This window comes from Pleurodeles waltl, unplaced genomic scaffold (genome assembly GCF_031143425.1).
Source record: "Pleurodeles waltl isolate 20211129_DDA unplaced genomic scaffold, aPleWal1.hap1.20221129 scaffold_37, whole genome shotgun sequence".
Classification (NCBI taxonomy): domain Eukaryota; kingdom Metazoa; phylum Chordata; class Amphibia; order Caudata; family Salamandridae; genus Pleurodeles; species Pleurodeles waltl.
In genome coordinates, this window is record NW_027150076.1 from 429,189 (window position 1) to 501,277 (window position 72,089).

At 47.3% G+C, this 72,089-nt stretch overlaps 1 protein-coding gene across 1 annotated transcript; it reads left to right on the plus strand.

Moving 5' to 3' along the window:
• The first annotated feature begins 12,722 nt into the window (after nt 1-12,722).
• LOC138276122 (uncharacterized) lies at nt 12,723-52,351 on the plus strand. The gene is made up of 3 exons (XM_069219168.1): nt 12,723-12,940; nt 31,741-32,288; nt 49,900-52,351. The coding sequence occupies exons 1-3, from the start codon at nt 12,723-12,725 to the stop codon at nt 50,169-50,171; spliced, it is 1,038 nt and encodes a 345-aa protein (XP_069075269.1). The 3' UTR covers nt 50,172-52,351.
• The last annotated feature ends 19,738 nt before the right edge of the window (nt 52,352-72,089 follow it).

Here is a 72,089-nt window from a genome sequence, read left to right on the forward strand (position 1 = left end):
CGCTGTGGAGAGTCGTGCAGAAGTGTTTTCCCGCCAAAGGAACGCCAACAAGCCTTGCTAGCTGCAAATCGTGCGGTTAGCGTTTTTGGACGCTGCTGAGGCCCAGGAGGGACCAGGAGGTCGCAAATTGGACCAGCAGAGAGAGGGGACGTCGAGCAAGACAAGGAGCCCTCTCTGAAGCAGGTAGCACCCGGAGAAGTGCCAGAAACAGGCACTACGAGGATGCGTGAAACGGTGCTCGCCGAAGTTGCACAAAGGAGTCCCACGTCGCCGGAGACCAACTTAGAAAGTCGTGCAATGCAGGTTAGAGTGCCGTGGACCCAGGCTTGGCTGTGCACAAAGGATTTCCGCCGGAAGTGCACAGGGGCCGGAGTAGCTGCAAAAGTCGCGGTTCCCAGCAATGCAGCCCAGCGAGGTGAGGCAAGGATTTACCTCCACCAAACTTGGACTGAAGAGTCACTGGACTGTGGGGGTCACTTGGACAGAGTCGCTGGATTCGAGGGACCTCGCTCGTCGTGCTGAGAGGAGACCCAAGGGACCGGTAATGCAGCTTTTTGGTGCCTGCGGTTGCAGGGGGAAGATTCCGTCGACCCACAGGAGATTTCTTCGGAGCTTCTGGTGCAGAGAGGAGGCAGACTACCCCCACAGCATGCACAAGCAGGAAAACAGTCGAGAAGGCGGCAGGATCAGCGTTACAGAGTTGCAGTAGTCGTCTTTGCTACTATGTTGCAGGTTTGCAGGCTTCCAGCGCGGTCAGCAGTCGATTCCTTATCAGAAGGTGAAGAGAGAGATGCAGAGGAACTCGGATGAGCTCTTGCATTTGTTATCTAAAGTTTCCCCAGAGACAGAGACCTTAAATAGCCAGAAAAGAGGGTTTGGCTACTTAGGAGAGAGGATAGGCTACTAACACCTGAAGGAGCCTATCAGAAGGAGTCTCTGACGTCACCTGGTGGCACTGGCCACTCAGAGCAGTCCAGTGTGCCAGCAGCACCTCTGTTTCCAAGATGGCAGAGGTCTGGAGCACACTGGAGGAGCTCTGGACACCTCCCAGGGGAGGTGCAGGTCAGGGGAGTGGTCATTCCCCTTTCCTTTGTCCAGTTTCGCGCCAGAGCAGGGGCTAAGGGGTCCCTGAACCGGTGTAGACTGGCTTATGCAGAATTGGGCACATCTGTGCCCAAGAAAGCATTTCCAGAGGCTGGGGGAGGCTACTCCTCCCCTGCCTTCACACCATTTTCCAAAGGGAGAGGGTGTCACACCCTCTCTCAGAGGAAGTTCTTTGTTCTGCCATCCTGGGCCAGGCCTGGCTGGACCCCAGGAGGGCAGATGCCTGTCTGAGGGGTTGGCAGCAGCAGCAGCTGCAGTGAAACCCCAGGAAGGGCAGTTTGGCAGTACCAGGGTCTGTGCTACAGACCACTGGGATCATGGGATTGTGCCAACTATGCGAGGATGGCATAGAGGGGGCAATTCCATGATCATAGACATGTTACATGGCCATATTCGGGGTTACCATTGTGAAGCTACATATAGGTAGTGACCTATATGTAGTGCACGCGTGTAATGGTGTCCCCGCACTCACAAAGTTCAGGGAATTGGCTCTGAACAATGTGGGGGCACCTTGGCTAGTGCCAGGGTGCCCTCACACTAAGTAACTTTGCACCTAACCTTTACCAGGTAAAGGTTAGACATATAGGTGACTTATAAGTTACTTAAGTGCAGTGTAAAATGGCTGTGAAATAACGTGGACGTTATTTCACTCAGGCTGCAGTGGCAGGCCTGTGTAAGAATTGTCAGAGCTCCCTATGGGTGGCAAAAGAAATGCTGCAGCCCATAGGGATCTCCTGGAACCCCAATACCCTGGGTACCTCAGTACCATATACTAGGGAATTATAAGGGTGTTCCAGTAAGCCAATGTAAATTGGTAAAAATGGTCACTAGCCTGTTAGTGACAATTTGGAAAGAAATGAGAGAGCATAACCACTGAGGTTCTGATTAGCAGAGCCTCAGTGAGACAGTTAGTCACTACACAGGTAACACATTCAGGCACACTTATGAGCACTGGGGTCCTGGGTTACCAGGGTCCCAGTGACACATACAACTAAAACAACATATATACAGTGAAAAATGGGGGTAACATGCCAGGCAAGATGGTACTTTCCTACAAGTACTGGCGATGCTAACACGAGAAGTAGGTGCAGTGCACCGGGACACAAGTACTGGTGATACATGACCCGCATGTGCAGTGCACCGAGACACAAGTACCGGTGATACTTACATGAGCAGCAGGCGCAGTGCTCCGGGACACAACTAATGGTGATACATGACCAGCATGTGCAGTGCACTGGGACACAAGTACTGGTGATACATGAGCAGCATGTGCAGTGCACCGGGACACAAGTACTGGTGCTACTTACATGAGCAGTAGGTGGAGTGCACCAGGGCACAAGTACTGGTGATATTTACATGAGCAGAAGGTGAGTGCACCGGGACACAAGTACTGGTGATACATGGGCAGCAGGTGCAGTGCACCGGGACACAAGTACTGCTGGTACTTACATGAGCAGCAGGTGCAGTGCACAGGGACACAAGTACTGGTGATGTTAACATGAGCAGCATGTGCAGTACACCGGGACACAAGTACTGGTGATACATGAGCAGCAGGTGCAGTGCACTAGGACACAACTACTGGCGATGCTAACGCTAGCAGTAGGTGCAGTGCACCAGGAGGCAAGTACTGGTGATACATGAGCAGCATGTGCAGTGCACCGAGACACAAGTACTGGTGATACCTACATGAGCAGCAGGTGCTGTGCACCGGGACACAAGTGCTGGTGATAATTACATGAGCAGCAGGTTCAGTGCACCGGGACACAAGTACTGGCGATGTTAACATGAGCAGCAGGTGCAGTGCACCAGAACCAAGTACTAATGATGCATGAGCGGCAGGTGCAGTGCACCAGGACACAAGTACTGGTGATACATGAGCAGCAGGTGCAGTGCACTGGGACACAAGTACTGGCGATGTTACCATGAGCAGCATGTGCAGTGCACCGGGACACAAGTACTGGTGCTACTTACATGAGCAGTATGTGCAGTGCACCAGGACACAAGTACTGGCGGTGTTAACATGAGCAGCATGTGCAGTGCACCGGGACACAAGTACTGGTGCTACTTATATGAGCAGCAGGTGCAGTGCACTGGAACCAAGTACTGATGATACATGAGCGCAAGATGCAGTGCACCGGGACACAAGTACTGTTGCTACTTACAGGAGCAGCAGGTGCAGTGCACAGGGACACAAGTACTGGCGATGCTAACACGAGAAGTAGTTGCAGTGCACCAGAACACAAGTACTGGTGATAAATGACCCGCATGTGCAGTGCACCAAGACACAAGTACCGGTGATACTTACATGAGTAGCAGGCGCAGTGCTCCGGGACACAACTACTGGTGATACATGAGCAGCATGTGCAGTGCACTGGGACACAAGTACTGGTGATACATGAGCAGCATGTGCAGTGCACCGGGACACAAGTACTGGTGCTACTTACATGAGCAGTAGGTGGAGTGCACCAGGGCACAAGTACTGGTGATATTTACATGAGCAGAAGGTGAGTGCACCGGGACACAAGTACTGGTGATACATGGGCAGCAGGTGCAGTGCACCGGGACACAAGTACTGGTGGTACTTACATGAGCAGCAGGTGCAGTGCACAGGGACACAAGTACTGGCGATGTTAACATGAGCAGCATGTGCAGTACACCGGGACACAAGTACTGGTGATACATGAGCAGCAGGTGCAGTGCACCAGGACACAGCTACTGGCGATGCTAACACTAGCAGTAGGTGCAGTGCACCAGGAGGCAAGTACTGGTGATACATGAGCAGCATGTGCAGTGCACAGAGACACAAGTACTGGTGATACCTACATGAGCAGCAGGTGCTGTGCACCGGGACACAAGTGCTGGTGATAATTACATGAGCAGCAGGTGCAGTGCACCGGGACACAAGTACTGGCGATGTTAACATGAGCAGCAGGTGCAGTGCACCAGAACCAAGTACTAATGATGCATGAGCGGCAGGTGCAGTGCACCAGGACACAAGTACTGGTGATACATGAGCAGCAGGTGCAGTGCACCGGGACACAAGTACTGGTGGTACTTACATGAGCAGCAGGTGCAGTGCACAGGGACACAAGTACTGGCGATGTTAACATGAGCAGCATGTGCAGTACACTGGGACACAAGTACTGGTGATACATGAGCAGCAGGTGCAGTGCACCAGGACACAACTACTGGCGATGCTAACACTAGCAGTAGGTGCAGTGCACCAGGAGGCAAATACTGGTGATACATGAGCAGCATGTGCAGTGCACAGAGACACAAGTACTGGTGATACCTACATGAGCAGCAGGTGCTGTGCACCGGGACACAAGTGCTGGTGATAATTACATGAGCAGCAGGTGCAGTGCACCGGGACACAAGTACTGGCGATGTTAACATGAGCAGCAGGTGCAGTGCACCAGAACCAAGTACTAATGAAGCATGAGCGGCAGGTGCAGTGCACCAGGACACAAGTACTGGTGATACATGAGCAGCAGGTGCAGTGCACTGGGACACAAGTACAGGTGATACATGAGCAGCAGGTGCAGTGCTCCGGGACACAAGTACTGGCGATACATGAGCAGCATGTGCAGTGCACCTGGACACAAGTACTGGTGATACTTACATGAGCAGCAGGCACAGTGCACCTGGACACAAGTACTGGTGATACTTACATGAGCAGCAGGCACAGTGCACCAGGACACAAGTACTGGTGATACATGAGCAGCAGGTGCAGTGCAGCGGGACACAAGTACTGGCAATACATGAGCAGCAGGTGCAGTGCACAGGGACACAAGTACTGGCGATGTTAACATGAGCAGCAGGTGCAGTGCACCGGGACACAAGTACTGGCGATACACGACCAGCAGGTGCAGTGCACCAGGACACAAGTACTAGCGATGTGAACATGAGCAGCATGTGCAGTGCACCAGGACACAAGTACTGGCGATGTTAACATGAGCAGCATGTGCAGTGCACCGGGACACAAGTACTGGTGATATATGAGCAGTATGTGCAGTGCACCAGGACACAAGTACTGGTGATACTTACATGAGCAGCAGGCACAGTGCACCGGGACACAAGTACTGGTGATACATGAGCAGCAGGTGCAGTTCAGCGGGACACAAGTACTGGCGATACATGAGCAGCAGGTGCAGTGCTCCGGGACACAACTACTGGTGATACTTACATGAGCAGCAGGTGCAGTGCACCAAGACACAAGTACTGGTGATACTTACCTGAGCAGCAGGTGCAGTGCACCAAGATACAAGTACTGGTGATACACGAGCAGCAGGTGCAGTGCACCGGGGCACAAGTACTGGTGATACTTACATGAGCAGCAGGTGAAGTGCACCAAGATAAAAGTACTGGTGATACACGAGCAGCAGGTGCAGTGCACCGGGGCACAAGTACTGGTGATCCTTACATGAGCAGCATGTGCAGTGCACCAAGATACAAGTACTGGTGATACACGAGCAGCAGGTGCAGTGCACCGGGGCACAAGTACTGGTGATACTTACATGAGAAGCATGTGCAGTGCACCGGGACACAAGTACTGGTGATGTTAACATGAGCAGCATGTGCAGTGCACCGGGACACAGGTACTGGTGCTACTTACATGAGCAGTAGGTGCAGTTCATAGGGACACAAGTACTGGCGATGTTAACATGAGCAACATGTGCAGTGCACCGGGACACAAGTACTGTTGCTACTTACATGAGCAGTAGGTGCAGTGCACTGGGACACAAGTACTGGCGATGTTAACATGAGCAGCATGTGCAGTGCACTGGGACACAAGTACTGGTGCTACTTACATGAGCCGCAGGTGCAGTGCACTGGAACCAAGTACTGATGATACGTGAGCGCAAGGTGCAGTGCACCTGGACACAAGTACTGGTGCTACTTACATGAGCAGCAGGCACAGTGCACCGGGACACAAGTACTGGTGATACATGAGCAGCAGGTGCAGTTCAGCGGGACACAGGTACTGGCGATACATGAGCAGCAGGTGCAGTGCTCCGGGACACAACTACTGGTGATACTTACATGAGCAGCATGTGCAGTGCACCGGGACACAAGTACTGGCGATGTTAACATGAGCAGCATGTGCAGTGCACCGTGACACAAGTACTGGTGATACTTACATAAGCAGCAGGTGCAGTGCACCAGGACACAACTACTGGCGATGCTAACACTAGCAGTAGGTGCAGTGCACCAGGACACAAGTACTGGTGATACATGAGCAGCATGTGCAGTGCACCGAGACACAAGTACTGGTGATACTTGAGCAGCAGGTGCTGTGCACCGGGACACAAGTGCTGGTGATAATAACATGAGAAGCCGGTGCAGTGCACCAGGACACAAGTACTGGCGATGTTAACATGAGCAGCATGTGCAGTGCACCGGGACACAAGTACTGGTGATATATGAGCAGTATGTGCAGTGCACCGGGACACAAGTACTGGTGATACTTACATGAGCAGCAGGCACAGTGCACCGGGACACAAGTACTGGTGATACATGAGCAGCAGGTGCAGTTCAGCGGGACACAAGTACTGGCGATACATGAGCAGCAGGTGCAGTGCTCCGGGACACAACTACTGGTGATACTTACATGAGCAGCAGGTGCAGTGCACCAAGACACAAGTACTGGTGATACTTACATGAGCAGCAGGTGCAGTGCACCAAGATACAAGTACTGGTGATACACGAGCAGCAGGTGCAGTGCACCGGGGCACAAGTACTGGTGATACTTACATGAGCAGCAGGTGAAGTGCACCAAGATAAAAGTACTGGTGATACACGAGCAGCAGGTGCAGTGCACCGGGGCACAAGTACTGGTGATACTTACATGAGCAGCATGTGCAGTGCACCGGGACACAAGTACTGGCGATGTTAACATGAGCAGCATGTGCAGTGCACCGTGACACAAGTACTGGTGATACTTACATAAGCAGCAGGTGCAGTGCACCAGGACACAACTACTGGCGATGCTAACACTAGCAGTAGGTGCAGTGCACCAGGACACAAGTACTGGTGATACATGAGCAGCATGTGCAGTGCACCAAGACACAAGTACTGGTGATACTTGAGCAGCAGGTGCTGTGCACCGGGACACAAGTGCTGGTGATAATAACATGAGCAGCCGGTGCAGTGCACCGGGACAGAAGTACTGGCGATGTTAACATGAGCAGCAGGTGCAGTGCACTGGGACACAAGTACTGGCGATGTTAACATGAGCAGCAGGTGCAGTGCACCAGAACCAAGTACTAATGATGCATGAGCGGCAGGTGCAATGCACCAGGACACAAGTACTGGTGATACATGAGCAGCAGGTGCTGTGCACTGGGACACAAGTATAGGTGATACATGAACAGCAGGTGCAGTGCTCCGGGACACAAGTACTGGTGATACATGAGCAGGAGGTGCAGTGCACCGGGACAGAAGTACTGGTGATACTTACATGAGCAGCAGATGCAGTGCACCGGGACAGAAGTACTGGTGATACACGAGCAGCAGGTGCAGTGCACCAGGACACAAGTACTGGTGAAACTTACACGAGCAGCAGGTGCAGTGGACCGGGACACTAGTACTGGTGATACTTACATGAGCAGCAGGTGCATTGCACAGGGAAACAAGTACTGGTGATAAATGAGCAGCATATGCAGTGCACCGGGACACAAGTACTGGAGATGTTAACATGAGCAGCATATGCAGTGCACCGGGACACAAGTACTGGAGATACACGACCAGCAGGTGCAGTGCACCAGGACACAAGTACTGGGGATGTTAACATGAGCAGCATGTGCAGTGCACCAGGACACAAGTACTGGCGATGTTAACATGAGCAGCATGTGCAGTGCACCGGGACACAAGTACTGGTGATATATGAGCAGTATGTGCAGTGCACCGGGACACAAGTACTGGTGATACTTACATGAGCAGCAGGCACAGTGCACCGGGACACAAGTACTGGTGATACATGAGCAGCAGGTGCAGTTCAGCGGGACACAAGTACTGGCGATACATGAGCAGCAGGTGCAGTGCTCCGGGACACAACTACTGGTGATACTTACATGAGCAGCAGGTGCAGTGCACCAAGACACAAGTACTGGTGATACTTACATGAGCAGCAGGTGCAGTGCACCAAGATACAAGTACTGGTGATACACGAGCAGCAGGTGCAGTGCACCGGGGCACAAGTACTGGTGATACTTACATGAGCAGCAGGTGAAGTGCACCAAGATAAAAGTACTGGTGATACACGAGCAGCAGGTGCAGTGCACCGGGGCACAAGTACTGGCGATACTTACATGAGCAGCATGTGCAGTGCACCGTGACACAAGTACTGGTGATACTTACATAAGCAGCAGGTGCAGTGCACCAGGACACAACTACTGGCGATGCTAACACTAGCAGTAGGTGCAGTGCACCAGGACACAAGTACTGGTGATACATGAGCAGCATGTGCAGTGCACCGAGACACAAGTACTGGTGATACTTGAGCAGCAGGTGCTGTGCACCGGGACACAAGTGCTGGTGATAATAACATGAGCAGCCGGTGCAGTGCACCGGGACAGAAGTACTGGCGATGTTAACATGAGCAGCAGGTGCAGTGCACTGGGACACAAGTACTGGCGATGTTAACATGAGCAGCAGGTGCAGTGCACCAGAACCAAGTACTAATGATGCATGAGCGGCAGGTGCAGTGCACCAGGACACAAGTACTGTTGATACATGAGCAGCAGGTGCAGTGCGCTGGGACACAAGTATAGGTGATACATGAACAGCAGGTGCAGTGCTCCGGGACACAAGTACTGGTGATACATGAGCAGGAGGTGCAGTGCACCGGGACAGAAGTACTGGTGATACTTACATGAGCAGCAGATGCAGTGCACCGGGACAGAAGTACTGGTGATACACGAGCAGCAGGTGCAGTGCACCAGGACACAAGTACTGGTGAAACTTACACGAGCAGCAGGTGCAGTGCACCGGGACACTAGTACTGGTGATACTTACATGAGCAGCAGGTGCATTGCACAGGGAAACAAGTACTGGTGATAAATGAGCAGCATATGCAGTGCACCGGGACACAAGTACTGGCGATGTTAACATGAGCAGCATATGCAGTGCACCGGGACACAAGTACTGGTGATACTTACTTGAGCAGCAGGTGCTGTGCACCGGGACACAAGTGCTGGTGATAATAACATGAGCAGCATGTGCAGTGCACCGGGACACAAGTACTGGCGATGTTAACATGAGCAGCAGATGCAGTGCGCCAGGACACAAGTACTGGTGGTACTTACATGAGCAGCAGGTGCAGTGCACTGGGACACAAGTACTGGTGATACTTACATAAGCAGCAGGTGCAGTGCACCAGGACACAACTACAGGCGATGCTAACATTAGCAGTAGGTGCAGTGCACCAGCACACAAGTACTGGTGATACATGAGCAGCATGTGCAGTGCTCCAGGACACAAGTACTGGTGATACATGAGCAGCATGTGCAGTGCACCGAGACACAAGTACTGATGATACTTACTTGAGCAGCAGGTGCAGTGCACCGGGACACAAGTGCTGGTGATAATAACATGAGTAGCAGGTGCAGTGCACCGGGACAGAAGTACTGGCGATGTTAACATGAGCAGCAGGTGCAGTGCACCAGAACCAAGTACTAATGATGCATGAGCGGCGGGTGCAGTGCACCAGAACCAAGTACTAATGATGCATGAGCGGAAGGTGCAGTGCACCAGGACACAAGTACTGGTGATACATGAGCAGCAAGTGCAGTGCACCAGGACACAAGTACAGGTGATACATGAGCGGCAGGTGCAGTGCACCGGGACACAAGTACTGGTGATACTTGAGCAGCAGGTGCAGTGCACCGGGACAGAAGTACTGGCGATGTTAACATGAGCAGCATGTGCAGTGCACCAGGACACAAGTACAGGTGATACATGAGCAGCAGGTGCAGTGCAGCGGGACAGAAGTACTGGTGATACACGAGCAGCAGGTGCAGTGCACCAGGACACAAGTACTGGTGAAACTTACACGAGCAGCAGGTGCAGTGCACCGGGACACTAGTACTGGTGATACTTACATGAGCAGCAGGTGCATTGCACAGGGAAACAAGTACTGGTGATAAATGAGCAGCATATGCAGTGCACCGGGACACAAGTACTGGCGATGTTAACATGAGCAGCATATGCAGTGCACCGGGACACAAGTACTGGTGATACTTACTTGAGCAGCAGGTGCTGTGCACCGGGACACAAGTGCTGGTGATAATAACATGAGCAGCATGTGCAGTGCACCGGGACACAAGTACTGGCGATGTTAACATGAGCAGCAGATGCAGTGCGCCAGGACACAAGTACTGGTGGTACTTACATGAGCAGCAGGTGCAGTGCACTGGGGCACAAGTACTGGTGATACTTACATAAGCAGCAGGTGCAGTGCACCAGGACACAACTACAGGCGATGCTAACATTAGCAGTAGGTGCAGTGCACCAGCACACAAGTACTGGTGATACATGAGCAGCATGTGCAGTGCTCCAGGACACAAGTACTGGTGATACATGAGCAGCATGTGCAGTGCACCGAGACACAAGTACTGATGATACTTACTTGAGCAGCAGGTGCAGTGCACCGGGACACAAGTGCTGGTGATAATAACATGAGTAGCAGGTGCAGTGCACCGGGACAGAAGTACTGGCGATGTTAACATGAGCAGCAGGTGCAGTGCACCAGAACCAAGTACTAATGATGCATGAGCGGCGGCTGCAGTGCACCAGAACCAAGTACTAATGATGCATGAGCGGAAGGTGCAGTGCACCAGGACACAAGTACTGGTGATACATGAGCAGCAAGTGCAGTGCACCAGGACACAAGTACAGGTGATACATGAGCGGCAGGTGCAGTGCACCGGGACACAAGTACTGGTGATACTTGAGCAGCAGGTGCAGTGCACCGGGACAGAAGTACTGGCGATGTTAACATGAGCAGCATGTGCAGTGCACCAGGACACAAGTACAGGTGATACATGAGCAGCAGGTGCAGTGCAGCGGGACAGAAGTACTGGTGATACACGAGCAGCAGGTGCAGTGCACCAGGACACAAGTACTGGTGAAACTTACACGAGCAGCAGGTGCAGTGCACCGGGACACTAGTACTGGTGATACTTACATGAGCAGCAGGTGCATTGCACAGGGAAACAAGTACTGGTGATAAATGAGCAGCATATGCAGTGCACCGGGACACAAGTACTGGCGATGTTAACATGAGCAGCATATGCAGTGCACCGGGACACAAGTACTGGTGATACTTACTTGAGCAGCAGGTGCTGTGCACCGGGACACAAGTGCTGGTGATAATAACATGAGCAGCATGTGCAGTGCACCGGGACACAAGTACTGGCGATGTTAACATGAGCAGCAGATGCAGTGCGCCAGGACACAAGTACTGGTGGTACTTACATGAGCAGCAGGTGCAGTGCACTGGGGCACAAGTACTGGTGATACTTACATAAGCAGCAGGTGCAGTGCACCAGGACACAACTACAGGCGATGCTAACATTAGCAGTAGGTGCAGTGCACCAGCACACAAGTACTGGTGATACATGAGCAGCATGTGCAGTGCTCCAGGACACAAGTACTGGTGATACATGAGCAGCATGTGCAGTGCACCGAGACACAAGTACTGATGATACTTACTTGAGCAGCAGGTGCAGTGCACCGGGACACAAGTGCTGGTGATAATAACATGAGTAGCAGGTGCAGTGCACCGGGACAGAAGTACTGGCGATGTTAACATGAGCAGCAGGTGCAGTGCACCAGAACCAAGTACTAATGATGCATGAGCGGCGGCTGCAGTGCACCAGAACCAAGTACTAATGATGCATGAGCGGAAGGTGCAGTGCACCAGGACACAAGTACTGGTGATACATGAGCAGCAAGTGCAGTGCACCAGGACACAAGTACAGGTGATACATGAGCGGCAGGTGCAGTGCACCGGGACACAAGTACTGGTGATACTTGAGCAGCAGGTGCAGTGCACCGGGACAGAAGTACTGGCGATGTTAACATGAGCAGCATGTGCAGTGCACCAGGACACAAGTACTGATGATACATGAGCGGCAGGTGCAGTGCACCGGGACACAAGTACAGGTGATACATGAGCGGCAGGTGCAGTGCACCGGGACACAACTACTGGGGATACCATGAAGAGACCTTGGCTGCGTGTCAGCTACTGCGCATGCGCGGGAGAGAAGTGTCGCGTGCTACTGCGCGAGCCGGGGATAGCTCCGTCGTGCTTTACTGCACGTGCCCGGGAGAAAGGTGTCCTGTCTTATGACGTATTTCAAAAAGTGTAGTGTCTTTACTGCGCATCCTGAAGAGCTAAGTGCCGTGTCTCTAGTACGCATGCCCATTAGATAAGTAAGGGGAGGTCTCTTAATTACGTAGGACCATGAGATAAGGGTCTTTGCAGCGCATGCCCGAGAGATAAGTGTTCCCGCTGCTAAGATCTTGTGTGCCAGGAGAACGCCGTGATCCGAAAGTTCTCCTAATAGACAAAATAAAAACCTCACCGGAAGTGGCTGGACACCACTGTTTGGCACATGCGCAGACTGCCCACAGGCACCAGACGTAAAAAGGAACTACTCTCGCACATGCGCAGACTGCCCCAGTTACCGAGAGGAGACACTACTCTCCCGCACATGCGCAGACTGCACCAGTTACCGAGTGTAGACACTACTCTCCCGCACATGCGCAGACTGCCCGAGTCGCCGGAGGACGAGAAGGAGCCTTTGTTTGGGCCTCGTCGGAAACTGAAAAGGTAACAAGGGGCCCGGAATTCTGTTATTTCACCTGCGTTTCATGTAGGAGACACAAACACCAGCCCCCAGCCCCTTACACAGCTCCAGGCCGAGACAGACAGGACTGAAGGGAGCTCTGGGGGTGATGCAGCCGGGGCCCCCCAAAAGAGGCAGAAACTCATTAAGCAAAACCCAACACAAAACAAACAATCTGCTCTGCTTCTCACTCACTCCCCTCCTGCACTGTCACTCACTCCCTACACTCCCTCTCACTCACTCCCGTCCTGCACTGTCACTCCCCTCCTGCACTCTCACTCACTGCACTGTCACTCACTCCCTCTCACTCACTATTTGCACTGCCTCTCACTCACTCCCTTCCTGTACTGTCAATCACTCCCTGCACTGCCTCTCACTCGCTCCCCTTCCATTCACTCTTTGCACTGCCTCTCACTCACTCCCCTCCTGCACTGCAACTCACTCCCTGCACTCTCTCTCACTCACTATTCCATTGCCTCTCCCTCACTCCCTGCACTGCCTCTCACTCACTGTTTGCACTGCCTCTCACTCACTGTTTGCACTGCTTCTCACTCACTCCCTTCCGGCACTGTCACTCACTCCCTGCACTGCCTCTCACTCACTGTTTGCACTGCCTCTCACTCACTCCCTTCCGGCACTGTCACTCACTCCCTGCACTGCCTCTCACTCATTGTTTGCACTGCCTCTCACTCACTCCCTGCACTGCCTCTCACTCATTGTTTGCACTGCCTCTCACTCACTCCCTTCCTGCACTGTCACTCACTCCCCACCTCTTAACCTTTTCCTGCAGTGCCACTGAAACCTCTTCCTTAGAGGAAGAACTCCTATTCTGTCCCCCATGATCTCCATGGATGCTTGTAGTGCTTTGTTTATCCCACTATGTTACTCATTTATGTACACAGTTTGATGTGCTCCCAAATTGATCTTCCTGTGTCGTTATCTTAGGTCTCCCTAGAGGCAACTTGCTGTTCTTGTGAACTTTAGGAATAAGGTAAAACAGACTGTTTTGATTAATATGTCTTCAGGAATCTGAATTCATCATAGCTAATGTGTCCTTGATCTCTTCATCCCACTAAATCATTAGTGAAATCTTGTTTTTCATTCAGATAATAAGCCTTCTCATCTTTTTTATAGCACTCAGTATTTGAAAGTTGACTATATGATTCCTGCATATTCAGCTCAATCGGCCATAGTACTGCATTGCTGCCTTTGTCATGCACCTATCACACAATCTTTGTTATCTCTCAATTTAGTGCTGGTCTGGTTATAATTATCCACAGCACTGTTGAGATGTAGCCAATCTCTTCCTGGTTGTTTTTATTTTCAAACTGCAAAGTTCTCTAATCACTTTTTTCTGAAAACACATCTATGCTATCGGGTGAAATAATGAGTACAAAGAGTGGTCCAGTGTTTTGCTTTTCACTAATGACCGAGCTCACAAAAAATCTCTGGAATGCACTTCTTAGTTCAAAGAATACATTTATTATTTCACCACAAGGTTCCTAAAAGGAGATTAGTATGTTAAAAGCACACGTTTAAAAATAGCCACAGCAATGAAAGGAAAATATACCAAAATGATTCTCCACTGCAATATGCATAGCAAATATATGTAATGCAAAGCAAATAATGAATTAAAAATGCATCACCGTAGGGCCTGTCAGGTCCTTCATTTTCTCATGACAGCAAGACAATGACCCGATTCGACTGCGAAAGAGATCTCTAACCTCACGGGAAAGATATCAGGCATCCGACATCTAGAATCCTGATTGAGGCCACTCACCCGCTCACTGTCGCAGTGGGTCTTTTTATATCTTAAAAAAAAACAAAAAGAGCTTTCTGGAAAAACCTTCTCGTTTTGTAATTCAAACATGCTGGCTAGTTTAGGTCAGGGTTGAAAGAAACAGGTTGGAACTGGCCAGTTTCCCAAGGTGTCTCTCCCAAGCCTAAGCCGTTCCCTGCTGTACAAAAAACATCAGTCTAATACATCCTTATCATGCTGACTAACACCTCCTTATTATTGTAGGAAAGTACCATCTTGCCTGGCATGTTACCCCCATATTTCACTGTATATATGTTGTTTTAGTCTATGTGTCACTGGGACCCTGCCAGGCAGGGCCCCAGTGCTCATAAGTATGTGCCCTGTATGTGTTCCCTGTGTGATGACTAACTGTTTCACTGAGGCTCTGCTAACCAGAACCTCAGTGGTTATGCTCTCTCTGCTTTCCAAATTTGTCACTAACAGGCTAGTGACTAAATTTACCAATTCACATTGGCATACTGGTACACCCATATAATTCCCTAGTATATGATACTGAGGTACCCAGGGTATTGGGGTTCCAGGAGATCCCTATGGGCTGCAACATTTCTTTTGCCACCCGTAGGGAGCTCTGACAATTCTTACACAGGTCTGCCACTGCAGCCTGCGTGAAATAACGTCCACTTTATTTCACAGCCATTTACCACTGCACTTAAGTAACTTATAAGTCACCTATATGTCTAACCTTCACCTGGTGAAGGTTGGGTGCAAAGTTACTTAGTGTGTGGGCACCCTGGCACTAACCAAGGTGCCCCCACATCGTTCAGGGCAAATTCCCCGGACTTTGTGAGTGCGGGGACAACATTACACACGTGCACTATACATCGGTCACTACCTATGTATAGCGTCACAATGGTAACTCCGAACATGGCCATGTACATGTCTAAGATGCCCCGGGTCTCTAGCACAGAACCCGGGTACTGCCAAACTGCCTTTCCGGGGTCTCCACTGCAGCTGTTGCCAACCCCTCAGACAGGTTTCTGCCCTCCTGGGGTACAGGCAGCCCTGGCCCAGGAAGGCAGAACAAAGGACTTCCTCTGAGAGAGGGTATAACACCCTCTTCCTTTGGAAATAGGTGTGAGGGCTGGGGAGGAGTAGCCTCCCCCAGCCTCTGAAACGCTTTGATGGGCACGGATGGTGCCAATCTCTGCATAAGCCAGTCTACACCGGTTCAGGGATCCCCCAGCCCTGCTCTGGCGCAAAACTGGACAAAGGAAAGGGGAGTGACCACTCCCCTGACCTGCACCTCTCAGGGGAGGTGCCCAGAGCTCCTCCAGTGTTTCCCAGACCTCTGCCATCTTGGAAACAGAGGTGTTGGGGGCACACTGGACTGCTCTGAGTGGCCAGTGCCAGCAGGTGACGTCAGAGGCTCCTTCTGATAGGCTTTTACCTCTCTTGGTAGCCAATCCTCCTTCCTAGGTAGCCAAACCTCCTTTTCTGGCTATTTAGGGTCTCTGCTTTGGGGATTTCACCAGATAACGAATGCAAGAGCTCATCAGAGTTCCTCTGCATCTCCATCTTCACATTCTGCCAAATGATCGACTGCTGACTGCTCAGGAAGCCTGCAAAACCGCATCAAAGTAGCAAGACGACTACTAGCAACCTTGTATCGCCTCATCCTGCCGGCTTTCTCGACTGTTTCCAGGTGGTGCATGCTCTGGGGGTAGCCTGCCTCCTCTCTGCACCAGGAGCTCTGAAGAAATCTCCTGTGGGTCGACGGAATCTTCCCCTTGCTAACGCAGGCATCAGAAGACTGCAACACTGCAGTGCACAACCTTCTGAGTTGTCCTCCGGCGTCGTGGGACTTTGCATGGACTCTGGTTCACTCTTCTTCCAAGTGCCTGTAAGGGTACTTTTGCGGGTGCTGCCTGCTTCTGTGAGGGCTCCCTGAGTTGCTGGGGGCCCCCTCTGTCTCCTCCTCCAAGTGGTGACATCCTGGTCCCTCCTGGGCCACAGCAGCACCCAAAAACCTCTACAGTGACCCTTACAGCTAGCAAGGCTTGTTTGCGGTCTTTCTGCATGGGAACACCTCTGCAAGCTTCATCGCGACGTGGGACATCCATCTTCCAAAGGAGAAGTCCCTAGCTCTCTTCTTTCTTGCAGAACTCCAAGCTTCTTCCATCCAGTGGCAGCTTCCTTGCATCCTCAGCTGGCATTTCCTGGGCTCCTGCCCACTCTCGACACTGTCGCGATTACTGGACTTGGTCCCTTTGTCTTACAGGTACTCAGGTCCGGAAATCCACTGTTGTTGCATTGCTGGTGTTTGTTCTTCCTGCAGAATCCCCCTATCACGACTTCTGTGCTCTCTGGTGGTAGTAGGTGCACTTGGCACTCACTTTTCAGGGTCTTGGGGTGGGCTATTTTTCTAACCCTCACTGTTTTCTTACAGTCCCAGCGACCCTCTACAAGCTCACATATGTTTGGGGTCCATTCGTGGTTTGCATTCCACTTTTGGAGTATATGGTTTGTGTTGCCCCTATACCTATGTGCTCCTATTGCAATCTACTGTAATTCTACACTGCTTGCATTACTTTTCTTGCTGTTACTTGCATAATTTTGGTTTGTGCACATATATCTTGTGTATATAACTTATCCTCATACCGAGGGTACTCACTGATATACTTTTGGCACATTGTCATAAAAATAAAGTACCTTTATTTTTAGTAATTCTGTGTATTGTGTTTTCTTATGATATTGTGCATATGACACCAGTGGTATAGTAGGAGCTTTACATGTCTCCTAGTTCAGCCTAAGCTGCTTTGCCATAGCTACCTTCTATCAGTCTAAGCTGATAGAAACACCTCTTCTACACTAATAAGGGATAACTGGACCTGGCACAAGGTGTAAGTATCTCTGGTACCCACTACAAGCCAGGCCAGCCTCCTACAATTATGTACTAGCTCTTCGGTGAGAAAGAGCTCGAAAACAAGAAAGAATGCACAGTTTACAATGTGGAAAATCACGGGCAGCTTCAACATGGCAGTGTCTAATGCTACAATAATGTCAGTAGGCAGAATTAATCTAAAGCTAAACTGAATACAAAATGTAGTCTGTAACTGGTAACACTGGACAGCTAATCCTGGTGCAAAATGGTGCAACACAAAGTCAGTGGTCAAAACACACATTTCACTACATCCAGGTCTAAATGTGGTACCTCCTTCTTCAGTAATTTATATAGTCTCACTCTGACTATAATATTTTCAGTAATACTCCCAGTGCTGCTTGCACTTTTATTCTCCAGTTCCAATAATTCTTTCATTAAGTCTAAATCTGATTTCAGCAAATTCTGTACCCAGTATTGGTGGAGTCTCAGTATTTTACACAAATTACTAACATTGTTTTTATAAACTTTCATTAGCTCGAGTTCCTACTATATTTATACAGATCTATTTTAGTCTGAATATAAGAAAATTCTGACTTTTCACAAAATGATGGTCCCAGAGTTGGTACCTTTATTTCTGTGCGTTCTTCTTCAATTATGAATGATGGAACTCTTGTTCTACTTCTGTAAATGGAGGGTGTGTGCCATAGAGAATGATGCTGAGCAAAGTTGTCTGTTGCGTTGGTGGCTGAGCGAAGTTGTGTGGTGGGATGGTGAAAGTAGTTCTGTTGATTAAGGTATACAGGTGCCATGTTGTGTAGTGACTCCAATGCATCTGTGAGAAGTTTGACCTGGCATCACTTCTGGATGGGGAGCCAGGGGAGCTGTCTGAGGTGGTGTGGTGTGGGTTCGGTGCAGGAGGTCGAGTATGAGTCTGGTGGTGGCATTTTGGATGGTTTGAAGTCTGTGTGGAAGATGGGATGGGACACTAGCGTAGAGTGTGTTGCCATAGTCCAATCTGCTTGTGATTAGTGCAAACATGATGGTATGTCTGGTGTCCAGTGGGAGCCACTTGAAGTTTTTACATAACATGAAGAGGATTTGGAAACATGAGGAGGTGACACTGTTGATCTGGGACTTCATGGTGAGGTTGGTGTCGAAGATGAGGCCTAGGTTCCTAGCTTAGTCAGTTGGGATGTGTGGGGTCCACGTTCAGGGGGAGTCACCAGGTGGAGTCCTAAGGTGAGCTTTTATTCCTGAGGATTAGCACTTCAGTTTTGTTGCTGTTAAACTTGAGGCAGTTTTGTTTCATCCAATTGGCCACGTTGATCATGCATTGTTTGAAGATTGTCTTGGTGCTGATGGTTTCATCTGAAAGGGAAATAATGAGCTGGGTGTCATCAGCATAGGAGATTATATTGATTCCATGGGATCTGATGATGTTAGCCAGAGGAGTCTTGTACCTGTTGAAAAGTGCCAGGCTGAGTGATGACCCGTGTGGGACTCTGCAGATGAGGTATTTGGTTTCTGATGTGAACAGTGTGAGCTTGACTTATTGAGTTCTTATGGAGAGGAAGGAGGCTATCCATTTCAGAGTTGGTCTGTGTATTCCTGCTGCTTGTAGTCTGGTGATGAGTGTGTGGTGGTAGACTGTTTTAAGGATGACAGAGAGTTCAAAGAGGATAAAGGCGGCTAGGGTTGGTGAATTCCTTGGCAATGGTAAAAATTCCTTCTAGTTATTTGAGCTGGATTCGATTCTCAGGGTCAGAGTCTTTTCTTGGTCTATATCAATTGATGTTTTTAGCTTCTAAGAGCGGCCTTGTAGGTGTTTCCATTTATGGTAACTTGGGTAGTTCTCCTTTTCTTTTCAAGTCAGCATTGTACCAGCTAGCCTGTTAGTTGGATCTTTTGGATTTGGGTTTTTCAGGGGCACTTTGGGTACTGGCGCAGGCGGTGATCCAGTGGATGAAGTTGTTTGTGTTGTTGGTGGAGTCTGGGTAGTTTAGTTGGAGGTTGGTGAGCCATTCCATTACTGTAACTTTATTTCAGCTGCACTGTAGGGTACTGTAGGGGTGGTTGGTCGCCCTGCTATGTGGTAGTGGATGATGGAGTGATCCGTCCATGTGAGTGGAGTGATGTGGCTGACTTTAACCTTGTCGCTGGAGGAGAAGTAGGGGTCCAGGGGGTGTCTGGTGATGTGGCAAGGGCTTATACAAGCTGGGTCAGATTGATGTTCTGTAGGCTTTCAAGCAGTTCTGTGGAGCTGGAGTACATTATGGCAGTCGCGATTAAACGTATTTTTTTTTAACCATTTTTATTTGTTTTTAACAAGAAGAGCTGGCAAAAACCCTAAAACATGCAAGTTAGTAGGTTTGCAGACTCAAAGGCAATTCCAAAAGGGCATTGCCTAACACTATTTCCAGCCCCAGTTTGTAGATCTGCAGAAAGGTGTGCAAAATAAGGGAATTGCTGGAATTCAAGCTCTACTATAGTAGGAACCCTAGCATAACCATAGAGGAAAATATCATTATATTAAGAGATTGCTGCCAAAATGTGTCACTGGACTACATGGCACTAAAGGGACAAGTGGCTCTGTCTACAGGATAAGTAGATTTATGAAGCAACCTGTCCCATGGACAAGTAAATATTTCATTAAATTCCACACCCCTACCACATCTATTCTATCAATAAACACACTGACCCAAGGAATAGCTGAGACACAGCTGGGTATCAACACAGCCTTTCAAGACTTTTATAAAATGCTTTACACCACTTCGATGCCTCCTGACCCAGCAGATAGTGCCTCTTTCTTCCCCCAGGTGGCATTGCCTGGGGTGCCTGCATATGATCGAGAGGCCCTTAGCGCCCCTATCTCAGCCACCCATGGAGCTCACCTTGTATAGACCATTGTCACTGCTAAACACTAAATGTAAAGTCCTAGTGCGTAGGCTGCTCCCATTGCTCCTGAGGTTATTGTAAACCGATCGATGTGGCGTCATTCCCTGGCGTAACACCTTCCTAAATATATATTGTTATTTTATATAATGGATGTCGCTCGAGAGCACTACCTATTTGCTGGCTGTCTGTCCCTGGATATCCGTCAGACCTTTGATACCCTGGGATGGGACTTCAAGATAGTTGAGCTGGCCAGATATGCAGTACACCAGCTTACCTACAGTGGGTCCAACTGTTATACACAGCACCCAAGGCCAGTGCTTGGACAGAGCCTTATATCTCTGACTTGCGGGTATCTCCCTTATCCTGACTAGAATAAGGTTCCCTACAGGGTGAAAACTGACTGCCAACCTAAGACCCCATTTCTACATTGGCTGTCGGGTGAGGATAGGACTTGCACTTAGCTTACAGTGATTGGTGTACACTATCACCATATCGCAGACCATTATGTGCCTCATACAGATTTTTTGGTTTTCGAATTTATTTCTTTGACCTATTTTGATGTTGAGTTCAAGTGAACCCCAACTACATTAAGGGGGTCATTCTGACCCTGACGGGCGGCGGAGGCCGCCCGCCAGAGTTCCCCCCTCCGAAATACCGCTCCGCGGTCGAAAGACCGCGGATGGTATTCTAAGTTTTTCCCTGGGCTGGCGGGCGGTCGGCAAAAGACCGCCCGCCAGCCCAGGGAAAAACTCCCTTCCCACGAGGATGCCGGCTCGTAATCGAGCCGGCGGAGTGGGAAGGTGCGACGGGTGCTGTTGCACCCGTCGCGTATTTCACTGTCTGCCAAGCAGACAGTGAAATACATTTAGGGGCCCTCTTACGGGGGCCCCTGCAGTGCCCATGCCAGTGGCATGGGCACTGCAGGGGCCCCCAGGGGCCCCGCGACCCCCCCTACCGCCATCCGGTTCCCGGCGGGCGGACCGCCGGGAACTGGATGGCGGTAGGGGGGGTCTAGCTGCGCCGCCTTGGAGGATTCCAATGGGCGGCGGTACACTGGCGGGAGACCGCCAGTGTTGCCGGTCCGACCGCGGCTTTACCGCCGCGGTCGGAATGCCCATTGGAGCACCGCCGGCTTGTCGGCGGTGCTCCCGCGGTCCACCAACCCGGCGGTCATTGACCGCCGCGGTTGGAATGAGGGCCTATGTCTCAATCAAGAGCATCTTCAGTTCCATCCCAGGATTTGATTTTTGAGGAGGATAGGTTGGAAACCTATACTGTAGAAGAGCTGAAAGCAGTTTGTAAAAACCTCAAAGTTCAGGTCAGAGACCTCACCAAAAAGTAGGAGCTACAAAAGGCGCTGAGGGCATGGGAAGCCACCAGAGGTGCCAGTGGGCAGTCTGAGGATCCAAATGGAGATTTTTCTGACACAAATTCTAGGGAAGATGTACTGAGGGTGCAGGAGCTGCCAGGGGGGGAGGTACCCCCTGTGCCAGCAGTGGTGGATCAGAAGGCCTGACTCCAGAGGAGTTGGAGGACAGGAGATAAGCCAGGAGGCACCAAATTGAGTTGGAGAGATTAAAAATGGAGCCTCCGAGGGAGCAGGGAACCATGGAGGAAAGAAAGATGCTTTTGGACCAAAGTGAAAGAGCTGGGTGTGAGGAGCAGGTCCAGCCAGGATGGTGGCAGCAATTCATCAGTGCAGTCAGACAGAATTGTGCACATTCCTAAAAACGTAGTGAGAGAGTACAAGAAGGGAGATGACATTCAGAGGTGGTTTCAGGGCTCTGTGACATCCATCCACATGAATGGGGTCCTTGAGAAGAATTGAGGGGCAGGATTGTGGAACCACTTCACAAAGGAGGGGAGGGATACTTTGTTAGCTTTTGGTAAGGGGGTACAACCTCACCTACGCTGACATGAAGGAGGCCCTCCTCACTCGGTATGGTCTCACTCCTGACAAGTACAGGGATCAGTTTAGGCAGAGTAAGAAAACTGAATCCCAGACCTGGTTAGAATGTGTAGATTCGTTTTGCAGAGCACTGGATGGTTGGATGAAGGGCAGTAATGTGACAGATTTTCAGAGGCTGTACAACTTAATTGCGTGGGAGCATTTGTCTAGGCTGTGTTTTGCAGAGCTGCGCCATCAATTGACTGATATTAAGCTGACTGAACCCAGGAAGCTTGCTATGGAGGCGGACTGCTGGGTGAGTACCAGAGTGCACAAAAAGGTATATGGGGGAGATTCTGAAAAAGGTGGGCAGGGTTCCCAGCAGCAGAGTGGGGGGAACAAGGTAAACAAAAGGAGTTTCCCAACGTGCCCCAATCTACTAACCCAGGTAGGAAATCTCACCCCCAGGAGATAAGAAACCATGGGCCTCTTCAGGAAAGCCTGCAGAGGCAGTGCTTTGCTTATGACCAGGAGGGTCACATGAAGGGAGATCCCAAATGTCCCAAGTGGACACCACCACCTAGCGGTGGGCAGACCAAGGGGTTGACCAGTGTAGCGCTTGGAGAGGAGGTGGTCCCAGGTGGGTGTGGGGATCCCACAAGGGACGGCGAGATGGTCCAGACAAACCTAATGCCTGATAACACTAAGAAATACAGGCAGCGGGTGACCATCAATGGGCAGAGAGTAGAAGCTCTCAGAGACACTAGAGCCAGTGTGACCATGGTCCAGTGTCACCTAGTGTCTGAAGAGCACATGGTTCCTGGTGTATTCCACCAAGTTGTTGCAGTGGACAAGTCGGAGCGCCACTGTAAGGTGGCACAGGTTCCCTTTGAGTGGGGCAGGATCTCAGGTTCCTTGAGGGTGGCTGTGAGTCCTAACATGCCAGTTGACTGTCTGCTAGGCAACGGCTTGGAGGCTTCCACGTGGAAGGAGGTGGAGCTCAGGTCGAACTTGGGGATGTTGGGGTTGCCAGAGTGAGCATGCCTGACCACTCGGTCCATGGCAGCTAGTCAGGGTGATCAGACAGACCTGGAGCCTGAAACAGTGCCCCAGATGACCACCAAGAGAAAGGGCAAAGGGCATGGGAAACCCACCCCAGAAGGTCCCACGGTCTGGGAGGAGGCTGACCTCGAGGGGGAAGCCCCAGCACCTACAGGGGAGCAAGTGGCTGAACTGAGAGACTTAGCTGAGCTGACCCATTGGCAGCAAGAGCGGGGTCCCATTAGAGAGGATTTCTGCACAGAGCAGAAGGTGTGCCCTACTCTCATGGGTCTTAGGCAGCAGGCCAAAGACCAGGACGCTGGTGCTGAGCCCAAAGGATCACCTGATATACAGGGAGAATGATCTTCTGTATAGCGATCCTAAGATTGTTGAACTTGGGCAGCCCGTGTGCTGGTGGTACCCCAGCGCTTCAGAGCCTTCCTACCAGGTTTGGCTCATGATATGCCTTTGGCAGTACATTTGGGGCACAGCAAGACCTTTGCCAGGCTTGTTACCCACTTTCATTGGCCTCAGATGAGAAAACATTGAGACGCGTTCTGTGGATCCTGCCAGACTTGCCAAGCAAGTGGCAAAAGTGGAGGGAAATGTAAGGCCCCCCTCCCCCAAACATTTCCTGTTGTGAGCACCCCTTTTGCTTTGACATAGTGGGGCCTCTGGACCCCAAGACAGCCCTAGGCAACAAGTTCATCCTGGTCATGGTGGACCATGGTACCCAGTACCCGGAACCTATCCCTCTGAGAACAGTGACAGTGCCCGTTGTGGCCAAGGCACTGATGGGATCTTTACCTGAGTGAGTTTCCCCAAGGAGGTGGTATCTGACCGGGGTACCAACATTATGTCCATGAACATAAAGACCATGTGGAAGGAATGTGGAGTAAACTACAAATTCACCACTCCTTAACGCCCCCAAAGTAACAGGTTGGTTGAAAGATTCAAACGCACCCTGAAAGGCATGATTGGGGGTCTGTAAGACTCCATGAGGCGTAAGTGGGACGTCCTCTTACCATGCCTTCTCTTTGCCTACCAGGATGTACCACAGAAGGGGTTGGCTTTAGCCCCTTTGAACTGTTGTATGGGCACCCGGTCAAAGGACCTCTGAGTCTGGTGAAAGAGGGCTGGAAGCAAGCTCCTAGGAAGCCACCCCAGGATGTATTTAGTTACATGCTGGCCTTCCGAAACCAGACCGCCCGCTTCAGGAAGCTCGCACAAGAGAACCATGAGGCAAGCCAGGAGGATGAAACTCTGGTACGACCAGAATACCACTCTGGTTGAGTTTCAGCCTGGCCAAAAAGTGTGGGTCATGGCCCCCATAGAGCCTTGTGCTCTGCAGGACAGGTGGTCAGGGCCATTTGAGGTGAAGGAGTGCAAGAGTGACGTCACCTACTTTGTGGACTTGCAGGCTCCTAGGAACCCCTTGAGGGCTCTACATGTGAACCGCCTCAAACCTCACTTTGAGAAGTCCAAGTTAACCATGCTTCTGGCTACAGATGATGGTGCAGAAGAGGATAGTGAACCTCTCCCTGACCTCCTGTCTGCCAAGGAGCAGGATGGGTCAGTAGAAGGCATAGTCCTCTCCCCTTCTCTGACTCTAGAACAGCAGAGTGAGTGTCGCCAGTTACTAAAACACTTTGCCACTCTATTCACACTCACTTCAGGTGTCAACCATCTATGCTTGTATGATGTGGACACTGGGGACAGCCTGCCTGTGAAAAACAAAGTTTACAGGTTGGCTGATAGATTGAAAGCCAGCATCAAGGAAGATGATGACTTTAGGGGTGATTGAGCGCTCTAGCAGCCCTTGGTCCAGCCCAGTGGTCTTGGTACCCAAACCTGCTGCATCTAGTGCCACACCAGGACTTCGGTTCTGTGTGGACTACCGGGTGCTCAGTGCCGTCACCAAAACAGACACCCACCCCTTCCCAGAGCTGATGAGCTCACAGATCGGTTGGGGGCAGCCAAGTTCCTCAGCACATTTGATTTAACGTCTGGGTACTGGCAGATTGCTTTAACCGAGGGGGCCAAGGAGAGGTCAGCATTCTCAACAACAGAGGGGCACTTCCAGTTCCCGGTCAGGCCCTTCCAGAGGCTGGTCAATCAGGTCCTGGCTGGGCTTGAAAACTTCAGTGCCGCCTACCTTAACGACATTGTTGTTTTCAGCTCAAGTTGGAAGGACCACTTGCACCACCTCTGGGAAATGTTGAAGGCGCTGCAAGCTGCAGGCCTCACTATCAAGGCCAGTAAGTGCCAGATAGGGCAGGGGTCGGTGGTGTACTTAGGACACCAGGTTGAAAGTGTCCAGGAGGCACCCCTACAACCCAAAATTTATGCCATTCGGGCTTTGGCACCCCCCCCAAGAACCAGATAGAGGTGAGAGCCTTCTTAGGCCTCACCGGGTACTACAGAAGGTTTGTCAAGGAATATGGCACCAGTGTTGCCCCCTTGACAGAGCTGACTTCTAAGCAGCAGCCTAGACAGGTGATCTGAACTGAGGCATGCCAGACCCCGTTTGACACCCTGAAGGAGGCCATGTGAACAGCGCCCGTCCTCCAGCCTCTAACTTCTCCAAGGAGTTTGTGGTACAGACAGATGCTTCTGCGCATGGTGTGGAAGCAGTACTTTCACTCTCTAGACCAGCCTGTAGTCTTCCTTAGCAGGAGACTACTCCCCAGGGAACAGAAGTGGAGTGCAATTGAAAGGGAAGCTTTTGCTGTGGTCTGGGCACTGAAGAAGCTAAGACCCTACTTGTTTGGGTTTCACTTCCGCGTTCAGACCGACCACAGGTCCACAGGCCCCTCAGATGGATAATGCAGATGAGGGGTGAGAACCCAAAACTGCTGAGGTTGTCCATTTCCCTACAGGGGATGGACTTTATGGTGGAACACCGCCCTGGCACAGAACACGCCAACACTGATAGTGTGTCCATGTTCTTCTGCCTTAGTGACGAGGACTCCCCAGGGGTTGAGTAGTTCCCCCTACGCTCAGCTGGAGGGACATGTGTTTGACCTGGCAGCTTTTTGGCGGTCTCCCCTGTCTTTTTGCCTTCTGACCTCCTGGTTTTATGGTGTACTGGACTCTGTTTTTGCTGGTTTATTGTCTCTGCGCACTGTACCAATGCTAATCAGTGGTAAAGTGCAAGTGCTCCCCATATAAGTTGTACTGTGGATTTGGTACTAATAAGTCCCTAGTGAAGTGCACTAGAGGTGCCCAGGGCCTGTAAATCAAATGCTACTAGTGGGCCTGCAGCACTGGTTGTGCCACCCACTTTGGTTGCCCTGTAAGCATGGCCCAGACCTGCCACTGCAGTGTCTGTGTTTGCCGTTTTCAACTGCTAATTCGACTTGGCAAGTGTACCCACTTGCCAGGCCTAAACCTTCCCTTTTACTACATGTAAGACACCCCTAAGGTAGGCCGTAGGCCCAGTGCATGGGCAGTGCAGGGGCCTCTGACACCCCCATTCCGCCAAACTTTCCATGGCGGGCCGACCGTCATAAAAAGGCTGGCAGAATGGAGACTCGTAATCCCCCGGGCGGTGCTGCATGCCACCCTGGTGGATTACGACCAGCGGGACCGCCAGGATGCCGACTGGCAGCAACCTAGTGGTGTCAGTGGTCCGACTGTGGCGGCTCCGCCACGGTCTTAATGTGACTGCCGGACTTGCACGAGCGTGGAGGTCTGACCACCACCGCGGGCCTGGCAGTCCTAGGACCACAATCAATCAATCAATCAGGAATTTGTAAAGTACACTACTCACCCGTAAGGCGCTGAGGGGGGTGGGGGGGAGGTGCTGCTACTTCTCGAACAGCCAGGTCTTGAGAAGTTTCCTGAAGGTAAGGAGGTCTTTGGTCTGACGCAGGTGGGTAGGAAGAGTGTTCCACGTTTTGGCGGTGAGGTGCGAGAATGATCTACCACCGGTTGTAGTTCTGCCGACGCGTGGGACGGTTGTGAGGGCAAGGTCGGCGGAGCAGAGATGTCGGGTCGGGGTATGACCGCTAGGGTCATAATGAGGGCCATTGTGTCTAATAAAAAACTGAAGGGGCCTAACAATTAGTTAACCTTGTTGAGCTTTAACTATCACAGTTACCCTATTTTTCCAGTTTGTAAGAAAAATTAATTGATGTACTCCTTGGAGAGAACCATAGGCCTGCTTTTTGATTCCTGAGCTTCTGAATGTACTGTATGATCTTCACAGTCTCATTAAACTTTGATACAATCATCACTTATTAGATGAAATTACCAAAACTCTTTTAAAACATGTTAACATTTTAAAGAAACCACAATCAAAGCATCAATGTAAAAACGAAATAGAGCGTAAGAAGGAAAGTATATAATCTGCCCATCTTGGAAGTCGTTAGACTCCGTCTGGAATGAATGTAAATGGCTGGAACTCTTCATCATTATACAGCAAAGAAACAAGAAAAGCCTTTAGGAGACAGTAAATACTAGAGATTGAAATATTTAAACTATAAAAACATTTCATGTAAAACCACATACTTGGGTAAACTGATTGGCAAAGGTTTTCAATTCGCATTGTTTAGATGTTAATTTCCCTTCACGTGTACATGCGCAGGATGTAGAAACTCTTGCACATGCGTACATAGATACTGCTGAAGTCAGAACGGCTCCTGCCCTTAGTAGCCATCCGGTAGATCGGTTTCAAGCTTGCCCCAAGGTTTTAGTCAAAAGTTTAATTATGTTCCTCAAAAATACTTTCTCTTCAGAACTTATCCTAGATTCTTGGCGTGACTCTTTGATAGATCGATATTTAAAAAGGAAGATCAAAAAGAGATGAAAAACTATGGCCTCGTAGCCCGTCTTGGTAGTGATGCTCAAATCTTTACTAAAATTGTATGAACCTAAAGAATGGTTAAAGCCACTTGGATTTCTCCCCTTTTTGCAATGACGTACCCCGCCACTGACAATATATTGACTTTTGCAGTGCTGCAATGTAAATACACAAAACTCATTAAGGATGAGAAACTGTATACATGCTTTAAAGACTATTTGGCTGTATTCAATAAGGTGCTTGAGTTAAGCTTTGACAGAAACTACACAGCTGAGATATTTCTCGTTCATTGTTAATACTTCTTACAGATCACAATATTGACACCTGGCAACGGGTACGAGTAGGGCTGAACGATCAACTGACCAAACATATTTACTCTATTTGTGGTGCAAAGCAGCAATTTATTCTTGCTTCATTTTTCGGCCTCTATTCTTCTGATTTGTCCAACACTCTCAAAAAAGTTGCACATTCTCTCAGTAGGTGAAGGGACAAAGACATAAGAAGGTTAATGTACTGTTTGATAGGTCTTGTGAGTAAGATCAACTGGAAGAGTGTAACAAACTAAATGATTTGACAGATAATTTAACCAAAACTAATACTTTTGTGTTTGGTTCTTGATTTTCTTTTACATTCAAGTGTTTTCTGCAAACTTCATCTTTCATATATACCAGCTCTGATTCTTACCCAGCAGTGCCTCGAGCAGGGTGGATCCCTCCAGCCTGACCTCGAGTAGGGTGGATGCCTCCAGCCTGACCTTGAGTAGGGTGGATGCTCCAGCCTGAACTTGAGTAGGGTGGATTTCTTCAGCCTGACCTCAAGTAGGGTGGATCCTCCAGCCTGAACTTGAGGAGCGTGGATCCTTCCCAGCTCTTGACATGTGCTAGTAATTTTGTTGTAGTGACCAGTGTTTTAAGCTGGTAGTTGAACTATTACTGAGAGAGCTCCTAGTGCTGGGGTGGGAGGTTGGTGGGAGGTAAACGGGACTGTTACAGTGAGTTCTGCTCTCAAATAGTGTAGAGCATTAATTCAGTGTGAGGATCTGAGTGTACTATATAATAGGGCTAGGTAGCCGTATTGTGAAGTACACTCCCAGGGAGCTTTGGGAAAGAACAGTTTTATTTACTTCACCTCTAGCTCAACCCTGGGCAGCTGTGGCAGGGAGCAGTAAGGCACAGTAAACAAACTAAGTGTAAAGCATTTAACCACACGTTATATAGCGAAATAAGAAAATCACACACCAATAGACACAGCAACAATTTATAACAATAGAGTGTATTTTTATTAATTTTTGGAGTCTTTGATCATTAAAATCGTCCAGAATGTTCTAGAGTTAGAGATTTTAGAATGTTTAAATACTTTTAAGTGCAACCACAAACAAGCATTGGCAAACACAAAATACGAAAACTTTTGGGAGGTCTGGAAAATTTAGAGTGTTCTGGCCCGGCTTGGGTGACCAAATCCGATGGGGACGAGCACCAGAGGGCCAGAAAGGATACTTTGCACAGTTCGCTGCCCTCCAGGGCAATTTTTAAAGCAAGTTTCCAACTTTGAACACGACCGCCATAGGAAACAACAGAGTATTCCTGATGCTTGATACAGGCAAAGATGCTCACAAGGATGCTCCATTTGTGGTCCGGTCAATTGGGGTGTCTCTGTGGTTCTTCAGTCCATGGGTGATGTGGGGCAAACCTGGTCACGTTGATCAACGTCCCTCAAAGCCCTTTCTTTTGCAGTAGTTGCACAGGTGCTGCTGTACTACTGGGGCAGTACACCGCTGTTGGAGGCAAAACCTTGGGCTGGGACTTGTCCCCTTGTAATCCAACTAATCTAGTCACTGATAGCTCTCCCGGGTCTAGCAGTCTTTGTTCTATCTCTGATTCCTTTGTTGGCGTGCCCAGGGACAGGTAGTAGGGAAACTTCCACAGAGGCTACCAATTTGTCTATTTGGGCCCTTTCAATTCTTGTGTCCCTTATGTCAGTTCAAGGACCAGCCACCTGATCCTTGGAGTCACTGGAGTTGGTGAAGTTTGGAAATCAAGTTTTCCAGAGGTCAAGAGCCACAGGCAGGATCCCAGCTCACTAGCCCAAAAGTGCAGCAGATGCAGTCCTTTCAGCGGTGCAGCTTCTCTTTGCACAATCGAAAGCCAGCAGGATAAGCCTTCTCCTGTACTTTCTTCTTTTCCAGTGGTGAACTAAGGGTGCCAGGGTTGCCCATTTTATCTCAGAAACATGCCTTTAGAGGACCACGCGATCACTGTCCAGTCAGCTATTGGGTCCCCTCCTCTCTGTTGATGCAGTTCCTGTGATGTGTGGCACCATGCTATCCCAGAAGTGCCCCTTCTTTCCCCTTCCAAAATGGCATGACCCTTCCTTGGTTTTGAGGAGCAGGGTACCCACCCTCTGGGTGTGGCTACCGGTGGGCTACATGCCCATATCAAATCTGGTTCTAACCGTGGTCTCTCCCTCTTGGCCCTGTCTCCTAAATGTCTGCAGAAACAAAAGGCATACTGCTCAGGAGTGTTGTTCCCAGCAACCCTTCAAAGGCGCTTCGCCTGAAGCTCAAATTTTACGCTAACACCCTTTGCACCCTTCCTGGGGGGGAGGTCACACCTCGCTCCAGGGCCTTTGTTCCCAGGTAAGGGAGTCATTCACACATCTCACCAGGCGGCTAGAAACCCTGTCCGTATAAATGGCCGTTTTGAGCCCATATACTAACTAAAGTGCAAGGTAGCAACTTTCTTAAAGTTGCATAAAATTAATAGTGACATTAAATCTGATCAGACCATCAGATCGGATTTAATTTCACCATTCATTTGATGCCTTACTTGACCTGGTTAGGTGGTCCCCTTCAGGAATTAGACGTGTTTAAGGGTAAACCATTTAACCCTGTGTTAGCCAATGGGGCTTCTAATTTTCCCCAGCAAAATGACAATTTGGAAGTGTTGCTGGAAAGATATATAAAAACATATGCTTCATTCACAAATATATTGCTCCCTGCCATATGGCTTTTTAGCCCTGCTTTAAAAGAGTCTGACACTGCCCTTTCAAGTATTCCGTGGCACCCCGGAGTGTCTTTCACGATTTGTGCACGTAGTCTGGCACAAACAGTGCTGCGGTCCTGTGTGGACACACTGCCTTTTATGCCCTGGGTACCATATATTAGGGACTTAAAAGTAAGGCAGTGCTTGCCAATTGGGGGGTAGCCAAAGAAACATACGTTTGTATAGAGCTAATCACTGGCACTGAGGTATGGTTAGCAGGCCTCAGAGAACTCTTAAAGTAAAACAAGCAGCATTAGTTCCAAAAAGTGGTGGTGAACATGCAAAAGGATGCATTTCCTTACATTTAGATTTTAGTAATCTGAAAAGGGCAGCATATAGCATTAAAAATAATGAATCATATGTTTACTTAAAGCTGAAACTGAGAACACAGGGCCTTGGCAAGACAGGATGGAGTATTGTGACTTAATTATCATGTGATGATGTGTTTTTCTGTTCTCTCTTCTTCCTTTCACAGGCACTTGAATATCAGAATGGGGAGAAGAGCAGCTCCAGGAAAAAAAAGAAAAGTACATTGTTCACCTGAACCTATAAGAGCCACACTTCCATCTTCTCCTGTCCATAATGTGTCAGCTTCAAGATCCCAAAATAATGCTGAGAGGAACCATCAGCTGGAGCCTCTATCTGGGAACCTGTCCAATGTGATCCTTTTATCTATGCTAGAGAAGTTGGATGCCAAATTGGATAACTTACAGAATACCCTAGAGGATGTACCGTCTAGGGTCGCTGGACTTACGGAACAAATCTGGATAGCACGGGGTCAATATCACCTTGACAATGATAGTGTGTCTTCGGAGGTGGTCAGTCCGGTGAGGGATGGAGAATATTCTGTCAGTAGGTCAGATGAGAAGGAACCAGATGAACAAGAGCTGTTGTGGTTTGATCGCGAGGGTCCACAGCAAAACCACTGCATACATCCAGCATTTCAGGGTGGAGCTATCACCACAGATCCATCAGAGAGAGGAAATATGGAATCAGATGTATTGCTGTTCAAAGCCATTCCAGGTATTTGTTTTGTAACAAGTGGGTACTAACCTGTGTAGTTCTGAATGAATTTAACATAAAATTCTCCCAAGTGGATGTTTCCAGATTTTTAGTAACACCTGAAGTGGGCTTAATCTGAGTTGCGTGGAGCGGTATCTTTGGGGGGGCCGTGATTTGGGTGAACCATCACAATTTAGGAATACACCTGAAGTGGTTTTGTACCTGGTATTTCCTCTATTTCCACAATGGAGCTGTTCCATACTCTTCAGAACTAGGCTGAGAATTGGGACTCTGCATATGAAAAACGATCAGCATTCTGGTCCATGCATAATAGTCCACATTCCGGTCTCAGGAGCTCTGAGGAATTAGTGGCAGAATCTGGGATTTCACCCCAAGCACCTTCGTACTCCTTGTTCTTTAAGTGTCAGATGCGAGCGAGATGTTAATCACTGAGAGTAAAAGACAGCTTCCTTTTTTCTTGCTAGTGCATACTAAACATATTAAAGGTGGCTCAGGACAGGAGGGGAGGAAGACCGTGTGTAGAGGAGAAGGTGATGTGTAGGTCAGGCTTGGTCTGTAGTGATGGAATGGATAGGGCAAGGGCCATGGCATCTACAGTGTTTTCTTAAACATTGACTGTTTTACTGTATTGTGTAAGGACATGTGCGTAGAACTGGTGGACCTGCAGGTCAGAGAGAGCTGGTTGTATACTGTATCATGTAGAACAACATATCAGTTCAAGGGGGTTTGAAGATTAATTAGGGTCTGTGATGCTGTAGTCTGTAGGCTTATGCACACAGTATAAGGTGGTCTGAAGGTCCAGCTTGTTTAGTTGTATTGTAGTATACAGGCTTAGGTCATATATTTGCTAACATTTATTTTATCTGAAATGGGCACCATTATAATGCCTCTGCTGTGCCTGCAGGTATATCTCCCTTTACATTTCTGTCACTTTTTCCTACCACTAAGTCACCAATATCAGCAATACCAGTAACTCTGCTGCGGGGTGGTTGAAGTTAATGGTGATTGTTCTGAGATATGTAGAATAACTGGGGAAATTTGACATCTGCTTCCCCCAGTAATTCTAGAGTAGGATGATTGCTGAAGAAATTGTTGGCTCTATGACCATGTCTGTGCGAACAATAGCTTTGCAAATTAACATGCATTTTTTAGAGTCGATTCATATTTTCGCCATCTTTAGATGGCTAATGTATATTGGCGCCTGTGTAGACTATCCAATGTACATTACGTTGAATGCACTAAATGGTGCAGTACCATGTGTTAGGATAATCCCAAAGCATAGTCCTCCACTTTGATATCTGCCACCAAAGAACCTCTGATACACTCACTGACTACTCTGTTCATCCTCTCTGTTTGCCCATTACTCTTTGGGTGATAAAGACTAGTACATTTATGGCTGATAACAGTTCCACCAAAAAAAAAACTCCATCTCCCCCAAGACAATTTGTATAACTTTATCCAGTACCAATTCACCGAAAACCTACTTTGGCACATACAAACCTCACTTCCAACCACCTTGGCATGTAGTCCACAAGCACAATGGCAAATTTCTGATGCACATGAAGCATCTGAAACAGATACAAAAAATCAGTGCAATTGTCTTGGACTTGTTGCTGGCAACCAACCCAAAGGGAACCTGTGAGAGGAATGTAAAAATAAAAACAGTGAGCACAAGTTATAACCCATTTCCAGGGCTCAGCCATTTGCTCTAAATAGCATCTTATACATATAGAATGACCCTAGGCAGAAGGGAACCATATCTCAGCGGGGATCATTATGTTATGCATCCTGCAATGCAACACGGCGACTGTATAGCTCAAAACGTAAAACATGTAATGACCATGATAGAGAATACATTTAGCAGTTGAAGATAAAACCCAATAGGTTCCCATAGTATTATGTTAAGTGCTTTTAGGCTAGTCAGTTCAAGAATGTCGAAGCACAGTTGGTATGATGCCGTCAAGTCACCTGAATATCACCATGTATGAACAGCTTTATATTAGACATATATTGACAGGCAACACAATTTCCACATTTATAATGACCCTTAACAGGATCCAGACCAAGTAAAGGAAATATGGTCATATCCGTTTTTTGAATCCTGGGGTCTGCACATACTAAGTGATCTTTTAGGTTTGTACAACTTTTATAGGAGAAAAGAAGAGTCTCTCGAATGGGGTCCACATTTCTGAGGATGGACCAGTGCTTTTTGGTAATTTTAATAATCGTGTTTGTGTATGGCCAAAATGTAGTCACACAGACAATCTTATCCAATGGAGCCCTTTCTTTAGTCTGTAGAATTACTTCCCTTGGACTGCACCATGCTCTTTTGAGGGAATTCCTAATCAGTATTTTGCGATATCCTCTGTCCTGCAATTTTTGGCTAAGAATAGCTCCTTCTCCAAAATAATGAATCTTCGGGTGCAATTTATTTGTAGGCGAAGGATTTGGCCCTAGGGCAAGCCCTCTTTAAGACCCCTATGATAGAAGCTGACATTATGCAGTAATGCATCGCGTTCAATTGGTTTGCTGAAAGGTGTGACAAGTTGGTTGTCATTTTTGATCAGGAAATCGAAGAAGGATATCCTTGTATTTGTCTACATTAAATGTGATTGATTGATTGGTTGTTTATTGTTTCAGTTGATTAAAACCATAACAATTTTGCCAGATTACATGGTAAAACATTCTAAAGAAAGGAAGAAATTAAAATTGTAATACAAAGAAATAAAATGTAGGTTGAAAGTTAAAAGTTAAGCAAATAAATAAATCTTTAAAAGGTTTAGCTGGGGGAAACAGCGTGTATGGCGTGTTTCAAGAACACAGTAAAATCAATAGGGTACTCAAATATATACCTGCTCCGGTTCCCAACCTCTCAGAAGAAAAATGTATAGCCTTACGAGAACTTCAGAATAATAAGGAAATCACTGTTAAACCTTGTGACAAAGGAGGAGGCATTGTGATGATGAAGACTGAAAACTATATACAAAAGATGAGAACTATGTTAGCAGTGTCAGCCCACTATCAGAAAATAAGAACCAATCCCAGCACATACATTAGCTCTAGGATTAGAGCTATATGTACCAGCGGCATCCTTAGTGGTGCCATAACTAAAGCCCAAGAGGGATATCTGCTTGCCAGCAAACCTAGATTACCCACCATCTATGGAGTACCTAAAACTCATAAACATACCCAGGATCCTCCTTTGAGACCCATTGTCTCTACTATTGGATCCGCGATTGAACCAATATCTAAATATGTAGACTTTGTTCTTAAACCCTTGGTTATCAAGTTCCCTTCCTACATAAAAGACACAGGACACATGATTACTAGAACTGAGGGGATAGAGTTGAATCCTAATAGGGCCTTCCTAGTTACATTGGACATTGAAGCACTTTATACTAACATCCCTCAACAAGCAGCCTACAATGCTGTCAGGCAGGTACTCATGGAAGAAACCAATGATGCTCCAGTAGAGTTTATTCTACGCTGTCTGGATATAGTGTTAACAAACAACTTTTGTGAATTCGAAGGTGAAGTATTCAAACAGATCCAGGGTGTCCGCATGGTAGCCGCTTGCGTTCCTAGTGTGGCAGACATATACATGGGCCTTTTTGAGAGGCAACACATATATAATGAAATTGCCCCTTTCTTTGAGAATATCACAAACTGGAGGCGATATATTGATGAAATCTTTTTCATATGGGAAGGAAAAGAAGAGCAACTTTTGGAGTTCAAAAAATGGCTTAACCTTTGTGACATTAATCTTAAATTTACTTCCAACTATAGCAATCATATGATAGAGTTTTGGGATATTTTGATCTTTGAAGAAAACAAACATCTGCAAGTAACTTTGTACACTAAACCGACGGCCAAGAATACGCTACTGCATTTCAATAGTTATCATCCCATGAGCCAAAGACAAAGCATCCCTTTTGGTCAATTTCTCAGAATCCGAAGAAATTGCAGTAACTTAAATGAATATGATAAGAATGCAGCCAAAATGAAAGAACATTTTCTTCAGAGAGGGTATCCCTACAGGGTAGTAAGTATTATAATCGTGAAAACTTGCTAGAAACCCTTTACAAACGACAGAAAGAACAAAACAAGATGGTGTGTGTCATCAGACACTCTAACATAAACAATAAGATACAAGGAATAATCAACACCAGTTGGAGTTTTTTTAATACTAACAATGGGGATTCTCCTCTTCCAAGACCTATGTTTGCATTCAGAAGAAACTCTAATCTTAGAGACAAACTGGTACAAGCTTGTGTTCACTGTCAAAATACATTCATTCAAAAGAGTATTACAGGGACTCAACCGGCATTGGGCAACCACTGTTGTGGCACTTGCCATGCTTGTGCCCAAGCCATAGTCTCTGATGTATTTAAATACAACAACAATACAATAAGTCTAAAGAACCTGACAAATTGTTTAAGCAGTAATATCATTTACTGTATCCTATGTCCATGCCATCTAGGATACATAGGGGAAACGGGGCGCCAGTTTAGAGTGCGTTTCAGTGAGCATAATTCAGCAATGTATCACTGTATGGAAGAACAACATCAGGAAAGCAAACTACAGTGGACTATACTAGAAAAAATTAATTTCACATATGAGGATCAAGAGAAATATAGGAAGAAAAGGGAAGTCTTTTGGATCTACTTTTTTGATACGGTACATAAAGGTCTTAATGAACGTATTCCATGGGAGACACTTTCCTGTAAAATGGGGCTAGCATCCTTAAACACAAGTTTTACATGTTATTTTTCTCTATCCTTTTAATAACACTAAAATAAACTTCTTTAGGAGGCCCTCATAGAACCTCGGTTTATTTTCACATATATATTTACATATGCTGTGTCCCCTTGTGAGTTCAATAGTAAGCCAGGATTATGCATTATTACATTTTTTGCTTTTCTCTGAGAATCCATTCAGAATAATCATATTATTTTTCTGTTATTTCTGTTTAGTTTTGGGTATACATATGAAGCTTTTATTCTTGAATTTTTACTGTTTTTCCTAAGATGATGCTAGTTAGGTTCCGGTTTAGGACTCAATACAAGGAAATGATGGCTACCCATGTATTTCCGATATACATTCCAAGATGGCACCCACGTTTTCCTTCTGAGTTACCTTTTTAGGTATTCTAGTCCCTTGTTTGTGTTTGTTATACTATCATTGAATGTATATTATTGGGACCATGGCGCGGTATTCGCGTCCATAAGCACTATGGGTTCCTCGTCAGTCAGGATTGCGTCCTTCCTCCTGATGAGATTTTTTGTTGCTTTGACGACCATGCACATTTTAAGAGCGTGCTGAGCCCACAATTGTATAATTCTGGAGTGGGTTACGCTATCGGACGTTTCTCCGCATGCCCAGTGTGTCGGGGAGATCGGAGTTGGCCCGTCCACAGATGTAGGAGACTGCTGATCCTCCAGTCCATCGTGAGATACAGCAGGTAGGACATGGGACAGTTTGTCCATGTTTTCTGATATGCCGAAGTACAACAATTGAAGGAGACGTTTCAGCGCATGAGCTCTCATGCTCATGGTGGTATTGCAGATATTCATTTCCGTTAGGAGATAAATACTCTACATACTATTTTCTATTTATTGCAGATACCGGTTCACAGAGGAAATAAGATTTGGCTAGTAGTGAGCCCATTCCCCTTATGGCATCATTTTCATGTGGTACACATCTAGATATCGGTACCTTTTTTATAGTACTTACTTTATAGAGCACTTGGGGTCATAAGGAAGAGAGTATTTGGGTGCACTATACTTGAGTTGTGCAGCACATTGTTGGATATATTTATTTGCTTCATGCTTACCTCACAGAGATATATAAGTATCTCAAAGGTTTCTTCTCTGTAAGGATTTTTGGACCTAGGCACCATTTTCTTCATCCTTCCTTATTCTCCTCTTTTATTTTGTTTTCTTCTTTTTGTGTCATGGTTTGTTTCTCGTCTTTGTATTATCTGTTTTGTGAGATCTCATGATTACAGCCACATTTATTTTATGTTCTATATTTCAGGATCAGGTATGTAACAAATTGTTCTCTGGAATTGTTTAGACACATATAAAGGCCTGTGCCCTGAGGAAGGTGGGCGACCTTTTCTAGGCCGCTGGTCACCGAAACGTACGTCGGCACTATTCTTCACGAACAAGACACTTGCTGTGGCTCACATGGATATTTCTTTGGAATCCACAATCAACTTATTCATTTAACATGAGGAAAGTTCAAATATTATATTCGACTAATTAAGAAGGACTTTTGCAGTCTGAAAGTAGAACTGTTAAGAAATATATAATAGACATTGAGGATTCCTTTTGTTGGGCCTACCTATACCACGATATTACGACATTATTGGACTACTACTTGTGTATGTTATCACTGATGAAAACTCAGTGGCCCGTCAGGCATGTTAATACTTTGCAGCCTTTGTGGCTTTATCCGTGTTGGTCTTAATGCATTTAATTGAGTCCTTACACATTTTTTAACATGGTATGAATGAAGTAGTATGATTGTGATTTTTTGGTTTTAGTATTTCTATTCTTTCCAGGGTCCATTTTTAGGATGTTCATTATAGTGTTTATTAGGTCCTAGTAATTGCTTATATAGATTATGAAACTATGATTATATATAATCTAATTTTGTATTGTGTATGTTTAATTTTCATCAGTTCAAGCTTTTTTCTTTTTTGTGGTTTGTTATCCTGAGATCTCTTCTTTAAGACGCACCTGAGATTCCGTATTTGGTACCCAAGGTGTCCTTGGGACATTCATTTTCATTTTGGGTGTTTCAAGAACTTGCCAAGCTTGCAGTTTAGCTGGGGGTCGTGCGGATTGAAGCAGGCTACTATGGCTCCCCTGCAGGCCCTTATGGGTCTGTCTGTGAATATCCTCTTAAGAAATCTCTTTTGGAGATCTAGCAGGCCCGGACAGATGCAGATTGTGTGTATTAGATCTTCCTTTTGGCATGCACAGTGTCTGCACTGCTGCGAGGTGATGTTCTTCCAGGACGGAGCATTGGCCAGGGTTGGCAGGCTGCCTAGTCTCATTGTCATAAGATTATGTTTCATGTGCGGTGCAAACATTGTGGAGAGATAGGCAGCCGGTTCAAGTTTGGCATAGTGTTTTGTGGTCATCCATGCGTGTGCCCGGGTGCTGAATTTGTCTTTGTCTTCTGTGAACGAAAGGATTTTAATGGCCTTAGAAGCCCCTCTTGAGAAAAAATTGTATGTCGGGTTGCCTCCCACAGATCTTTAAGTCGTAATTTGACAATTGATGAACAAAGGTACTTATGGTGGGCTGAATGCTGGTCATATTCTAGGGCCTGCCAAAGACCCTCGTTCAGTTTGACTGCAGAGCAACTGATTTTGTACCATATTTTAACCGCCTCTGCTCTTGCGGCCAAGTCTTGCCGTACAAGTCAGAATTCAAGACGGAGCTGTGCCTGGCAGGCAAGTTTGGTAATTTGAAGATTCGTCTGAATACTTTGAGCTGTGCTTTGTCTATCAGGGGCTCTTTTTGACCGTGCATTGCTACTCTTGCATAGGTTAGTGTGGGAAGCAGTTTGGATGAAATGACTGTTAATAGAGGATGAAGTGATGGACCGTGTAGCCTTTTGGCCAGTAGGGAGAAAGCGTAAATTAGTGCTGGAACTCTTTGCACGATGAATTTCTTCTGTTGATGGAAGGAGCCCTGGGCATCTAAAATTACTGCAAGATATTTGTAGCACGGCACCATCTCCAGTGACACATTGCTTAAGGCCATCCTTGATTTGAGGGTGTACTTGCCGCCTGCACACATTATTTTCGATTTTGACGCATTGATTTCCTGCTGGTTGGATTGAACATACTCTGCAAGAAAGTTTAGAGATCTTTGTAGCCTGACCTTAGTGCAGCTGAACAGTATTGTCCGCGTAAAGTAGGTGTGTCAATGAGCACCCTCCCAGGCGAGGGGGGTGAACGTTTCCGGCGTCCAGAGCAGGTGTTAGGTCTGCCATAAATATATTGGACAGATGAGAGCGAGTACACAGCTTTGTTTCAGGCCAAGGGTTGTAGAGATTTTCCTTGAAAGCCTTGTGCCATCGCCCATCTTTATCCGTACCCATGTGTCTGAGTATAGAGCAATTATTGTGTTGAGAAGGGGGGCCCGATGGCCCCATTGCATAAGCTTGCTCCAGAGCAGATGTCTGTTTACTCGATCGAAGGCGGCCTTGAAATCGATGAAGCCAAGATCTAATTTCCTATGCCGCCATTTACTCTGCTTTACCAGGAGGGAAGTTATTAAGATATTCGTCGTGGTACCCACTCCTTTCCTGAAGCCTGTTTGGTTGATGGGGATGATTTTATATTTTTGAGACCATGTTGTTAGTGCAGCAAGGAGCAGGGAGGCGTAGGTCTTTGCCTCAATGGTAATAAGGGCGATTAACCTGTAGTCCCCCGGATTGGGTCTATTGCCACCCTTGAAGATTGGATTGATTATAGAGCCTCGCCAGCTCTCAGGGATGCCTTCTCCTAAACATGCTTCTAGTTATTAAGGAGGTTAGCACTTCTGAACAGAAAACTGTTTCTTCCCTAAAAATGGCCTGTGGAAGGCCATTTGGACCCGGGGCTCCTTCCCGGTTGGCCTTAAGGAGTGCTTGGTACGTCCTATTAGACGACTGGGTGAGTTTGATCGGCTCCCCGTTGTCCAGCAAGATGTTTCCTGTGTCGGGCGTCCATGCTGGCAGTTGCTGGGTGTTTCCCCTGGGGTTGTGCTTTGCTGTAAAGATTTTCTTAAGGTGACTCACCCAGGTCTTTTCCGGGATGTTTGAGTTGTTAATTGAGTTTCCGCTCATATTTAGATTATTGATAATACTCCAGAATCCCCTGGGATTTTTCCCTTTAGCGGCATGTGTTATTTTTAGTCAAAAGGAGCTCGTGACTTTGGCCTTGTCTTTATGTATTTGTCTTTTGTACGCTTTCTTTGAGTTCTTAAGTTGTTCCCAGAGTAGCAGGTTGCCTAGGCGGACCTTCAGAAGTCTCGCAAGCTTCCTTTGAACTTTTTTGAGGAGTTGAGCTTGTTTTGAGAGGTGGGCCGGAGTGACTTGACGAGTTGGCCGTGATGGGTTGTGATGGGAATAATGGTCCAGTATTTTCATGTGGAAGTCCTTCCAGGCATCCATTATGCGTTCGCGGGTTTTAAGGTTCTCCAGCATCTGCAATTTTGCGGATAAAGATAAGGCTTCTATTGTGGCAGATGACCAGCGTAGTCTCTTCAAGCTCGTTGACTCTATTGGCCCCATTTGTGGTAGGGCAGGTTCGTGAACAGGCAAGGAGGACCTTGGGGTCAGGATTTGATACGAATGGTCACTGAAAGTGGTATATTTTATTTGAAATTGCTGTATCAATGGGATCAGGCATAGCGTGACTAGGGTGTAGTCTAGAATAGACTGTGAATTAGGGACGTGGAAGGTGTCGTTCAGGGGAGGGTCACCAGTGAGTCTCTCGTTTAATACCTATAGTTTGAGGTATTCCAGTGACGTCACCAACTGTGCTCCCTGTTGATCACGGTGAGTAAACGTCGATGACACCTGTGTGGGGACGTTCCAGTAGGAATTGTCGGCGCTTAGTATTACTTCTTCCTCTTGAGCCTTGAATAGATTTGAGTTGAAGTCTCCTCTCAAAATGATGTCCCAACCAGGGTAGGTCTGGAGGTGGTACGTAAGGATGGCTGTTAGGCTTTTTAATGCAGCTCGTTTGCTGTAAGAGCCGGGTGTACATCATTAACCAATAACACCGGTGGCCTACTTTGGGAATTCCAGTTGCAGAGTTTGAGCACTTGGCAGTCTTTGTCTTCTTGTGGCAGTTCTTCTATGTCCATTTTCAGGGTTAGTGAGAGGCAGACTGCTAGACCCCCCCTTTCTTTCCCATGCTGCTTGTGCTTAACTGTGGATTTTTTTAAAGGACGTGAAACCCAATAGCGGAAAGACCTGTTGTGACCAGGTTTCCAGGAGTGCAATTAAATCCATGTTGTGCCAAGCTTTTGGTGGCGAGCCTGTTTTCAACAATGATTGGGCACCTGATATGTTCCAGGATAGCAGCCTTAGGTGCTCCTGGTCTGGATGTGCCCGTGATGGTTGTGATTCTCATGCGAGGCGGGGGCATTTAGGGCTCCCGGCAGCCACTTCCAGCTGGCTTCGGCGAGCAGAGTTTGGGTTTGACATTAAATGTGAATTTCAAGTGAGGCTGGCAATTGTTGAGACAGTCAGTGAAAAGTTTCAGTGTACCTTCTGTGCCTACCCGATCAAAAAGATGTCATCTGTGTACCGTTTCCAACAGCGTATATTGCTGAAGAAAGGATTACGGTCCGTACTGATCAACATACACTCCAGGTGGCCAGCATCCAAATCATGGGCTACTAGTTAACCTTGATAATGCATCCTTGTTTACCAATATTCCCCAAAAAGACAGTATTGAAGCCCTGAATAGGATCCTTGGCCAGTGGTACATCTTTCCCATCCACTCACACGCACACCACGTTATTTAGCCGGGCGGCAACCCTTTGTCTGTCTTCACCACCACCATATTGACCACCTTCTTTCTAGTACTATTCCTGCATATTCTACCCAAAGTCCCTAACAAATTACATTTAACACATTCTTCCCTTCTAGGAAGATACTGTTAGATGCATCTACATGAAATTTAGATTCACATCTGAAACAAAAATTATCCATGTTGAAAAATGTTCTCCTTGGAGGTGATGGTTTTGCTTCAACTTTACCAGATGTTTCCTCAATTCCGTTGTTTAATTCTATGGCATACTTTTTTTAATCTTATATGCTGTTTCTTCGACTGCTTTTTCTAATGATAGATCTTTACATGTATTCTATTATTTTAGCTCCTTGTCACCAGTGTGTATCCAGTTTGTAGCTGAGCATGTTACCTCTGGTATAATATGCTCTACTCTTAGTATGAAAATCATAAAATTGGATTTTATGTAATTTGTGTAATTGAAACTATCCATGAAGTTGATAAAGCTCTTCAAAATGTGCTGCAGTACTAGAAATCAAGATAGCTTCATTAGCATACAGTGAAACTGATACTGACTGGCAGCCTACCTTAAAAAGTTCGCGATCTACCGTTCAAAGAACCTTATTCAAATTATTGATATACAGTACAAAACCAGTAAAATAGGCCTTGATATACAGCCTTGCTTGACTTCCCTATTCAAGGCAAATTTTGAAGTACACTCACCTGAAGACCCATAATGAACAGTAGCAGTGAGATCAGAGTGAAGCTCACTAAGAAATCCCATAGTGGACCTGTCAACACCCATGGCCAGCATCATTTTCCACAGTTTGGATCTGCTGACCCTATCAAAATCAGAGGTTAGGTCCATGAAGCCTAGATGAAGTGTACTCACCTTAGAGATTTAAGCCTTGGTCCACCATACCCTTGCCAGCCTGAAAACCATATTGTACCTCCGACAGAATCTGCTGCTTGTTAGCCCACTTGGTTAACCTACCTAACAGATTTATCCCCATCACCTTTACAGTGGAAACAATCAAAGAGATGGGGCCACAACACCGAGGGTCATTTTTTTCACCCTCAGGAACAATGACAGAATTTGACCATGAGGACGGAAGTTGTTGTCTAATGGCTAGATTGATATAAAGAGTTACAAAGGGTGTTTAGTGAAAAAGAGGGGTCCTCCACCATGTAGTTGTCATGGAAAAAGTTTGTTTAGATCCAGCAAAATAGCGATTGAGAAAAGAGCACAGAAAGCACTTCCTTCCTCATTAGCAACCAGCTCTAGCTGCCTCGTGGTCACCCCGCAGCCGCATTCCAATCGCGACTTTCTTGGGAACCCTAAATACGTGTCATAATACGTAAACCCTAGAGCAGGGTACCCAAAGGTCAACATTTGATTTAAAAGCAATGGGTGGTACAGCATCAGAGCTGGGGCTTTATTCTTTGGGAGATCAGTAATGGAAACCCTAACTTCTTCTCAATTGAGCACTAACAAAGACCAAAGAAAGGGACGTAGACTTATCCAGCTGCACATCTGTGCCGCCATCAGGGGCAGGGACATCCTAAATGGTAGCATAGCGCTTAAGCCATGACTATACAGAAATAACCTGAGAAATAACACTCCTCGAAGAACAAGTTAAAGGAGGACGATTAATTATTTCCCAGCATTTCAAACATTCTTTGGAATTACATGAGCTCACCAAATCTTCTCAGACTTCTTGCCTTAATATCAACTTCCTACTCCTAATGGCAGAATGATAATCGCAACAAGATTTGACTTTAGTTTTTTGTTTCTGGGCTTCTCCTTTAAGGCTTCCATGGGCTTTTTGTGAGTTAGTGAACAAGAATGGTCAAATCATCTAGGAGTTAGAAGACTAGTCCTACTGGTCATAATGATGGATTTCACCTCAGTGCAGATGGTAGTAATAGAGGTTGAAATCTACTGGTCTTCGTAAAAGCAAGTAGAAAAATCCTTTATAGAGTTGACTGGGAATAACTTTGTCCCAGCTAATTCCCCATCCCTGATCTTTAATAGAAACTGGCTCGCACAAATCGTGATTGAAGGGTACAGAATTATTTGCCCAGCTGAAAGTAGCATTAAGGGATTATGGTCGCTTCAAGAGTCCCAAAACACCTCAAAGTTCAATAAAGAAAGAGCCAATCCCAAGGAAACAAAAATAAAATAAATTACAGACAAATAGCTTCTCCTGAAGAAGGTGCGCCCACTCGGAGAAAGACACATGAATGAGCTAGGATCTTCAAGCAAGACCAGGTTGAAGTTGCTAAAAATTGATTTTAAAAGTTCACCATCGGCAGAGAGACTAAAATGGTGCGCAACTGGGGGAGAGGAGACCACTTGCAATCATCCTGAATGGGACCGGGCTCACACTGGTGAGTGTTAAAATCACCCAGAAGCACTGTGGAAAGTAATGCTTATCCAAAAAATCTCTTAGCTTGAGTGCATTGTCATCTGGGATAGGGACGGGTTCGCGTTTATAAAACTAACAAGCAAATTATTTCCATAATACCGAAATGAGAAGCAAACAGCATGCAAATTCAGGGAACTAGTATCCATTTGCTTAGCATCGGAGGTCGGGCTTAGAGAAATAAAAACTAAGAGACCCTTTTTAGCTCTACCCAAGCCAAAACCTGTCACCTGGACTACAAAACCCTTGTAACCCTCCAGTAACAAACAGTTCGATGCCCCCCAAGTTTCATGTAAGAAAAACACTTTGTGCTTCCTCAGCAAAGAGACCCACCCAGCATTATTAGCATTTTGGGATACCCCAGCCTTATTCCAACTTAGAATAACCGGTTGACCTTAAGCAAACTTTTCCAGAATCCTGTCACTGTGGTGACGCTGTCGTCAGAGGGCGTGCCACGGGAAAGTCATTCATTGTCATTGAGCCAACTCAAAGGGCCAAACCTATTTTGGGTAGAAACGCCTTGAGTAAGGTCTCTAACTGCAGCTCCAGCATGAGTAATTAAGGGTATTTGATGGCGCATTTTAGGAGCAGAGGATTTAATTGTAGGTCTATAAAAATAACACAAAGGGCGTGACGGCTTAGTGGCATGGGTCATACACGGATGTGAGAGCTCCATCAACAAATGGCCAGCAATACTAGGATTATTAAAGTTCACAACAATACAGTCCCGTCCATATTTTAGGGAGCCTGCCTAAACAGCTTACCTTTCGTGCCATAATAATAGATTTTATACAAATGTAGATTTTTTTTCTTAACTGCCCCTCTAACCAACAGAACTCCTAACGCAGGCGACTGAGCAGGTGGTAATGTCTCAGCACGATCGACAAAGCAAACTTTCCCTTAGCCAACCAATCATTACAAGCTGGAAAATTGGATTGTAGTGCCTTTTGCAGTTCATTAAAGTGATTTACATGCATGTCACCCACAAATTCCGGTGACACCACAACATTGCTATGGTGCCCCGACTTTTGCAACTTTCTTTCTTTTCCGAAGAGGCTGAGGGGTGGTGATGGTAGAACAGAACCCTCTGCAGGTGGCTGGTGGCCTCAACCAAATGTACATTGCCCGCTGTGGGTGAACTGGAGACCTCACCTGTGGAAGGAACACCCCCTGCAGGTGAAGGCCTACAGCCAGTGATACGATTGTTATGTATGGCAGCAGATGCGCCTAGACCTTCTTCTACTGAGATGATTTCGTTAGTTATTGCGTCAACAGCAGAAGTCCGAAACTGTTAGAATACTGGAACCCCTGCACTGTTGTTTTCGGTCACAGGGTGCAGGAGGTTGTTTAGGGTTTCCCTTGACACCAGCTAGTGCTGAAAACACATAGAGACTACGGAACTGCCCAGTTGCGTCTGGAGTTCATGGTGAGCAATGAAGGCAAACAGGGGGGAGTCGGTAATAAAAAGACAGTGAATGTTAGAGGGGTCGCTCAGCCCAGCCTCCACTGGACTCGGACAGGCGTGGACGGCCTGTCCTTGTCCCAGGCTTCGGCTGCGTGCCTCCAACGCTGCAGGACAGTGGAAAGCGCTGTTTATAGCTCAGGCTCTTCTTGTCTTAGTCATCTGGGGCAGCGCTTAGGATCCTGGGATAGGTAGTCCCTGATGCTGGCGTTGTTCTGTGTGATCTCATGAGTGAATGTTAGGTTCAGATCATGTTTAGTCAGTCTCTGGATGAAGCTTTCAGCTATTTCCTACGTTCTTCCCACATTACTTTTGTGATGTCCAGACCACCTGCTTCTCTCATCAGCCCTTGAATAAACGTGCACAGGTGGGGAAAGCAGGTGCCATTGCTGTACCAGAGGTTTGCCTGTAATACATACTTTTAAATATGAAAATACTGTTGTGTAGGCAAAAGTCTAAACATCAATGTATATTCATTTTGAGATATTGTTTTATTCCAAAACAAGTATTTGCGTGCGCTTAAACCTTACGTGTGCTATTTACATATATTTAGTGAAATCACATCCTAGATAATTATCAAATTATTGTTTGTTGTTACTGTTGAGTCGCAACAGTGCAAAACACAACAAGTCCGTATTTTCTACTCCATCCTTATACAGTGCTTGGCAAGAGATTTTATCCCACATCCCACCTTATCGGAGGACTTTATGATAATGCTGTTGTCATTGCGTAATGTGTTAAAGATATCCAGATTGTCATGAGGCAGTGAGGAGTTATATGTGGGTTTCCTTTTGAACCCACATAGGATCCCCTGATCTACCTGTGCCCCCGTTCTAGCATGGCTTCCCACTCTTCTGTTGCACATGTATTTCCATTATCCTGCCCCAATGATGTTTTAAAGTATTAGTGTCACTTGAACACATTTCTGTTTTGGGCTCCTCTAGTCTCCTGTTCATTGGCTTAGGCCTGATTTTATGTGCCTCAACCAGCTTTAGGTCTCTTAGAAACAGAAATAGGTCAATTCTACATGGACTGTAATCAAAGTGCCTACGGGGGCAGGAATATAAGCCAAGGTTCAGGAGATCTTGTTCATCCATTGTCAGATTGATAATAGAGAGTTTATTCCCACCTATGGTCATGCCTCGACTTGCTCATCACCTTTATCTTCCTGTGAGGCGAGTTGTCTTTTTGTCTTCCAGCTGCTCCTTCTTCTCTTCCTCTGTTGGTGCCACTTTTGTTGTGTCTTCCCTCTTTTATGACTTTCCACTGTCCACCCCAGTCTGAGTACCTGTACTCGGCTAATGAAAGTTGCAGTTAGGGTTTCTTCTTCTAGGGGAGTACCAGCAGAATCTCCTGAGTCCGAGTGACCTTCTGAGCTGGACTCCACTGCCAGAAGCTCCTGTTGTCTTTGTGTCAGTGTCATTTTTTACCTCTCTCCTTACTTCATCGTATTGTGTTGCAAAGGTTAAGACTCTTCCCGGTCTGTACTCTTGCTTTTCCGGTTACAAATGGCTTCTTTTTTTAGCCTTCCCCCTTTCCTCCTATTTTGTCAGTCTAGCTGTCATCCCTTTTATGAAGTTAATCACTGGTTTGTCATTCTTATTCCCTTAAGACCAGCTCTTATTTTCAAACACAACAAATGCATTGGAGAACTCCAATAGACTGCAGACTTACAAGTGTAACAAAGAAAACAACATGTTAGCAGGCCTTTTCCATCTATGGACAAATGATCAGGAACAAAATCCTCATATCCATCAGGACCGTCCCAGGGCTGGTCCATTTTAGGACAGAGTTGAGGACTCACCTCTTTAAACAAACTCTGTGCTTGTCTTTGTCCCTGTACAGTGCTCTGCAGCCTTTAGGATAGGCTTGCACCATAGAAATCATATACAAATATACATAAAGAAGCTGGCCTCGCCTACACTTACGTTTGAGTACATTTGACAAAACTCTAGTTAAAACGTTCGTGGAAGGGTTGAGGAGGCTTATTGCCACCTAGAGGACTCTGGCTCCCAGTTGAGATTTGAATGCATTCAGAATGTGATGGTGGTGGCGTGGTGTGTAAAATAACGACTAATTACCAATGAGATTAATTCAAGCATTCCATCCATCACTTTATGTAAACTTTAATATGTCACACTAAGTGGGAAGGGTGTGCTCAGATGTGGGTAAGGTGTACACTGTGTCACTGGAACCAAGCTATACCCAGCCGATGAGCCCTTAACAAGGGTGAAAACAGCCTTGGATTGTCTGTGTTCGGTTCAGGGAAGACCTGGCTTGACAGTTCTGGCTGGACTGTTCCCATTGGAGCATGGTCAGGACCGATTTGCATATAGCTTGGTTCAAACTGAGGTGGTATGGTGTGCGAAAGTAACGAAGGACTGGGATGTCCCCCCAAGTAATTACCAAGGGCTGAGATTAACTCAAGCAATTAATCCATCACTTTTTGCTCACCTTGGCACTAGGTTTGACACTCGCGCAGAGACCCCCAAAATAAACCACAGGCTCGTTCCACAGGCAGAAAAGGTGCCAAATGGATTTACTAAGCAACATACCTATAGTAGATAGTTGTAAAGCAGCAACATGAGGTTCTGTGCATTCACTCATAAAGTAATTCTGGGTGGGCATCTATGCAAGGAAAGAAACCCAAATGTGCCTAATTGTTCTGAAACCATTAGTCACACAAATACCTCTTTTTCCCTCCTCCCCAAATGTAAAGATTTTTCTAAGTTGTTGCACACCATGGTGCAAATGGAAAATATTACTTGTAATGTTGTATGGTCACATGCGCCAACTACTTGCTGTGTGGGTGGAAAGTATATAGGTTACTCATTTTCACTAAGCAGTTTATTTTCTATATTCCACATGTAAACAGATGTCTGTTTATGGAGAAAACATACAATAATTTAAGTTTGAGTCTGCGTGCTGAAGCATTCTGCATTTCAGCTACAGGATCACGGGTCATCCTCCAAATCGAAACTCAATGTTTGAACTAAACATGTTTTTTCAGAGCCCGGAATGTGATGGCAGGATAGTGCACCACATGTGATCTGCAGTACGACAAGCAGCAAACGATTGGTTACAGGTAGTAGGTTTCCCCTTCTTTCCTAGATATTAGTCCACCTTTCACGTATTATAACAGTGTATTTGTTTCAAGAAATATTTCCTGTGTTAACTTTCAGTGTTGTTTTCACTCCACAGCACCACAGTCTCGGAGAGAAAGTCTGAATGGTAAAGAGATACAGCACGCTTCTGCTGGAAGGAAGAATTTTGCTCACAGAATGAATGAAAAGAAACACCAAAGGTCACACAAGAGTGAGAGTTCTAACAATGATGCACTTCTAGGGCCCAAAAGAAAACAGAGCGGCCCAGGAGCGTATCCGTGTGCTGAGTGTACGAAGACATTTACTGGAAAGACGCATCTTTTACAGCACGAAAAAACACACCGGACTAAGACAGTGTCCCTACCCTGAGCAGGAAACCAGGTCTGCTGACGAGGCAACTCTTATACACCATGAAATAACTCACAAAGGAGTGAGGCCCTTTCACTGCAATATTTGTGAGAAAAGCTTTACTCAGAAGGGAAATCTTCAAAGACATCACAGAACACATACAGGAGAGAAACCTTATCAGTGCAGTCTGTGCTTTATGAGGTTTGCTTCTAAGGAAAGCCTTGTATTCCATCACACTATACACACAAGGGTGAAGCCTTATCACTGCCCTGTGTGTGGCAAAGGCTTTGACCGCAAGGAACGCCTTGCAGGGCATCAAAGTACACACCCAGGAGAGAAGCCTTATCAATGCAGTGTGTGTGCAAAGAGGTTTAATCATAAGAAAACCCTTGCACACCATCAAATCACACACAGAAGGCCTTTTCACTGCAGTGAGTGTCCCAAGAGCTTTGATTGTAAAGACCGACTTTTAGGACATCAGAGAATACACACAGGAAAACGCTATGTTGCTGCACAGGGTATGAAAACAGGTTTAAAAAAAAGGCGGCTCCTCAGCAACATCAAGTAACACATAAAAGACAGAAGCCTTTCCAAAGCACTGCCAAAACAGCATCATTTACAAAAAGAAAGCTGATCTTTTACGTTATCTAAGAATGTATAGATGAAATTAGGCAATCTACAGCATCTAAGGATCCATCAGGGCTGGGGTTCTCACTTTCTCAGAGTAGAGACTGTGCAGTCCCTCCGATGTGAGGCAATCAAGTGTGTAGATAGTACCTTCACTGTGTTTTTAGAGTAGCCCAAGTGTTACAAGTACAGTTTGCACCATTGATGTTTCCGAAGACAACTTATGGAGTTTAATAGAGTAATTGTTTTGGAAGCACATTTGTCGCTTGGTCTTTTGTATTCACGGAGCTTATTGTTTGGATTAATATAGACTGATTACTCTGGGCCCTATGCCATCAGTGAGTGCACAAGGCCTTCCTTCAAACCTTTACGTTGAAGCAATTGTTCTAGTGTATGGAGTCATGAAGCATACTGGTGAAGGTTGTCTCCTCTCCCATTCCCCCTCTGCCACCCCACAAAAAAGATCCAGCCACATTCATCTGTGGCCTTGAAGCATCGAACCTACAGATACCCGGTATTAGGCCTTGTGTGAGGCTGCTCTGGAGTCACGCAGACACCAGTGTCCAACTCAACACCCAACACCCACAGCTGGGCATGTGTGAGTCTGCTCTGGAGTCACGCAGACACCGGTGTCCAGCTCACCACCCACAGCTGGGCGTGTGTGAGGCTGCTCTGGAGTCACGCAGACACCGGTGTCCAGCTCACCACCCACAGCTGGGCGTGTGTGAGGCTGCTCTGGAGTCACGCAGACACCGGTGTCCAGCTCACCACCCACAGCTGGGCGTGTGTGAGGCTGCTCTGGAGTCACGCAGACACCGGTGTCCAGCTCACCACCCACAGCTGGGCGTGTGTGAGGCTGCTCTGGAGTCACACAGACACCGGTGTCCAGCTCACCACCCACAGCTGGGCGTGTGTGAGGCTGCTCTGGAGTCACGCAGACACCGGTGTCCAGCTCACCACCCACAGCTGGGCGTGTGTGAGGCTGCTCTGGAGTCACGCAGACACCGGTGTCCAGCTCACCACCCACAGCTGGGCGTGTGTGAGGCTGCTCTGGAGTCACGCAGACACCGGTGTCCAGCTCACCACCCACATCTGGGCGTGTGTGAGGCTGCTCTGGAGTCACGCAGACACCGGTGTCCAGCTCACCACCCACATCTGGGCGTGTGTGAGGCTGCTCTGGAGTCACGCAGACACCAGTGTCCAGCTCACCACCCACAGCTGGGCGTGTGTGGGGAGGGGGCTGTTGCTTGTAGCAAGACCTGGATCTGAAGCTGTAGTGGATCCTATTAGTTTTTATCGGGAATCAGGAGTTCAGTTTAGCCTTTAGGCTTGCAGGTCTGTGTCCCGTCACCTAGTGACTTTTAACCTACGTGGGCTGCTCTGTTTTAGCACCTTTATTTAATTATTTCTTCAAACATGGCTGCCATGTTTATAGTTAGGACGATGTTTATATTATACATTATCAGTGCTACTTCGTAAAGACATCCTTATCAGTGTCAGAAGAAGTTACGTAGGTATTCACATTAGGTACTTTCCTACTTATGTGTGACAGTCACCAGAATGAACTTTTCAAGGAATTGGGGGGGTGGGGTTGACACTTACTTTCAAGGAATTGTTTATAGAATTGCCATCCAAGTATTCCTTCTTATCTGTTGTTTGAGAACACACCTGCGTCAGGAGTCCCACCAGATCTGTATACATACATCTCACACAGACAAGGCCATCAGAGGGATTCCTACCGATGCCATCAACGCTATCTATGCTACACGTTGCTTTGATGCAGACCCAGCCTTCGTGTCCTCACGGAGTCTGATCTAGAAACCTCATTCCAAGGTAATGAGGGTTGGGGGCGCTTTCCATGGACATGGCAGTGGCAGTTTAGGTTTATCATACCTAGCTCTCTTCTAGGTTAGGGGTTAGGTTTTCCATGCTAGGGTACTAGGCCTATTTCACAACTATTCATACTTCATGTAATTGCAAGATGGTGGGGATTTTGTGTTTATGACTCTCGTTTTTACCATTCTGTTCCTTGCGTTGTTCATTATCCTAATTATTGCAGCTCATGCACTCTATAGCAGTTCGCAGTATTGTTGAAATAAAACCTATTGTAAACTTCACTGCATCTCCTTCATTGCCTGTGTATGAATGAGACTTATTGCTCATGCCAGAAAACGGTAATCTCCGTTTAACCACAACCTCCCTGAGATGTCGTCTTATTGAGTCCAATAACCTCAACCTCCCTGAGATGTCGTCTTATTGAGTCCAAGCGTAAAGGTTGGTACAAATCACCTTTTACTGTTGTGTTTGGTGAGGTAATGCTTGTGAGCTGGGAGGGTTGGGACGACAGTTGTGACTTGTTGTAGGATAGGCATAGTCGCCTACAAACAAAAAAGTGCTGTCGACCTTAAATCAACAGTCTTGCCTAGAGCAAGAGTAAAACTACGACACAGCGAAGTCAAAGAAAAAGGATGTAAGAGTAACAGGAAAAAACACGTAAAATGTGGCCACTGGATTGAGTCATAAGGAAGCAGCCCCCTGAGTGAAACAAAAGAAACAAATAACGGGGGAAGAGCACACGCTTCTTGTGTGTAGGACAGAGGCCGTAGCCTAGGACATGTCACCAGTTTCCTTGTCTAGCTAGTCACTGGCGTCACTCAGTCCACTCTATAGAAACAATGTAGTTTTAAGATGGCAAACCTGAACTGGGTGCCCACACAGAATACCATAGACATAGGGCTGATCTTGGTATGTATCTGCTTAGGTTGCAATTATCACGCAGAAACCTAGGTGGAAACAGATACAGAGTAAGGGAAGAAGCTCAGATACCAACCTCCAGCCAAGAGCTAAGATACCAAGCTACAGACTGGTTACAATATGGTCCGAGCTATAGGTTCTAAAGACCTTCTGGCAGCACAGATCGAGGCAACATGCTAAAATAAAAATAGAGAACTAGGTGAACAGTAAACCACAAAGCCCCTTTATTTCCTTTAGGGTGCCATTCTGATTTTCTGAAATACATGAAGTAGTTCTCCACAAAACCATGCTTGGTGCCCTTCATAGCCCAACAGGAGTTCTAAGTTGCAATAAGATTCATAATTAGTAGGTAAAGCAGCGCTCTGTATGTACAAACATTTTCTGTGTTTGGGTCTACAGGACTGAAGTGTAGACATGAGTGACACGTATAGTCTCCTCCTATGTTAAGGACACCCCTCGCCATAAGGTTTGTGTTACTGGTGCTCTAAAGTTTACTGCTAAAGTGATATGTTGTGCTGTTACAGATCAAATTGAACCTGACAATGAACTAGGGAATAACTTTTACTATTCAAGTGCCTGTCTGTAGGAAAGTACCATCTTGCCTGGCATGTTACCCCCATTTTTTCACTGTATATATGTTGTTTTAGTTGTATGTGTCACTGGGACCCTGGTAACCCAGGGCCCCAGTGCTCATAAGTGTGCCTGAATGTGTTACCTGTGTAGTGACTAACTGTCTCACTGAGGCTCTGCTATCCAGAACCTCAGTGGTTATGCTCTCTCATTTCTTTCCAAATTGTCACTGACAGGCTAGTGACCATTTTTACCAATTTACATTGGCTTACTGGAACACCCTTATAATTCCCTAGTATATGGTACTGAGGTACCCAGGGTATTGGGGTTCCAGGAGATCCCTATGGGCTGCAGCATTTCTTTTGCCACCCATAGGGAGCTCTGACAATTCTTACACAGGCCTGCCACTGCAGCCTGAGTGAAATAACGTCGACGTTATTTCACAGCCATTTTACACTGCACTTAAGTAACTTATAAGTCACCTATATGTCTAACCTTTACCTGGTAAAGGTTAGGTGCAAAGTTACTTAGTGTGAGGGCACCCTGGCACTAGCCAAGGTGCCCCCACATTGTTCAGAGCCAATTCCCTGAACTTTGTGAGTGCGGGGACACCATTACACGTGTGCACTACATATAGGTCACTACCTATATGTAGCTTCACAATGGTAACTCCGAATATGGCCACGTAACATGTCTATGATCATGGAATTGCCCCCTCTATACCATCCTGGCATAGTTGGCACAATCCCATGATCCCAGTGGTCTGTAGCACAGACCCTGGTACTGCCAAACTGCCCTTCCTGGGGTTTCACTGCAGCTGCTGCCAACCCCTCAGACAGGCATCTGCCCTCCTGGGGTCCAGCCAGGCCTGGCCCAGGATGGCAGAACAAAGAACTTCCTCTGAGAGAGGGTGTGACACCCTCTCCCTTTGGAAAATGGTGTGAAGGCAGGGGAGGAGTAGCCTCCCCCAGCCTCTGGAAATGCTTTGTTGGGCACAGATGTGCCCAATTCTGCATAAGCCAGTCTACACCGGTTCAGGGGACCCCTTAGCCCTGCTCTGGCGCAAAACTGGACAAAGGAAAGGGGAGTGACCACTCCCCTGACCTGCACCTCCCCTGGGAGGTGTCCAGAGCTCCTCCAGTGTGCTCCAGACCTCTGCCATCTTGGAAACAGAGGTGTTGCTGGCACACTGGACTGCTCTGAGTGGCCAGTGCCACCAGGTGACGTCAGAGACTCCTGCTGATAGGCTCCTTCAGGTGTTAGTAGCCTATCCTCTCTCCTAGGTAGCCAAACCCTCTTTTCTGGCTATTTAGGGTCTCTGTCTCTGGGGAAACTTTAGATAACGAATGCAAGAGCTCATCCGAGTTCCTCTGCATCTCTCTCTTCACCTTCTGATAAGGAATCGACTGCTGACCGCGCTGGAAGCCTGCAAACCTGCAACATAGTAGCAAAGACGACTACTGCAACTCTGTAACGCTGATCCTGCCGCCTTCTCGACTGTTTTCCTGCTTGTGCATGCTGTGGGGGTAGTCTGCCTCCTCTCTGCACCAGAAGCTCCGAAGAAATCTCCCGTGGGTCGACGGAATCTTCCCCCTGCAACCGCAGGCACCAAAAAGCTGCATTACCGGTCCCTTGGGTCTCCTCTCAGCACGACGAGCGAGGTCCCTCGAATCCAGCGACTCTGTCCAAGTGACCCCCACAGTCCAGTGACTCTTCAGTCCAAGTTTGGTGGAGGTAAGTCCTTGCCTCACCTCGCTGGGCTGCATTGCTGGGAACCGCGACTTTGCAGCTACTCCGGCCCCTGTGCACTTCCGGCGGAAATCCTTTGTGCACAGCCAAGCCTGGGTCCACGGCACTCTAACCTGCATTGCACGACTTTCTAAGTTGGTCTCCGGCGACGTGGGACTCCTTTGTGCAACTTCGGCGAGCACCGTTTCACGCATCCTCGTAGTGCCTGTTTCTGGCACTTCTCCGGGTGCTACCTGCTTCAGAGAGGGCTCCTTGTCTTGCTCGACGTCCCCTCTCTCTGCTGGTCCAATTTGCGACCTCCTGGTCCCTCCTGGGCCTCAGCAGCGTCCAAAAACGCTAACCGCACGATTTGCAGCTAGCAAGGCTTGTTGGCGTTCTTTCGGCGGGAAAACACTTCTGCACGACTCTCCACGGCGAGAGGGATCCGTCCACCAAAGGGGAAGTCTCTAGCCCTTTTCGTTCCTGCAGAAACCTCAGCTTCTTCTGTCCAGTAGAAGCTTCTTTGCACCCGCAGCTGGCATTTCCTGGGCATCTGCCCATCTCCGACTTGCTTGTGACTTTTGGACTTGGTCCCCTTGTTCCACAGGTACCCTAGATTGGAAATCCACAGTTGTTGCATTGCTGGTTTGTGTCTTTCCTGCATTATTCCTCTAACACGACTTCTTTGTCCTTAGGGGAACTTTAGTGCACTTTGCACTCACTTTTCAGGGTCTTGGGGAGGGTTATTTTTCTAACTCTCACTATTTTCTAATAGTCCCAGCGACCCTCTACAAGGTCACATAGGTTTGGGGTCCATTCGTGGTTCGCATTCCACTTTTGGAGTATATGGTTTGTGTTGCCCCTATACATTGTTTGCACTGTTTTCTAAGACTATACTGCATATTTTTGCTATTGTGTATATATATCTTGTGTATATTTCCTATCCTCTCACTGAGGGTACACTCTAAGATACTTTGGCATATTGTCATAAAAATAAAGTACCTTTATTTTTAGTATAACTGTGTATTGTGTTTTCTTATGATATTGTGCATATGACACTAAGTGGTACTGTAGTAGCTTCACACGTCTCCTAGTTCAGCCTAAGCTGCTCTGCTAAGCTACCATTATCTATCAGCCTAAGCTGCTAGACACCCTATACACTAATAAGGGATAACTGGGCCTGGTGAAAGGTGCAAGTACCCCTTGGTACTCACTACAAGCCAGTCCAGCCTCCTACATTGGTTGTGCAGTGGTGGGATAAGTGCTTTGAGACTACTTACCACTCTTGTCATTGTACTTTTCATAAGAGAAAAATATACAAAACAAGGTCAGTGTATATACACATAGCCAAAAAGTTTTGCATTTCCTCTTTTCACTCTTTTCTAAGTGCTGAAAAGTACTTCTAACTTTCTAAAAAGTTCTTAAAAGTTTAAAAAAGTTTTTTTCTGTCTTTCCAAAAAGTTCTGAAAACTTTTTTCTCTTTTTCTATCACTTTAACTCTCTCTAAAAATGTCTGGCACAGGCCAAAATGTTGATCTGTCCAAACTTGCATATGACAACTTTAGCTGGAAAAGAGCAAGGAGTCTCTGTATAGAGAGAGGTTTGAGTGTAGGGAAGAATCCTTCCTTGGAACTGTTACTTAACATGCTTAGAGAACAGGATAAGGCCATAGGTGCCTCATCTGTTGAAAAAGTACCTAATAGTTCTCAATCTGATTCAGGGACTCCCCCAGGAAAAGATTCAGGAAAGAAACTTCCTAGCCTGCCCATTACTAGACAGTCTAGCATAGTTGGTAATGATGATGAGCCACACCATACAAATAGTGTTGTCTCACATCATAGCAAAAGCATTTATTCTCACCATACTGGTAGTAATGTTTCTGTTAACCAAGCTGTTAGGGTGGCTTCTGTAAGGGACAGGTCTCCTTCTGTTCATTCCCATCATACCTCTGTATCTAGGAATGTCCCTCCCACCAACCCTGATGACAGAATGTTAGAGAGGGAACTCAATAAGTTGAGGGTGGAACAAACCAGACTGAAGCTTAAAAAGCAACAGCTGGATTTGGATAGACAGTCTTTTGAACTAGAGAAGGAAAGACAGAAGTTGGGTTTAGAAACCCATGGTGGCAGCAGCAGTATTCCCCATAGTCATCCTGTAAAAGAGCATGATTCCAGGAATCTGCACAAGATAGTTCCCCCTTACAAGGAGGGGGATGACATTAACAAGTGGTTTGCTGCACTTGAGAGGGCCTGTGTTGTACAGGATGTCCCTCAAAGGCAGTGGGCTGCTATCCTATGGCTATCATTTAGTGGAAAAGGTAGGGATAGGCTCCTTACTGTGAAAGAAAATGATGCTAATAATTTCCAAGTTCTTAAGAATGCACTCCTGGATGGTTATGGCTTAACCACTGAACAGTACAGGATAAAGTTCAGAGAGACCAAAAAGGAGTCTTCACAAGACTGGGTTGATTTCATTGACCATTCAGTGAAGGCCTGGGAGGGGTGGTTACATGGCAGTAAAGTTACTGATTATGACAGCCTGTATAACTTGATCCTGAGAGAGCATATTCTTAATAATTGTGTGTCTGATTTGTTGCACCAGTACTTGGTGGACTCTGATCTGACCTCTCCCCAATAATTGGGAAAGAAGGCAGACAAATGGGTCAGAACAAGAGTGAACAGAAAAGTTCATACAGGGGGTGACAAAGATGGCAACAAAAAGAAGGATGGTAAGTCTTCAGACAAGGGTGGGGACAAATCTAAAAATGAGTCTTCATCAGGCCCACAAAAACACTCTGGTGGGGGTGGTGGGTCCAAATCCTCTTTTAATCAGAACAAGGAAAAGAAACCATGGTGCTATTTATGTAAAATAAAAGGCCATTGGACAACAGATCCCAGTTGTCCAAAGAAAGGCACCAATGCTCCTACCACTACAACCCCTACTGCTACACCTAGTGTCCCTACTAATAGCAGTGGTGGTGGGAGCAAACCTACTAATAGCCAATCCAAGGGAGTAGCTGGGCTCACTTTTGGTAATTTAGTTGGGGTTGGCCTTGTTAGGGAGGCCACAGAGGTTGTGTTAGTCTCTGAGGGGGCTATTGATTTAGCCACCTTAGTTGCTTGTCCCCTTAATATGGATAAGTACAAGCAGCTACCGCTAATAAATGGTGTTGAGGTTCAGGCCTACAGGGACACTGCTGCCAGTGTGACTATGGTCATAGAGAAACTGGTCCACCCTGAACAACACCTACTTGGTCACCAGTACCAAGTAACCGATGCTCACAACAACACACTTAGCCACCCCATGGCTGTTGTAAATCTCAACTGGGGGGGGGTTACTGGTCCAAAGAAAGTTGTGGTAGCTTCAGATTTACCTGTAGACTGTCTATTAGGGAATGATTTGGAGACATCAGCTTGGTCAGATGTGGAGTTGGAGGCCCATGCAGCAATGCTGGGCATCCCAGGGCATATTTTTGCTTTGACCAGGGCTCAGGCCAAAAAGCAAAAAGGACAGGGAAGCTTGGATCCTGGAACAATGGACCAAGTGCTCCCTAAAGCTAGGGCTAGTAGAAGCAAACCACTTCCTACTATCCCTCCCTCTACAGTGGATTCTACTTCTGAGGAAGAAGAATTCCCTCCCTGTGCAGAACCTACACCAGAGGAGCTGGAAGCAGACACTGCTGAGCTTTTGGGTGAAGGGGGGCCTGCCAGAGAGGAGCTGAGTGTGGCACAGCAAACCTGTCCCACATTAGAGGGTCTCAGACAGCAAGCTGTCATACAGGCTAATGGGGATGTCAGTGACTCTCACAGAGTTTACTGGGAGGACAACCTCTTGTACACTGAGCATAGGGATCCTAAACCTGGAGCTGCCAGGAGATTAGTGATTCCTCAGGAGTACAGAAAGTTCCTCCTAACCCTGGCACATGACATTCCCTTAGCTGGGCATCTAGGACAAATGAAAACTTGGGACAGGCTTGTTCCCCTGTTTCATTGGCCTAGGATGTCTGAGGACACAAAGGAATTTTGTAAGTCCTGTGAAACCTGTCAAGCCAGTGGCAAGACAGGTGGCACCCCAAAGGCACCCCTTATCCCACTGCCTGTGGTTGGGGTTCCCTTTGAAAGGGTAGGGGTTGACATAGTTGGCCCCCTTGACCCTCCTACTGCTTCAGGCAATAGGTTTATCTTGGTGGTAGTGGACCATGCCACAAGATATCCTGAAGCTATTCCTTTAAGGACCACTACAGCACCTGCAGTGGCAAAGGCCCTCCTGGGAATATTTTCCAGGGTGGGCTTCCCAAAGGAAGTGGTATCAGACAGAGGAAGCAATTTCATGTCTGCAGACTTAAAGGCCATGTGGAAGGAGTGTGGTGTAACGTACAAGTTCACAACACCCTATCATCCACAAACAAATGGACTGGTGGAGAGATTTAATAAAACTCTCAAAGGCATGATTATGGGTCTCCCTGAAAAACTCCGCAGGAGATGGGATATCCTTCTACCATGCCTCCTTTTTGCCTACAGGGAGGTACCCCAGAAAGGAGTGGGCTTCAGCCCCTTTGAACTTCTTTTTGGACACCCTGTTAGGGGTCCACTCACACTTGTAAAGGAGGGTTGGGAACAACCTTTAAAAGCTCCTAAGCAGGATATTGTGGACTATGTACTTGGCCTCAGATCAAGGATGGCTGAGTACATGAAAAAGGCCAGTAAAAACCTTCAGGCCAGCCAAGAGCTCCAGAAGCAATGGCATGATCAGAAGGCTGTTTTGGATCAGTACCAACCAGGGCAGAAAGTGTGGGTCTTGGAGCCTGTGGCCCCAAGAGCACTCCAAGATAAATGGAGTGGTCCCCACACAATTGTTGAAAAGAAGGGAGAAGTCACCTATTTAGTTGACTTAGGCACTGCCAGGAGTCCCCTTAGGGTGCTCCATGTCAACCGCCTGAAACCCTACTATGACAGGGCTGATCTCACCCTGCTCATGGCAACAGATGAGGGACAGGAAGAAGACAGTGATCCTCTACCTGATCTCTTCTCTTCCACAGAACAAGATGCTCTTGTGGAAGGTGTAGTTTTGGCTGATTGTCTTACTGCTGAGCAGAAAGATAATTGCATAAATCTCCTAGATCAATTCTCTGAACTCTTCTCTACTGTGCCAGGTACCACTTCTTGGTGTGAGCACACTATAGATACTGGAGACAGTTTACCTGTCAAAAGTAAGATCTATAGGCAGCCTGACCATGTCAGGGACTGCATAAAGCAAGAGGTCCAGAAAATCTTAGAACTAGGAGTAGTTGAGCACTCTGACAGTCCATGGGCTTCTCCTGTGGTACTGGTACCAAAACCCCATTCCAAAGATGGAAAGAAGGAAATGCGGTTTTGTGTAGACTATAGAGGTCTCAACCTGGTAACCAAAACTGATGCTCACCCTATACCCAGGGCAGATGAGCTCATAGATACACTGGCATCTGCCAAGTATCTAAGCACTTTTGATTTGACTGCAGGGTATTGGCAGATCAAATTATCAGAAGATGCTAAACCTAAGACTGCATTTTCTACCATTGGAGGACATTACCAGTTTACTGTAATGCCTTTTGGTTTGAAAAATGCACCTACCACTTTTCAGAGGTTGGTGAACACAGTCCTGCAAGGGCTGGAAGCTTTCAGTGCAGCATATTTGGACGATATAGCTGTCTTTAGCTCCAGCTGGGATGATCACCTGGTCCACCTATGGAAAGTTTTGGAGGCCCTGCAAAAGGCAGGCCTCACTATCAAGGCTTCAAAGTGCCAGATAGGGCAGGGTAAGGTGGTTTATCTGGGACACCTTGTTGGTGGGGAACAGATTGCACCACTTCAGGGGAAAATCCAAACTATTATTGATTGGATTCCCCCTACCACTCAGACTCAGGTGAGAGCCTTCCTAGGCCTCACTGGGTATTACAGGAGGTTCATTAAGAACTATGGCTCCATTGCAGCCCCTCTTAATGACCTCACATCCAAGAAAATGCCTAAAAAGGTATTATGGACAGCAAACTGTCACAAAGCTTTTGAGGAGCTGAAGCAGGCCATGTGCTCTGCACCTGTCCTGAAAAGCCCTTGTTACTCTAAAAAATTCTATGTCCAAGCTGATGCATCTGAATTAGGAGTAGGGGCAGTCCTATCACAACTTAATTCTGAGGGCCAGGATCAACCTGTTGCTTTTATTAGTAGGAGGTTGACCCCTAGAGAAAAGCGTTGGTCTGCCATTGAGAGGGAGGCCTTTGCTGTGGTCTGGGCACTGAAGAAGTTGAGGCCATACCTGTTTGGCACTCACTTCATTGTTCAGACAGACCACAAACCTCTACTTTGGCTAAAACAAATGAAAGGTGAAAATCCTAAATTGTTGAGGTGGTCCATATCCCTACAGGGAATGGACTATACAGTGGAACATAGACCTGGGAGTAGCCACTCCAATGCAGATGGACTCTCCAGATATTTCCACTTAGACAATGAAGACTCATCAGGTCATGGCTAGTCTTATTGTCCTTCGTTTGGGGGGGGGGGTTGTGTAGGAAAGTACCATCTTGCCTGGCATGTTACCCCCATTTTTTCACTGTATATATATTGTTTTAGTTGTATGTGTCACTGGGACCCTGGTAACCCAGGGCCCCAGTGCTCATAAGTGTGCCTGAATGTGTTACCTGTGTAGTGACTAACTGTCTCACTGAGGCTCTGCTAACCAGAACCTCAGTGGTTATGCTCTCTAATTTCTTTCCAAATTGTCACTGACAGGCTAGTGACCATTTTTACCAATTTACATTGGCTTACTGGAACACCCTTATAATTCCCTAGTATATGGTACTGAGGTACCCAGGGTATTGGGGTTCCAGGAGATCCCTATGGGCTGCAGCATTTCTTTTGCCACCCATAGGGAGCTCTGACAATTCTTACACAGGCCTGCCACTGCAGCCTGAGTGAAATAAAGTCCACGTTATTTCACAGCCATTTTACACTGCACTTAAGTAACTTATAAGTCACCTATATGTCTAACCTTTACCTGGTAAAAGTTAGGTGCAAAGTTACTTAGTGTGAGGGCACCCTGGCACTAGCCAAGGTGTCCCCACATTGTTCAGAGCCAATTCCCTGAACTTTGTGAGTGCGGGGACACCATTACACGCGTGCACTACATATAGGTCACTACCTATATGTAGCTTCACAATGGTAACTCCGAATATGGCCATGTAACATGTCTATGATCATGGAATTGCCCCCTCTATACCATCCTGGCATAGTTGGCACAATCCCATGATCCCAGTGGTCTGTAGCACAGACCCTGGTACTGCCAAACTGCCCTTCCTGGGGTTTCACTGCAGCTGCTGCTGCTGCCAACCCCTCAGACAGGCATCTGCCCTCCTGGGGTCCAGCCAGGCCTGGCCCAGGATGGCAGAACAAAGAACTTCCTCTGAGAGAGGGTGTGACACCCTCTCCCTTTGGAAAATGGTGTGAAGGCAGGGGAGGAGTAGCCTCCCCCAGCCTCTGGAAATGCTTTGTTGGGCACAGATGTGCCCAATTCTGCATAAGCCAGTCTACACCGCTTCAGGGGACCCCTTAGCCCTGCTCTGGCGTGAAACTGGACAAAGGAAAGGGGAGTGACCACTCCCCTGACCTGCACCTCCCCTGGGAGGTGTCCAGAGCTCCTCCAGTGTGCTCCAGACCTCTGCCATCTTGGAAACAGAGGTGTTGCTGGCACACTGGACTGCTCTGAGTGGCCAGTGCCACCAGGTGATGTCAGAGACTCCTGCTGATAGGCTCCTTCAGGTGTTAGTAGCCTATCCTCTCTCCTAGGTAGCCAAACCCTCTTTTCTGGCTATTTAGGGTCTCTGTCTCTGGGGAAACTTTAGATAACGAATGCAAGAGCTCATCCGAGTTCCTCTGCATCTCTCTCTTCACCTTCTGATAAGGAATTGACTGCTGACCGTGCTGGAAGCCTGCAAACCTGCAACATAGTAGCAAAGACGACTACTGCAACTCTGTAACGCTGATCCTGCCGCCTTCTCGACTGTTTTCCTGCTTGTGCATGCTGTGGGGGTAGTCTGCCTCCTCTCTGCACCAGAAGCTCCGAAGAAATCTCCCGTGGGTCGACGGAATCTTCCCCCTGCAACCGCAGGCACCAAAAAGCTGCATTACCGGTCCCTTGGGTCTCCTCTCAGCACGACGAGCGAGGTCCCTCGAATCCAGCGACTCTGTCCAAGTGACCCCCACAGTCCAGTGACTCCTCAGTCCAAGTTTGGTGGAGGTAAGTCCTTGCCTCACCTCGCTGGGCTGCATTGCTGGGAACCGCGACTTTGCAGCTACTCCGGCCCCTGTGCACTTCCGGTGGAAATCCTTTGTGCACAGCCAAGCCTGGGTCCACGGCACTCTAACCTGCATTGCACGACTTTCTAAGTTGGTCTCCGGCAACGTGGGACTCCTTTGTGCAACTTCGGCGAGCACCGTTTCACGCATCCTCGTAGTGCCTGTTTCTGGCACTTCTCCGGGTGCTACCTGCTTCAGAGAGGGCTCCTTGTCTTGCTCGACGTCCCCTCTCTCTGCTGGTCCAATTTGCGACCTCCTGGTCCCTCCTGGGCCTCAGCAGCGTCCAAAAACGCTAACCGCACGATTTGCAGCTAGCAAGGCTTGTTGGCGTTCTTTCGGCGGGAAAACACTTCTGCACGACTCTCTACGGCGAGAGGGATCCGTCCACCAAAGGGGAAGTCTCTAGCCCTTTTCGTTCCTGCAGAAACCTCAGCTTCTTCTGTCCAGTAGAAGCTTCTTTGCACCCGCAGCTGGCAATTCCTGGGCATCTGCCCATCTCCGACTTGCTTGTGACTTTTGGACTTGGTCCCCTTGTTCCACAGGTACCCTAGATTGGAAATCCACAGTTGTTGCATTGCTGGTTTGTGTCTTTCCTGCATTATTCCTCTAACACGACTTCTTTGTCCTTAGGGGAACTTTAGTGCACTTTGCACTCACTTTTCAGGGTCTTGGGGAGGGTTATTTTTCTAACTCTCACTATTTTCTAATAGTCCCAGCGACCCTCTACAAGGTCACATAGGTTTGGGGTCCATTCGTGGTTCGCATTCCACTTTTGGAGTATATGGTTTGTGTTGCCCCTATCCCTATGTTTCCCCATTGCATCCTATTGTAACTATACATTGTTTGCACTGTTTTCTAAGACTATACTGCATATTTTTGCTATTGTGTATATATATCTTGTGTATATTTCCTATCCTCTCACTGAGGGTACACTCTAAGATACTTTGGCATATTGTCATAAAAATAAAGTACCTTTATTTTTAGTATAACTGTGTATTGTGTTTTCTTATGATATTGTGCATATGACACTAAGTGGTACTGTAGTAGCTTCACACGTCTCCTAGTTCAGCCTAAGCTGCTCTGCTAAGCTACCATTATCTATCAGCCTAAGCTGCTAGACACCCTATACACTAATAAGGGATAACTGGGCCTGGTGCAAGGTGCAAGTACCCCTTGGTACTCACTACAAGCCAGTCCAGCCTCTTACATTGGTTGTGCAGTGGTGGGATAAGTGCTTGAGACTACTTACCACTCTTGTCATTGTACTTTTCATAAGAGAAAAATATACAAAACAAGGTCAGTGTATATACACATAGCCAAAAAGTTTTGCATTTCCTCTTTTCACTCTTTTCTAAGTGCTGAAAAGTACTTCTAAACTTTCAAAAAGTTCTTAAAAGTTTAAAAAGTTTTTTTCTGTCTTTCCAAAAAGTTCTGAAAACTTTTTACTCTTTTTCTATCACTTTAACTCTCTCTAAAAAATGTCTGGCACAGGAAAAAATGTTGAACTGTCCAAACTTGCATATGATCACCTTAGCTGGAAAGGAGCAAGGAGTCTCTGCATAGAGAGAGGTTTGAGTGTAGGGAAGAATCCTTCTTTAGAACTGTTTATTAATATGCTTAGAGTACAGGATAAGGCCATAAGTGCCCAATCTGTAGAAAAAGTAGCTAATGGTTCTCAATCTGATCCAGGGACTCCCCCAGGAAAAGGTTCAGGAAAGAAACTTCTCAGCCTGCCCATTACTAGACAGTCTAGCATAGTTGGTACAGAGGTTGAATCACACCATACTAATGGTGTGCTCTCACATTATACTGGTAGCCAAGCTGTTAGGGTGCCCTCTGTAAGGGACAGGTCTCCTTCTGTTCATTCCCATCATACCTCTGTATCTAGAAATGTCCCTCCCACCCACCCTGATGACAGATTGTTAGAAAGGGAGCTCAATAGATTGAGAGTGGAACAAACCAGACTGAAGCTCAAGAAGCAACAGCTGGATTTGGATAGACAGTCTTTAGAAGTAGAGAGGGAAAGACAGAAGTTGGGTTTAGAAACCCATGGTGGCAGCAGCAGTATTCCCCATAGTCATCCTGCAAAAGAGCATGATTCCAGGAATCTGCACAAGATAGTTCCCCCTTATAAGGAGGGGGATGACATTAACAAGTGGTTTGCTGCACTTGAGAGGGCCTGTGCTGTACAGGATGTCCCTCAAAAGCAGTGGGCTGCTATCCTATGGCTATCATTTACTGGAAAAGGTAGGGATAGGCTCCTTACTGTAAAAGAAAATGATGCTAATAATTTCCAAGTTCTTAAGAATGCACTCCTGGATGGTTATGGCTTAACCACTGAACAGTACAGGATAAAGTTCAGAGAGACCAAAAAGGAGTCTTCACAAGACTGGGTTGATTTCATTGACCAGGCAGTGAAGGCCTTGGAGGGGTGGTTACATGGCAGTAAAGTTACTGATTATGACAGCCTGTATAACTTGATCCTGAGAGAGCATATTCTTAATAATTGTGTGTCTGATTTGTTGCACCAGTACTTGGTGGACTCTGATCTGACCTCTCCCCAAGAATTGGGAAAGAAGGCAGACAAATGGGTCAGAACAAGAGTGAACAGAAAAGTTCATACAGGGGGTGACAAAGATGGCAACAAAAAGAAGGATGGTAAGTCTTCTGACAAGGGTGGGGACAAATCTAAAAATGAGTCTTCATCAGGCCCACAAAAACACTCTGGTGGGGGTGGTGGGCCCAAATCCTCCTTTAATCAGAACAAGGAAAAGAAACCATGGTGCTATTTATGTAAAATAAAAGGCCATTGGACAACAGATCCCAGTTGTCCAAAGAAAGGCACCACAGCTCCTACCACTACAACCCCTACTGCTACACCTAGTGTCCCTACTAATAGCAGTGGTGGTGGGAGCAAACCTACTAATAGCCAATCCAAGGGAGTAGCTGGGCTCACTTTTGGTAATTTAGTTGGGGTTGGTCTAATTAGGGAGACCACAGAGGCTACTTTAGTCTCTGAAGGGGCTATTGATTTAGCCACTTTAGTTGCTTGCCCCCATAACTTGGAGAAGTACAAGCAACTAACCCTAATAAATGGTGTTGAGGTCCAGGCCTACAGGGACACAGGTGCCAGTGTCACAATGGTGATTGAGAAACTGGTGCACCCTGAACAACACATACTTGGACACCAGTCCTCTCCACAGACCCTAAAGATGGTTCAGTTGATGGAGTGATCTATTCAGACACCCTCGCTGGCCAACAGTAATCTGACTGTAGGAAGGTCCTGCAACAGTTTGCTGAGCTCTTTTCCCTACCCCCGGTCAGACACACCTGTGTACCCATGATGTGGACACAGGAGACAGCATGCCTGTCAAAAACATTTTCAGACAGTCTGACCAAGTTAAGGAAAGCATCAAGGTGGAAGTCCACAAGATGCTGGAATTAGGAGTCATTGAGCAATCTGACAGCCCCTGGTCTAGCCCAGTGGTCTTAGTCCCCAAACCTCACACCAAAGATGGAAAGAGAGAGATGAGGTTCTGTGTGGACTACAGAGGACTTAATTCTGTCACCAAGACAGATGCCCATCCCATTCCAAGGGCAGATGAATTGATTGATAAGCTAGGTGCTGCCAGATACTTAAGTACCTTTGACTTGACAGCAGGGTACTGGCAAATCAAAATGGCACCAGGAGCAAAAGAAAAGACAGCATTCTCCACACCTGATGGGCATTATCAGTTCACTGTGATGCCCTTTGGTTTAAAGAATGCCCCTGCCACCTTCCAAAGGTTGGTGAATCAAGTCCTTGCTGGCTTGGAGTCCTTTAGTGCAGCTTATCTTGACGATATTGCTGTCTTTAGCTCCAGCTGGCAGGACCACCTGGTCCACCTGAAGAAGGTTTTGAAGGCCCTGCAAGCAGCAGGCCTCTCTATCAAGGCATCCAAATGCCAGATAGGGCAGGGAACTGTGGTTTACTTGGGATACCTCGTAGGTGGAGGCCAAGTTCAGCCACTCCAGCCCAAGATCCAGACTATTCTGGACTGGTCAGCTCCAAAAACCCAGACTCAAGTCAGGGCATTCCTTGGCTTGACTGGGTACTACAGGAGGTTTGTGAAGGGATATGGATCCATAGTAACACCCCTCACAGAACTTACCTCCAAGAAAATGCCCAAGAAGGTAAACTGGACTGTAGAATGCCAACAGGCCTTTGAAACCCTGAAACAAGCTATGTGCACAGCACCAGTTCTCAAAGCTCCAGATTACTTCAAGCAGTTCATTGTGCAGACTGATGCCTCTGAACATGGGATAGGGGCAGTTTTGTCCCAATAAATGATGATGGCCTTGACCAGCCTGTTGCTTTCATTAGCAGGTGGTTACTCCCCAGGGAGCAGCGTTGAAGTGCCATTGAGAGGGAGGCCTTTGCTGTGGTTTGGTCCCTGAAGAAGCTGAGACCATACCTCTTTGGTACTCACTTTGTATTTAAGACTGACCACAGACCTCTCAGATGGCTAATGCAAATGAAAGGTGAAAATCCAAAACTGTTGAGGTGGTCCATCTCCCTACACGGAATGGACTTTATAGTGGAACACAGACCTGGGACTGCCCATGCCAATGCAGATGGCCTTTCCAGGTTCTTCCACTTAGAAAATAAAGACTCTCATGGGAAAGATTAGTCTCATCCTCTTTCGTTTGGTGGTGGGGGGTTGTGTAAGTAAATGCCTCCTTGGCATGGTTACCCCCTGACTTTTTGCCTTTGCTGATGCCAAGTTATGATTTGAAAGTGTGCTGAGGCCTGCTAACCAGGCCGCACCACCAGTGTTCTTTCCCTAACCTGTACTGTTGTTTCCACAATTGGCACACACTGGCATCCAGGTAAGTCCCTTGTAACTGGTACCCCTGGTAGCAAGGGCCCTGATGCCAGGGAAGGTCTCTAAGGGCTGCAGCATGTCTTATGCCACCCTGGAGACCCCTCCCTCAGCACAGACACACTGCTTGCCAGCTTGTGTGTGCTGGTGGGGATAAAATGACTAAGTCGACATGGCACTCCCCTCAGGGTGCCATGCCAACCTCACACTGCCTATAGGCATAGATAAGTCACCCCTCTAGCAGGCCTTACAGCCCTAAGGCAGGGTGCACTGTACCATAGGTGAGGGCATAAGTGCATGAGCACTATGCCCCTACAGTGTCTAAGCAAAACTTTAGACATTGTAAGTGCAGGGTAGCCATAAGAGTATATGGTCTGGGAGTCTGTCATGCACGAACTCCACAGCACCATAATGGCTACACTGAAAACTGTGAAGTTTGGTATCAAAATTCTCAGCACAATAAATGCACACTGATGCCAGTGTACATGTTATTGTAAAATACACCCCAGAGGGCATCTTAGAGATGCCCCCTGAAACCATACCCGACTACCAGTGTGGGCTGACTAGTTTTAGCAGCCTGCCCCACACCAGACATGTTGCTGGCCACATGGGGAGAGTGCCTTTGTCACTCTGTGGCTTATAACAAAGACTGTACTGGGTGGAGGTGCCTCTCACCTCCCCCTGCAGGAACTGTAACACCTGGCAGTGAGCCCCAAAGGCTCACCCCCTTTGTTACAGCACCCCAGGGCACTCCAGCTAGTGGAGTTGCCCGCCCCCTCCGGCCACGGGCCCACTTTTGGCGGCAAGGCCGGAGGAGATAATGAGAAAAACAAGGAGGAGTCACTGGCCAGTCAGGACAGCCCCTAAGGTGTCCTGAGCTGAGGTGACTCTAACTTTTAGAAATCCTCCATCTTGCAGATGGAGGATTCCCCCAATAGGATTAGGGATGTGCCCCCCTCCCCTCAGGGAGGAGGCACAAAGAGGGTGTAGCCACCCTCGGGGCTAGTAGCCATTGGATACTAACCCCCCAGACCTAAACACACCCCTAAATCGAGTATTTAGGGGCTTCCAGAACCTAGGTAACGAGATTCCTGCAACGTAAGACGAAGAAGGACTGCTGAGCTGAAAATCCTGCAGAGAAGACGGAGACACCAACTGCTTTGGCCCCAGCTCTACCAGCCTGTCTCCCCACTTCAAGAACAACTGCAACAGCGACGCGTTCCACAGGGTCCAGCGACCTCTGAAGCCTCAGAGGACGACCCTGCATCTAAAAGGATTATGAACTCCCGAGGACAGCGGCTCTGCTCCAAAGAAGAAACATCTCTTGCAACAAAGAAGCAACTTTGAAAGAATACACGTTTCCCGCCGGAAGCGTGAGACTTTGCGACGCCCCCGGCATGACTTGTGGAGAACCAACACTACAGGGAGGACTCTCCGGTGACTGCGAGCCCGTGAGTAGCCAGAGTTGACCCCCCTGAGCCCCCAAAGCGACGCCTGCAGAGGGAATCCAGAGGCTCCCCCTGACCGCCTGCTTCTAAGAACCCGACGCCTGGTAAGGACACTGCACCCGCAGCCCCCAGGACCTGAAGGATCCGACCTCCAGTGCAGGAGCGACCCCCAGGTGGCCCTCTCCCCTGCCCAGGTGGTGGCTACCCCGAGAAGCCCCCCCCTTGCCTGCCTGCTTCGCTGAAGAGACCCCTGGGTCTCCCATTGAACTGCACTGCAAACCCGACGCCTGTTTGCACTCTGCACCCAGCCGCCCCATGCCGCTGAGGGTGTACTTTTTGTGCTGACTTGTGTCCCCCCCAGTGCCCTACAAAACCCCCCTGGTCTGCCCTTCGAAGATGTGGGTACTTACCTGCTGGCAGACTGGAATGGGGACACCCCCCTTCTCCATTGAAGCCTATGTGTTTTGGGCACCACTTTGACCTCTGCACCTGACCGGCCCTGAGCTGCTGGTGTGGTAACTCTGGGGTTGCTCTGAACCCCTAACGGTTGACTACCATGGACCCAACTTTGATCCCTGTAGGTGGTTTACTTACCTGCAAATATATCAAACACTTACCTCCCCCAGGAACTGTTGAAAATTGCAGTGCCCAGTTTTAAAATAGCTTATTGCCATTTGTGTGAAAACTGTAGATGCTATTTTGCTAATTCAAAGTTCCTAAAGTTCCTAAGTGAAATACCTTTCATTTAAAGTATTGTTTGTAAATCTTGAATCTGTGGTTCTTAAAATAAACTAAGAAAATATATTTTTCTATATAAAAACCTATTGGCCTGGAGTAAGTCTTTGAGTGTGTGTTCCTCATTTATTGCCTGTGTGTGTACAACAAATGCTTAACACTACCCTCTTATAAGCCTACTGCTCGACCACACTACCACAAAATAGAGCATTAGAATTATCTCTTGTTGCCACTATCTTACCTCTAAGGGGAACCCTAGGACTCTGTGAAGCTATTTCTTACTTTGAAATAGTACATACAAAGCCAACTTCCTACAATCTCCATTCATGCTCTGTGTGTCCATATATATTTCCTCCGTATGCCCGGGTCCTTCCGCGACTTCACTGCGGTCAGAAGTTAAGGCATGCTCAAATCTTCATCGCCTCCAATTCTTTAAAAGCAATGCAATGTATGAGAAAAGAACCATCGCCTCTATATGAATTCTTAGTCAGAGAGAGGAAAAAACCGACTAACATCACATGTCCTAATTAGACCAAAAAAACAATTCCTGAACTGAATCAATTGAGCTTTCACAAGTAAACAATATGCACATTATCATATAACCTCTCAAAAGGTGTATTTTAAACCTGAATACTACCTCATATCAATCTTGGTTCCGATATCCAAACGGGCGGGAGACACGAGAACCATGTTTATTGGGATAATCCTCACCTCCATGTCCTTAACGAAATTGAAACTTTCCTTCTCGTTAGATAGGAAATTTCTCGTTCCATGTCAGGACCGGAGGCGAGGATTATGCGTGTTCAAAGCTTACTTACCACCAGCAAAGCCACCTCGTGAATTGGTTTGAAGTAGAACCTTTTGAAGGTAGACTCTGATGACCAATCG

Excerpts from the sequence above, each read along its gene's own strand:
- LOC138276122 (XM_069219168.1), top strand. The coding sequence starts at position 12,723 with ATGCGCAGACTGCCCACAGGCACCAGACGTAAAAAGGAACTACTCTCG. Across the intron at positions 12,941-31,740 it reads CCTCGTCGGAAACTGAAAAG|GCACTTGAATATCAGAATGG; the intron begins GTAACAAGGGGC and ends TTCCTTTCACAG. Across the intron at positions 32,289-49,899 it reads GCTGTTCAAAGCCATTCCAG|CACCACAGTCTCGGAGAGAA; the intron begins GTATTTGTTTTG and ends TTCACTCCACAG.